This window comes from Nelumbo nucifera, chromosome 1 (assembly GCF_055504915.1).
Source record: "Nelumbo nucifera cultivar China Antique chromosome 1, China Antique-T2T, whole genome shotgun sequence".
Lineage (NCBI taxonomy): Eukaryota > Viridiplantae > Streptophyta > Magnoliopsida > Proteales > Nelumbonaceae > Nelumbo > Nelumbo nucifera.
In genome coordinates, this window is record NC_142649.1 from 127,398,932 (window position 1) to 127,471,020 (window position 72,089).

Genomic DNA, 72,089 nt, shown 5'->3' on the forward strand with positions numbered 1-72,089 from the left:
CTAGCCCATTCCCTAGTCAGGCGTGGACATGTTGTAAGTGCACGGGCTTGACCTCAGGCCCATAACACCAAATTCGATTGTTTTTTTGGGTCAAACTCGGAATTTGTCAAAAAAGCTTGACCTGATCTTGGCCTGGCCCGACTATTTTATATAATTATAAAATATGTAATATATATATATATATATTAATATATACATATTTTCATTTTTTTTCCTAAATAATCTTTCTAATTTCTAAACTCCCAAAACCCTAACCGAGCCTGACTTTCCCCTTTCCTCTTTGTTCATCATTTTCTAATTCTCAGTAGTCAACAACCATTGTTTTCTAGTTCTCATTCTCCCAAAACCCTAGCAACGGATCAACAGTCCAACATGTCTTCTTAAGCGTTTTCTTCTCTAGTGATCTCTAGCAAACGGACCAGCAGTTATCACTTCTCATTCTCAATTCCTTGTTCCCTCTCAATTGTTTTCTTCTCATTATCTTCTCCAGTGAACTCAAACTAACACCTCAATGTGTGACAATAAGCTTGACCAGGTACTCTTTCTCTCTTTATTCCAAGTCGGGCTTTGAGCTTTTTATGAGGGTCAGGCTCAGGCTTGGGCTTGAAGAAATTTCATTAATGAAGAGTGAAAGCGTGGCCTGAGCTCGGCCCATGAATAGGTCTACTAGATGCGTAAGCGAGCTGAGCCTATTCACAAGTGTGATGACATTGGTGCCCCATAATACATCCCAACTGTGTATTGAGAACATCTCCTAATGAAAAGTATGGAAGATGTTCCCAATGCACGTTGAGATGTGCATGTGGGGAGCCTCTAGGGTGTGCTCTATGAGGCACAAATGTGAACTCTTGGTCAGAAGGGGTGGAGCCAAGGGGGGACCCAGGGGATCCATGGCCTAGAAATCCCCACTTATATATTACTTTCTTCCATCTATATTTTCATCCTTCCCCCACTCCTCACCCCATTGGTTGGTCCCCCTAATGGCCCATCCAAATTATTCTTCCCACTCCCCAGAAAAAATCCAGCTAGGTTTTGCCCCCCTCATAAAAAATTCCTAGCTCCGCCCTTGTTTGCGAGATATTCTAGTTTGACTCACTAAATACTCAAATTTGGTTGGAAGTAGTGGAGTTTGAGTTGAGTTTAACTCGAGTTCATTTGGTAACATGGTTGTAAGGTTTTTCTTATTTTACATCAACAAAATAAAATTTACAAACTTCGAGTGCAGATGAAATAATCTACATCCTACTTTGGGGGTAATGACATTGAATGGCATGGACTTTCAAGTGTGACAACAAAGTACTTTGAACTTTCACAAATCATCACTCAAATCCAACATCGTTAATTAACATTACGGTGGGTGATAAAATTAGCTCAAGCTTAAACAACTTAATACTTGACTTGATTGCCCATTCACTATTTCAATAAGTGAGAGATAAAAATACAAAATTGTTGCCGAAAAACTTCAACCACCTAAACCATCATGACTTGGAGAAGTCCTAATAAGGTAACTTTTAAGTGGAGTAGTGAAGGATGTTGAATGGGGATGGAAACAAAATCGAGTTTTTCATGAGCTATTTGATCTCTGCTTGTGAAAAGCTCAATTTGGCTTGGTCTCAACCTCCTAATATATAGGCTTGTTTGTTAATTGAGTTGAGCTTGAGCCTAATAACACTTGACTCGTGAGTCCAATTAAGCTTTATACACACATACATACATACATATGTACATACACATATTATAATAATATTTTTATTTTTATATGTGTAATAATAAATATTATATATAATATTATTATTTTTTATATGTATAATTTTAATTTTTTATAGGAAGTTTGGTTCACATTCAAGCTTAAATCTCTAGCTTGAATTGAGCTTGAGCCTCATGGATTTTTCGCGAACTGAGCTCGAATAGCCAAAAGGCTCAATTCGACTCAAATCTACCCCAAGGTGATGAAAAGTATGTGTTATGACAGGAACAATAGGGGGACTAGGATATGGGTATGGATAGAGAGGCAGAGCAATTGAGCATGGTAAGAAGGTTGGGGATAATGATATTTTAAAGACCCAAAACGACTTGGAGGATGTTGTGGGAATTGTTAGTTAAGGCTGGAATTGAATCGAGCTCTAATTGAATAGTTTGGGATCGAATTTGATTCTAATCGAGTTTGAACCTTGGGGTAAGCTCAATTAGTATTCAAACTTGAGCTAGATCAATAAAAAGTTTGGCTCGAAAGCTTGCGAGCTTGACTCAATAAACACATACATACATAAATGCATACATATATATTATATAATATAAAAATATATTTTGTAATATATATTATAAATATATATATTTATATTTTATATAATATAAGAATTTCATATATATTTTATAGGGAAAATTTCTTAAACTACTTATAAAGTTTAAAAAATTGACTAACTATACCCCTACTGTTTTAGTATTGTCTTAAAGTATCCCTACTGTTTTTTACCATTATCTCACGACTATGGGAAGTCTCCACATTTGAATATGGCATTCTGAACGAATCTTCACCTTTTTTCTGGTGGAAATCTCTCCATCCTTACGCCAAAATTCTCTGACAACCTGCCAGAAACCATAGATTCAGGTTGTCGGACAAATGAAGTATTGGTTAAAGCCAATAAACAAACAAAACCAAAACCAAATGAGAATTCTTTTAAGAGGAACCAATCTATTAACTCCAAAAAATAAAACAAATCTAATAAACTCAAATCAAAACTCTACAATCACAAATAATTTCCGCCAGTTAAGTCATCAAGAAATCACAAGATCACCACCGAAAAAAATTCAAACTTTTGCCTTTCTTGTCGTAACCTTCACCTTGGATACCAATTGCCTTCCGCCTTTAGTAACCCAGCCGATATTTTCATGGTTTACATGCAAGCCAACGACCATTTCCCCTAGGCCAATGATGCAAGCCCTGGTTATGATGTTATGTTATAGATGCAGCGGCGATGTTAAGGGAGGAAAAACAGGGGAGCTAAGCTTAAGCTGAAGATAAAAGGAGAGAGAGAGAGAGAGGTTCGCTGCTAAGAGTTGTAGCGGCGATGGTAGAGGAGGAAAGAAGGTCTGTAGTGATGCTGTCTCTTCTTCCCTTCGAGATTCCCCAACAGAATTAAACACCTGTTTCGTCCTCTCCCCCTTCATCCTCTCGATTCCATTATTCTCTCCCCCTTCGTCTCTCTCTTTTAATTTCCCCTGTTTTGCCACCGTCGCTGCAACTTGCAGTGGCAGATTAAAACGCCTCACTTTCTTCCCCTCTCTGGTTCTCCCTTCCTCCCTCATTCCTACCTGTCCCTCATCAAACCGTGGCGGAGTATAGTGTTTACCGCAGGATAGTAGTCGAAACGCCAGAGAAGAGGGCAGTGATGCCATCTCTTTGAACAATTCTAATCCCAACAGAGATAGGCACTGCCAGACAGAAGTTGCAGCGGTTGTCGTATGTTTTCCATTCAACGCTTGTTGTGTTAAATAGAGGGTTAAAATAGTAATTTACTATATGACATCCTTTCTTAATGTAAGGGTAAAAGCAACTTTTTGTGTGTCAGGATTTGACAATGGTGATAATTGTTAGAAATAGTAGGGGTACGTAAGGGTATAGTTAGTCAATTTCCTAAACCTTAGGGATAGTTTAAGAAATTTATCTTATTTTATAATATATATTATAAAAATATCATATATAATATAATATAAATATATTTTTTTTTCGAGCTTTTGAGCTAAACTCAAGCTCATTGAGTATTTAATCAAATCCAGCTTCACCCACAAAATATAATTCAAGTCAAACTTGAGCTCAAACTCAAACCTAATAGTATTTAGTCAAACTGAGCCAAGGTTTTTAAAATCAGACCGGACAAAGAATTGTTTTGGGGATTGGTTCCCTGGTCGAACTGTCCAACGATCCAGTTCGAACAAACATCCCATTTTGATTTAAAAAATAAAAAATGACAAAAAACCATTGTCTAGGTTGACAGTTTGATAGTTCAACCACCCAGGTCAATGGGGTCATGACCAAATCAACGATTTTTAGCCAAAAAATGATTTTTGGGTGAAATAGTACTAGTTACCTCACTGATTCCTAGGTTTTCCAATCCAACTGTCCAATTCAATCCGGTTTTAAAAACCATAAATTGAGTTAAGACATGCCAAAGTTTGGCTTAACTCTATTGCACCTCTATTGTTATTGATAACCGAAGGAATGGGATGATAATGATTTATACTAAGGCTGCAACTTGGGCCAAGTTAGCTTGAACCCAACCCAAAAAAGTCGGGTTGGGTTGGAGCGGGTTGATGCTCGGGTTAGGGTTAGGGTTGAAATTTATGAACCCGACTTTACTTCGGGTTGGGTTAGGGTTGATCCCTTGGGCAACCCGACCCAACCCGAACTCGACTCTATAGTACACATCATATATAAATATATGTTATATATGATTATACAATGATTTGTTTAGATGCATGATAGTTGTATATCCACTACCACATATTATCATTTATTTCATTTAAGATAATCACTTCACTTAATCCTAATTGGAAATACTAAAACCTTGATAAAATATTTTATGTTTTCTGAATATGTTATTCTTTATCTCCTCTTTGTTGTTTGCCACCTATAGCTTGCTCCCTATAAAAGATTTATTATAAGTCATCATCATAAACTATAGTCTTTTCAAACACTTTGTACTTAAAGAACCATCAACAAACAAATACTAATAAAACATAGGATATATATATATAAGTTAAGATCTAAGATTAAGAACCCAACCAAACCTAAAGTTGGGTTGGATTAGGGTTGGGGAGGTTGGATTGGGTTAGGGCAAGGTTTAAAATTTCGATATGATACACCTTGTATCGGGTGCATCGTATCGTATCTTTGAAAAACCGTTACATGATACGCATGGAAATCGGACATCTCATCTTTTTTGCATTCAGATCAGGGGTGTATCGGTAGAATATTGACGAAAAAGATACGGCAAAAAACTGGAAAAAAGGGGGGAAAGCAAGCTTCTTTTCCCCTTAAATAAGCCTTCTTTCACCCCTAAATAACTCTAAAACTCCAAACCTCATTCCTAGAGTGCTATATTTGCAAGAAACAAGTGTGAAGCGTTAATTTTTGTAGATTTTTCAAAATTTGAAAAAATATGACAAAAATAGGTAAGTTTTTTTTTTCAATTTTTTATAATATCTTGTGATTTTTTTCCTTGAATGCTTAAATTTATGTTGATCTACATTTCTTACATTCAAAATCACAATTTTCTTTTGTATTATCAGAACATTTACGGAAATTTCATGAAGATATTTGGGGAAAATATAAATTAACAAAAAAATTTGAAATGTAATTTTTTCTTTGCCTATAAAGACTAAATATGTCTACGTTTTAGATCTATGGATTTATCTATCATATCCATAGAGCGATTGAAATTTCTTCTTTAATATTTTTTTCGATTTTTTATATTTTAGAATTAAAAAATAAATAATAATTAATTATAACTTATCATTTGGTCACAATAATTGAATATATTATAATTCCATGGATGATCTATCATATCCACAAACCAATTGAAATTTATTCTTTAATAATTAATTTTTTATTTTTATATTTTTAGAATTAAAAAATAAATAAATAAATAATTATATTTTATCATTTGATTACAATGATTAAATATATTGTAATTCTAAGGATGATCTATCATATCCACAAAGCAATGAAATTTCTTTTTTAATAACTATTTTTTGAATATATTGTATATTGTTTATTTATTTTTATAAGTTTTGGAAATAAATAATAAATATTAATTATTTAAGTAATAAATAATTATTAATTATATTTTCACTTGGAAATTGTGCCAATGCATGTGTAGGTGAGGTGGTGGCTAGGCTAGGGAAGTGGTCTCTTTGAAGGAAAAAGGAAGGCTGAGAGTAGAGAATCAACGAGGAGGCTAGGGTAAAGGGTGAGTGATGAGACGATTGAGCAGGGATATCAACAATAAGGGTAATTAATGATTGAATGAATGAATTTCATTATGAGAAGGATCTCTATTTATGGGGGAGATCTCGAGATCCTGAAAGGAAGGAGCTAAAGGTGTTTGTTTTATTTTAGGAAAGGGAATATTGGATTCGCTGTCAGTCGTTAAGGAGCATTGGTAGAGTTTCGCCACGTGTTCTTATGGGGATCTCTTCGAGGATTGACTTTCCTTTCACTCGAAGATCCTCATAACCCATATGTGCTACTACCTTTTGCGCCTCACTTAATCGATGTGGCGCTAGTGACGTTACTGCTTGGCAGACAACATCTTATTAAACTTATGTGGCCCTTTGTCACATTCGTCACTTTGAAATTACGTGTGCAACTAATATCTGAGCCTGGTTCTTAACAAATTGGGATCCCATATCTGAGGGTTGATCGCGGGGCCAAACGTGTAAAACCTCATTGCAAGTTCAACTCGAATATGTTTTCAGCTTGCACTAAGCGTAGGCTCATCCCAAGCGGGTGCTGAACCGTGGGTTCATCGCAGATCTGTATTGTACTATGAGTTCATTGTAGAGGAAAGATGAGTTGTAGGCTGATCGCAAGCGTCCATGTGGCATCAATTTAGTGTTTTCTATGCTTTAAGGGACTCAACGAGCACTATGTACCTATAGCATATTTTATGGTTGGATAGGAGTGTTGGGTTTTACCCATCCCATAAAACATTAAAACTTAAGAATTATAACTTATAAATTATAGTTAAGCATAGGGTTTTTAATGAAATTATAATTAACTATAATATATTTCTTCATAAAACCATTAAAATATATTAATTTAATGTATATACACCTCATTGAGGTCTTATATTTTTTGTTATTGATGTATATTTTATGATTTATTAAAGTATTTATAGTGTTTCCAAGTGTATCTAAGCGTATCCTATTTTTTCTCTAATATACATACAATATCCAAGACGTATCTAGGGTTTATTTGGTTCGAGAGAATAGAACCCTAGAATCGGAATCGGAATGGGTCATTCCATTTTCAGATGTTTGCTAGACAAGAATGGGAATGAGCAGGTGGAATGCCATATTCCCGCCCCCCTCCCCCGGAATGGGATTCACATTCCACAGTTGACAGACACTCAACGCTATTTACTGTCGCTTATGTCATTAATGCCATCCCCAAAAAAGTATCTAACTCAAAATATAGTTAAAAGAACATTTAATGTGCTTGCTCACCACCTAAACATGTAAATTGGGCCATGCTGCTCGCGGCCTGGCACGATCATGTGGGTCGTGCTGGGCCTGGGGTTTTAGGTCCATGGGCCAGCACGACACGACATGACCGAGTGGGCCATGCGCCTGTGGGCCAATACGGCCCAACTTGCAACCTGGTGCAGCCTGGCCCACGACATGGCTTGACACGTCCCATATATATTATTTATATATTATATAATAATATATTAATAAAATAAATATTTTTTTAATTTTATTATACTATTTTATTTAATTATGGTATATATAAGCAATTGTATACACAAAATTAAAAATTAAAGTTTTTTGTCAATTTTTTTAAATAATAGCTTTGGCTCGATGCACGGCCCGACTTGGCCCAAGGCTCGGCCCACGAGCCAGCCTAGCCCGCGGCATGGCACGGGCCTGGGCTGTGGGCCAGGCCGACCCCCAAAATTTTCACCAGAGAGGGTGGCACGGCCCGTGAGGTCTGCCGGCCAACACGATACAGCCTGCACTTTGCGTGGGCTGCCCACGGGCCGTGTCGTGGCTGCCATGCATGGGCCGCCCACGTGTCGTGCCGTGTCGGCCTCTTAATGACACGACCCGACACGACCCACTTTACACATCTATCACCACCTAATGTGTACACATTGTATTTGACACACAAACCGATTCCAACCTCTTAATGAACCAAACAACATTGATCGGAATCCGATTCCGATTCCAGTCTGAACCAAACAAGTAGAGGGAATAGACCATTCCAATGATTCCAAGGGATTCCGATTTCAATTCCAATCACAAACCAAACGAATCCTCAATACATTTCTTAAAATTACCTTTCCAATACACTTAACGTTTCTGATAATTTAAACCTTATGTTAACGTTAGAATTGTGATTTAAAACTTAGAATTAGACTAAGATTGGTTTTAACCCGGCCAAATTTATAGCCTTAATTTATACGAATAAACATGAGTAGGAGGTGGTGATTTTTGTTGTATAATTGGGTCGACATGAATTTTTTATGATGCGGAAAAGTTTAATAAAAACCTACCTCATTGATCAGGACTATGATGTGTCTTGCTGTTCTCACATCTTTACTTATATGACGGGATGTTACAGATGCGCAATGAATAATACACGGTGGTGGTGCTTTGTGAATAATTTAATGTGGGATAATATTTTGGCTAACAGATTCGGAGTGGTTGATGTAATAAGTTTTACCGGTATCATGTGTTTACGGCATCCTCATCGAACCTTTTTTGGGAGAAAATTGGGTCGAACTGATCATGGTCAGAACTGAACCAATCCGGTCAAGTTGCATCTCTTTGCGAAACAATCGAAACCATATAGGCCTCTTTGAGTCTTTGGCGTAACGCGTAAAACCCTCCTCTGGACGCTCTCTTTCTCAGCTAGGGTTTTTGCAGGGAAGCAAGCATGGCGCTGTCTCTCTTTCGTCGAACTCTGATCAGCAAACCATCCTTAACATCGATAGTCTCTCGTGCTTTCACCTCAGCATCTATCTCTGGTCCTCGCATTACTCTAATTCCTTCATCGCCTCTTCTTCGTCTCCGACCTCTCGTAGCCCTTACTGAGTTTTGTCGGTTCCCGTCGTCGGTCAGTTTGAGATGCTTCGCCACACGACAGTCTGCTTCGTCCTTGAACGACCCGAACCCCAACTGGTCGAATCGTCCACCGAAGGAGACGATACTGCTCGACGGCTGCGACTTCGAGCACTGGCTCGTTGTTATGGAGAAACCTGAAGGGGAGCCGACAAGAGACGAAATCATTGATAGTTACATCAAGACCCTAGCCATGGTGGTTGGAAGGTTGGTTTCTTCTATCATCCTTTTCTTTGCATTATCCAGTTTCAGCTGTTTCTGTTTTTGGCATAAAGGGGATTTTGTACTGAAACTACAGTTGAGCGCTTTCTTCCATGAAGAAATGAAGCCTTTCTTTGGGGGTTATGATTTCTTCTTTCATTCTTGTACTTTTTATTTCCGAAATGTACACTGTAGTAGCACTTGTTCAGCACTTATCTGGATTTATTTTGGTTGTTTGATGGGTTTAATTTGATTTTCCCTGACGGGTACTTTGAACTGATATTTAACTATGTTTTCTGAATATAACTTGTTTTTCTTTTCATTGATGGCTAATACGAACTCCTATGAAAATTAGCTTCATTCCTACTGTTGTTGGATTGCTAAATTTATTCCCCTTTCGAGTGTTCTGTCTGTTAATGTGGGGAATTTCCCATAACATGGAATAGTGCAACTGGATGCTACTGTGAATTCTCTGGCAGTCTGGCTATCTGATATTCCATAGAACAGTTTACGTTTTCAATATATTCAGAAATAGGGCATTTTGGTCTTATGATTTTTCAATATGTTACAATTCTGTTTGAGTCCATGCAAAGAGGGACTAATGTGCTGTAATTTTTCATAAGAGGAAAATTTACTAAAGAAGTGGGTTTGAAGGCAAAATTGCAAAAAAACTTCTTGTTTTTATGGAGTCTTGTACTGTTTACCTCAATGTATACTATAATCAACTTTTGTATGTATTTATGTTAGCAAATCTATCCTTATGTTCTCTTGTAATTCATGGTTTGCTGATTATTTACTTCTTTCCTTGTACTTGTAGTGAGGGGGAAGCAAGGATGAAAATTTACTCGGTGTCAACTAGACACTATTATGCATTTGGAGCCCTTGTTTCTGAGGAGCTCTCATACAAGATCAAGGGTATGTTCTTTCTTAACATTCTGTTAATGTTTCTTTTTATTTTCTGTTCAGATTTTAATATATTACTCAATATTTTCCTCTGAAACCTACGCAGAACTGCCAAGGGTTCGATGGGTTCTTCCAGATTCTTACTTGGATGTCAAAAATAAAGATTATGGAGGTAAGACACATGATACATGTTTCATCTTTCATGCTTAATTTTCTCTCCCCTTTGAGTTTTCAATTCTGAAGTATGTCAGGCACTACAAACTCATGTTCTTGAAAATGGGAAACAAGGTCTTCAACATATGCATTCTGTGAAGTCACACATATTTACACTCATATTTTATACATCAAAGAAACAATTCCCAAGTCTGCTGATCTCATGGCTTTCAATATTTACCTTTTCTGGTCACCCTGATAATTCACTTCTACCTATTATAAAATTGATGATGAAACTAATGGCATTCCAGCTTGTTTCCTGGCTGTTGGAATGTGTTTGGATGATGGAGTCATTCTTGAAATTTGCTGATTTTATTGTCTGCAAGCGACAATGATGCTAATGGCTAGAATTTGTTATTGAGATGCTTTTGATTATTCCTCATTCTGTGTCTTCTGTTTTATAATTTCAGGGGAACCTTTTATTAATGGGCAAGCTGTTCCATATGACCCTAAATACCATGAAGAATGGGTTAGGAACAATGCACGGGCAAATGAGAGATCAAGGCGCAATGACAGACCTCGTAACTTTGATCGGTCAAGGAACTTTGAGAGAAGACGGGAAAATATGCAAAACCGTGATTTTCAAGCAAGAGAAATGCCACCAATGCCTAACCGGGATCCTCAAAGCCCCATGCCTAATGTGGGAGGTATGCCACCAAACCAGAATTTCCAGAATCCCATGCCTAATATGGGAGGAATGCCACCAAACCAGAATTTCCAGAATCCCTTGCCTAATATGGGAGGGATGCCAACAAACCAAAATTTCCAGAATCCCATGCCTAATATGGGAGGGATGCCAAAAAACCAGAATTTCCAGAATCCCATGCCTAATATGGGAGGAATGCCACCACCTGTGCACAACAACAACATGCCAAATATGGGAGGCATGCCGCCTAATCGGGATGCTCAGAACCCCATGCCTAATATGGGAGGAATGCCACCCGTTCACAACAGCATGCCAAATATGGGGGGTATGCCCAATAATGCAGGATACTCAAACAACATGCCCAACATGGGAAACATGCCACCCAGAGACTTTCAGAACAGGGATGGACCTCACAGTGGAGGTATGCCCTACCAAAATAGGGAAATGCCAAGTGGTGCCATGCCAAATAGAGACTTTCAGAACAGTAATGCACCGAACAGGGACATGGGAGGCATGCCAGATGGGAATCCTTACCCCAGGTGAGGTGAGATTATGAGAGAGATGCCTGGTAGAGACTTTCCTCCACTGCCAAGCAGAGACTACCAGTAAAGGTGAAGTGTAGATAATGCGGATCGGGTCACAGAAGATCCAACTTGGGGAGTTAGATATTTGGTTTTGTGGAGTTTATGGGACCTAATTGAGTAATATTGTTATAGTTATCATTGCCTCGTGGATGGTAAAATCTGCTGTGTGCATGAATTGAATATTAGGATAAGTTTTTTTGATGACTGTAGATTTCTCAATGCTATTTAATATTAAATCTGGTCCGGATCTAATCTGGCCTCATCTTAGGGATTTGTTGCTCAATATTTCTGTGTTGATCTAGCTGTGGTTTTTATTGTTGATGAAGGTTTTTATTGTTGAAAAAATATTAAAATATTTTTTAATATTTCTTTATCTCAAATAAAAAACAATAAAATGGACTACCTGATTATAGCCTCAAATATACGGTGGGGCATAATTTCTTTCAATGTATACGCACAAATATTCTAATATTCTGAATTTAGAACCTTTATCAGAGTATTGTTTGCATTATAAAATACAGTATCTATCAGTGGGAACCAGTTTTTATGAAAATACAACAAAGAAAGCGAGTGCAGAACTTGCCCATGGTGATGACTCCAGATATGTTACAACTAACAAAGACACGATTCTACAAAACCCAATCAGAAGTAAACACATCGGTAGATAATCTGATGATACCGGTTTCTGGCATATGTTTATTTCTGATTGGATTTCTTAGCCCATTTGCACATCTTGTTTGAAGGAGATCCAGAGTGCATAAATATCAATTTCTTAGAGAGCTTCAATATAAAAAAATGCACAAGTTTTACTAGAACTTTAGACACAAACAAATACAAAGAAAAAACATACTATCCATATGAAATTGGGCCGTGCAAATGTATGAAATTCAGCACTTAAATCATGCTCATATAAAGGACCAATTACTTGTTTAAATGGATTCTGCAGGACTATCTGCTGTAGGAGTAACTGTTGTACTCCTAGATGCCTGGAAAATTTCATCAGATGTGCTTAAAGCGTATCTTGTGAGAGTATCTCTTATATCCTTCAGTGCGTGGAGGGCATCTCTCATGCTAATGCGCAACTGAGGTGAATCAATGGCGCAGCCTAACGCAATCTCCAAAATTGATTCCGAACATTCTTGTTAAACTTTGGGGCTTATGGGGCACCTTGCATAATGAAAGTTGTCCATTTGTAGTAGTAATTCAGGATCCAGAACTTCTTTAGTGTTGTCAGGGTAGACTGATTGCACCCATTTGGCTATACTTAACCCTTCCAGGAACATCTCATGGGTTGGGCTCTTTCCTGTGAAGAGTTCCAGCAATGACTCCGAAGCTGTAGACATCACCTCTGGTTGATGGTCTCCCAACTAGTCCATACTCTGCATTCAGGTCATGGGGTCAAGGAGGCCCCATAAAAGGCTAAAATAAAAATTAGAAATGCATATAAGAGAGAGAGAGAGAGAGAGAGAGAGAGAGAGAGGAACTTGCCTGGAGGTATATATCCTAAAGAGCCCTTGAGACCGTATGTGGCAGTAGTAGATTTTCCTTCATTTGCTTTCTCAAGCATCAATCTTTCTAGCCCAAAGTCCCCTACCTTAGCATTCATGCCATTTTCCAAGAGTACATTTCTTGGCTTTAGGTCGCAGTGCACCACTGGAGGCTGGCAGTCATGGTGCAAGTAGTCCATGGCACATGCAATATCAATGGCGACATTCAACCTCTCCATAACATTCAACCCTTCTCCACTTTCATGCCTTCTTCCATGAATCCAATCACCCAAGTTCCCATTCTCTATGTATTCATAAACCAGAGCCTGATTCAATGTTGTTGAAATCAACACTAGAGCAACAAGTGATCAGTTTAACAAGGTTCCTGTGTCTGGCGTTCTTCAAAACCTCGCACTCTGCATAAAAGCTCTTCAGTGCTCCATGAGTCCCATGGTCAATGACCTTAATTCCAACAACAATTCCTTGTTTGAGGATCCCTTTGTAGACGGACCCAAAGCTTCCACTTCCAATCAGATTTTCTGGATCAAAGTGCTCAGTTGCCACGCGCAACTCATCATAAGAAACCATTTGATGCTGTCCCTTAATCGGAATAACTTGCGACTCTGATGTTGATGCCTTGCTTCTTCTTCTTTTGTAGAAGAAAACTGAAAATAGTATGCCTAGTAAACAAAATGCAATTGAACCAGCAATGGGGATCATAATCTGAGCCACAGATGAACCTTTCCCATGATTTTGACCCTTTTTACATGCAGAAGGAAAACAAAGCTTTGGGTTGCCTTCAAGATGAACACTAGAGCGATTACTGAAGACCCCATCTGTGGGAACCTCTCCTTCATGGTCATTGTAAGAGAGATTCAAAAACTGAAGGACTTGTAATTGTTGAAGATCAGAGGGAATGAGACCAGAAAGTTGGTTGGATGAGAAGCCTAGAGTGTTTAGTCTCCGTATTTCTCTAAGAGTATTGGGAATATGACCCGAGAGAAAATTCCTGGATAGTAAAAGATTTTCTAAGCTCTTACAATTCCCTATAGAATCTGGTATGCTTCCTGACAGTTGGTTATCAGAGATATCAATTATGGCTAATTTTTCCAACAAGCCAACTTCTTGGGGAAGAGGTCCACTTAGAAAATTTTTGGATAAGTTGAGTAGAGAGTTCAAATTGGAGAGATTGAAAATTTCTTGGGGTATGCTATCATTTAGCCTGTTGTAGGCTAAATCCATTAAATTCAGGTTTTGATAGTCACCAAAAGAGGTTGGTATTCTTCCTACTAACTCATTTCCAAACAATTCAAGCTTATTTAATTTGCTTAGATTCCCTGGAGAATCTGGAATTTTGCCAGAGATCCTATTTCCAGCCAAACTTAGCACCAGTAGTTCCTTCATCTGGTCAATTTCTGTTGGAATTTCACCAGAGATAAAATTATGACTCAAATTTAGCAAATTCAAGTTTCTAAGAAAGAGGATTGACGAGGGCATGCTACCATAAATCCTGTTACCTCCAATGTATATTTTCGTGAGAGTATTTGATAGATTACCGATGGATTCTGGAATGATTCCCTATATGAGATTTTCTTCCAAAGAGAGGACTTGAAGATGAGAACAATTTGATAAAGAAGTAATGAAACTTAAGCCACCATCACCAGAACTTACAATACGGTTGAACCCCAAGTTATACATTTCAATGTGATGAAGCTTTTCTATTCCTTGTGGCAATGGTCCATGAAGAAAGTTGTGAGATATGCGAAGAGTTTCGATTTTGGTGAGATTATGTAATGATTTTGGAACTTGACCAGTGAATTTGTTGAGGCAAAAATTGAAGAATAGAAGATTTGGAAGCTTAATGTCAATATCACTTGGAATTTCACCCCACAAGTGGTTTGCAGCCAAAGCAAAATGATCAAGGGAAGAAAGATTGTATAGGGATGAGGGGACGGTGCCTGTGAGATTGTTGAGGCTGAGTTCGAACAATCTCAAGTGTCGAAGATTACCCAAGTTGATGGGTACCAATCCGGATAGAGAATTGGTGTCTAAGTTTAGAGTTGTAAGTGATGAAAGGTTTCCAATAGAGGGTGGAATTGAACCAGAAAGACTGTTATGACTCAAGTCCAGAATTTGAAGCTTTGAGAGGTGATAAAGTCCTGCTGGTATTTGACCCGATATCTTGTTATCCATCAAGCCAAGGACCCATAGCTTCGAGCACCTGTTTATGTTTGGTGGGATTGACCCTTCTATGAGGTTAGAGCTCATGTTTAGATATTGCAAGTGAGAAAGATCGTCAATTCGATCAGGAAGAGTTCCTGCAAGTTTGTTCTTCTGTAAATGAATGTAACTAAGAAAGGAGAGATTGACAAGGTACGGACTGATAATACCTGTTAAACCAAGGCCCCCAAGCTCAAGACCAATTACTCTTTTGGCTAGAGTTGTTGCAGATGACTCCAGTCCAATTGCAAGGAGAAGTATTCTGGTCCCATGACGATAGAGTGTTTGAAGGGTCTACTAGGAGGGACTTAAATGAGAACAATGCTTTTTTATCTGTAAAAATGCTTAAAGAGGTCACACTTGTAGTAGCAAGAGATGGAGTTTGGCTATTCAAAATAATAGCTAAGAAAACAGCTAAGGAAAATGTTAGAGAGAGATCCATGCCAAGATTCAGGGAGGGAGATAGAATTTTTTAGTGGTGAAGAGATTTTTATTGTATGAGAATGAGAATAAGCGGCCTTATATAGCTAGAGTATAGACAATATGGTGGGTGGTTACATGACAGAAGCACAAATTTATTGCTTTGAAGAGGAAACCTTGGAATTTGGAAATGGGTTATCTTCCAAACTTTCAGCAAGCTGGAGCCTAATCTTGACTTGGAACAAGTCTAGGCGTCCTCCATGGGCATGTTGTCATTTGTTTGGTTAAGGAAACAAAACGCACTAATAAGATTTTAGATATGCTGCGTGGATCAAGTTTAGAATTCAGATGGAGATTCTGCAAATTAGAAGAGGAGAAATAACAACAAAGAGACATGTCTTGTGCTTTTTTCGTTATTTAACACAACATATTAATAACTCTGGAAGGTAGGCAGTAATAGTGGGACTAGATTCTTCATATCGGTTGGGACTTGGGACTATCCAGCTAACGTATCAACTGAGCCACCACTCGATTGGTAGAAAGAGACGTGTTAAGGAGAAACCAATACACGACCTTTTCAGCATTTGCTTTGCTGAACCATTATATGCCCAAGGTTTTGGTCATCAAATACCAAGACCCACCCTTGGGTTTACTTCCCTTTTCCCTTCCTTTCCTCTCAAACCAAACACAAACACACTATTAACCCACTTACAAGTCACAAATTACTTCATCCATTGAAATAAATGTGAAATGCTTTATTACCAAAAAAAATTGTGGATTTACTTGTTGACTTATCCAATAATCAATATTTTTCTTTTTTCTTTTTTAACTTTTTTTATCTTCCTTATGCCTTATAGTTTGGGGTTAAGTTACTTATTCTATCCATCCAAAGCGCAATAGTTGCATATCTCACCTACAAGGCTACAACATATACAAGTACGAGACATGTTTGAGGGTAGCTGCAGTTAGCAGATCTCCTATTTAACACCTGAACTAATTCCTTGTTATATTGTTACATTAAATGTGTCTATTTAACAACTGAGTAGGTTTGTTATCCAATTACATACGAGAAATAGAACTATCAATTGTTTTTGGGGCATACCGGTCAGTGCAGTTTGTGGTATTCCAACTTTTATATGAGATAAAATATTGTCCCCTGGAGCGGAATGGAGTCTTTTAACATGCAAGTTGGATATAATCTAATTTTGGGCTGAACAAGTTTCATTGAAGTATGAAGAGTTCACTTTGGAAGCAATGGCTTACGTGCTGGGCTAAATTCTAGTCTGGCTTTGAGTTGTCAATCTGATGCCTTTTGCTCTGTTTGCATCACATATTAGTCTTTATTCTATGATAAAATAACTTTTTATAATTCTGGGGCTTGAGACTAGATTACTAGTCCCACGTTAAGCTCAATGCTATTCATTTGTAAACATCATGGTTTTAAAAAATGATCTGAAAATGGAACCGTTTTGGCCATTGGTTTTTGGGTTAATGGTTTGACCCTCTGGTTCAAACGGATAATCTGTTATGACAATAAAAATTAAAAATAAAATAAAAATAATTAAAAATAAAAACAGCAAAAAACTGTTGAACGGATTGACCACCCAAATCAATGGGTTGTTGATCGATTCAACGGTTTTTACTAGGGACTGGGTTTGGAGTAAAATAGAATCAGTTGTCTAAACGGTTCTCGGGCCAAATAGTTTGACCATCCGAGTCAATGACGGTTCGAAAACCATAATAAACATTGTTTATAGGCTTTATGGGTGACCCACCTCCCATTTCTCAAAGCCAAAAGCTTCAGTGTGAAACCCTCCTAAATGGGCACAAGAAGTCATATATTAAGGGTGCAACTTGGGTAAATCCAACTCGAGTTTCTTGGGCCTGATCAAAATTTGGGTTGGGCTTCAGTTGAGGTCTCGGGTAGTACAGGCCTGACTTTAAGGCCTTGTTCGCTTTTCGATAAGTTACTTACCCGAGTAAATGCAGTTACTTGGGTAAGTTTTTCCTGGGAAACACTTACCCGAGTAAGTGCATTTACCCATGTTCTTTTATTTCTCATGTAAATAAGGCAATAACCATTTTAGCCATAAAAATTCATTTTTAAAAGGGGTATTTTTGTCCCATTCAAGTGTTGACAACTTTCCCACCAGGTGGGAAAGTTATTTACCCACCTAGGAGATGGGTATCACTTATCCGGGTAAGTGGTACCCAGGAAAATGAACTTTTTCTAATCCCCATATAAATCTGAAAAAAGAACAAGAATGGAGATCAAAATCCCATTGACCAACTTTCTCCCCTCTCAAAATCCGAAAAAGGAACGCCCCTAAGAATTTATGCATATTTCCGGTCAATTCTACTTTTAAATTGGGTTATGAAGCTCAATAAAATGATTATATAGAATTATATATTCTTTTAAATCCGATCAACCTGATTAACCTGCCCTGTCTTGAGCCCAAATTGTATTAAGTTAAGCTCGAGTTGTGTTAAGTTAAGCTTGGTTGGGCCTCGATTGATAAATTCGAAATTAGCCTCAGGTTTGGAGCTTTTTGACTTTTTGTAATTTATGGCTACGAGGTTGCAACCCGGAGGTGGGTGACCAAAGGCAAAGCGAACATTTGGACCGGCCGAGTTCCCTCGCTCGCACGTCCATGTGACAGCCCGAACTGAACGCATAGTCGCCTATCTATAATGATTATTTAAATAACCTCAGTTTTATTATAGCAATTGAAGAAATTAAAAGACACAGTGAGTGAATTGGTGGAGTTGAGTGAATTGAAGACGAAGAAGCATAGCAAACAATGGCGGAAAAAGAAAACAGACGGGTTCTCCAGTTCGCACCTTTTCAAAGTTCCGTCGACGAGGGTTTCTGGCGGAGATTATCTTCTCTCAAGCTCGATACCTTAGGGATTGATCAGTCGCCTATTGCCATCACGGGCAAGTTTCTTTTTCTTTTTATTTCTTAACATATGTTAACTTTAATTCTCTTTTCTATGCTTTTCCTCTTCTTCTCATTTCTTTTTGATTCTTCAATTGGTGGGTTCTTGTAGATTTCCTTTCTAAGCTTTCTTGTAGATTTCCTTTCTTGTGCTTAATTATGTTCTTGTTTTTGTTATTATGGGTTCTCTTTGTAGTTTTTTTTTTTTTTGTCTTTTTAGTTTTATCAGAAACTTAAGTTTATCCATTAGTTTGGTGTTTGTTTCACAGTTCACTGACGGTATCCGGCAATTTTTGTATGCTGGAAGATGTGAAGTTGGATTTATACTGCATGATGCCCCATTAAATTAGGCAGAGATCCAAATTTCCCCCGCTAGCAAGTTCTTTTCACACTGTCCAGCTCAAATTTACATTCATGAATATGTATTTGCAGCAAAATTTCTGATTCTAAAGATGAAGAATTCTAGAAGAAAGTTGCTAGATAAACATTTTGGCAAATATGGAAGATTAGAAATGAAAAAATGCTTTGAAGATGTCACTGTAGCACTGAACCAATTGGTATCCACTATCATGGGGAAGGCGTTGGAGTCTGAACAATGTTCAAGTTTTTGGAACATTGAGAAACAAAATGAATATGATAATGCTAAAGAAGAGATATCCATTGGGTGGAATCGACTGCCTTATGGATGGGTCAAACTGAACACTGTTGGATCTGTTCTTGAGTCAACTAATATAGCAGGAGCAGGAGTATTCCACCTTAGGGATCATCGCTTGGTGCAATGGTGAACCGTGTTGACAAGTGTGAAAATGGATGTTCGAGTCTGATAGAGTCCACTTTGTGCCCCCCCCAAAAAAAAAAGAAGCAAAAGAAGGAAAAAAAACAGAACCAAAGGCTAAGTTTGTAGCCAGTCTACTCTTCCCAAGACCCCAAATAATCAGGACCATCATTGGATAATGGCCCTTAGGTGGAATATCTTGAGATCATGGAGGGAGGGTTATCAAAGCCTACCAAAGAAATGCTAGAAAAAAATCCAAGGTCAAAATAAAACTTTGTGCTGTCTTTGATTGTTTAAGATTGGCGATGGGCATTGAGAAAATCAGAACTTGATAGTGGAAGGTGATTGATCTACAACTATACTTTTTTGTTAACAGTTCTGGAACCCCCATGGTGTTCAGAATTTTAGGGGTGATTTTATATATTTAGATGGTAGAATTCCAAGTCTTTTGTATATATACATGCATATAGGAAAGCTACATGTTGACAGATGCTATAGCTAAAGAAGCAAGAAAAAGGTAGAGCAGGTAAAGTATGGATGGATAAAATTCCACGTAGTTTGTGATATTATGGAAAAAGCTTCCCGTGAAATGGTGGTTGTAATTTCTTGTGTATAATAACAATATTATCCCATTTTTTCTAACAAAAAAGGTCAATAACAGGTTTAACATTCATTCATTAAGATCATTAAAGATTCAAGTGGGCAGCTGGCATCTATGGAAATCAGGAGTTGATCACCTCTAGGAACTTATATGGATTGTTTATGAAGGAAAGTATACTGGGTATTTGAAAATAAGAGGTTCTGTGATGGGGTGACTTCTACTTGAGCTGATGTTAATAAACTAGATTGTCTATCATTCCTCTATGACTGGTCAATCTCAAACTATAATGTAAAGCCTGGAAATATATATGGTCTAATGATATTTTAAAGCAGTTTATTCTTCTGACCTCTTGAACATTTTTTCTTTGCTTGTTTTGCATTCTTGGATGATTTGCTGTCAGCTTTTCTAAGACATGAATCAACTGTGTCAACAGGTTTCTATGCTCCTTGCTCTCATGCCCAAGTTTCAAATCATTTAACGCTTCTTTCTGAATCTTTTCCCCATGAACCAAGTGAACAATCATCAGAATCAATAGTAACTCGTGGTAACAGGAACAGGTGTCCTATTCCAGGCATACTGTACAACATGAATACACTGGAGAGTTTCCGTGCCCTTGATAAACAGAGCTTGCTCAAGGCAGAAGCAAAGAAGGTATTCAGATTTTAATTTTCATTTGTCACTTCAGTTTTTTCTTTCTTTTGTTCTTTCTTTCTTCATTATTTTTATGTTTCCACATGGGAGATGAGTTGGATTGCTCTCATGTAGTTATTAGCGGCTCTATGCTAGTCTAGCACTAAAACATCAGTTGTGAATGTAGATGAATAAAAACACTAATTGACCAGAATATAGTTCTTAATCTCACGTCCAATGTTAACACTTTATTTACCATTAGATTTGGGACGATATTTGCTCTGGAAAAGCTCAGGAAGATGCTGCCTTGCTTTCCAGATTCCTTCTCATCTCGTTTGCTGACTTGAAAAAGTGGAGTTTTCATTACTGGTTTGCATTTCCTGCTCTTGTGCTTGATCCTCCAGCAACATTGATTGATTTGCAGCCGGCTTCACAGTATTTCTGCTTAGAAGAGGTGCACAAGAGGATTCCTTTAGCCTATTAGTTTCTTCTGTTTCCTTTACTGATGTCACTAATATTGTTACAACCTGTAGGCAGAATCCCTGTCGGCAGCTTGTAATGGATGGCGTGCCTCAAGTCTAACTGCAGGTTGGACTGTTGGTTGTGTCATGTCAATCTGATTTCTTATATATAATGTTCAGCTCTGCTATTTCTTTCTTAGAGGCTAACTCACTCAATCCACTGCAGATATACCATTCTTTCTAGTTACTATTGCTTCAAATTCCCATGCCACTATTAGGCCTTTACGAGACTGGGATGCTTGCCAGGGTGATGGTGAAAAGGTTTGTTCATGAAACTGTCAGCATTTTCTGAAAATTGTATGTCATCTATCACTAATGTTGAGCAATATTGAGATTCCCTCTTGTGGAAGTTACAGACTTGTCTCTATAAAGCATATGTAAGATAAATTGTTAAAAGTAAAGTTTGATCTGTCTCTTCCATAACATTACACCCTTGGTGCTTGCAGATTCTTTTTGGTTTCTACGATCCATGTCATCTCCCAAATAATCCCGGTTGGCCTCTACGTAACTTTCTTGCACTCATTTATTCAAGATGGAATCTAGAGAGGGTTCGTTTTCTATGCTACCGAGAACAACGAGGCTTTGCAGATATGGGATTGTCCCTTGTTGGTGAAGTCTTGCTTTCAGTTCCACAAGGTAGAGAAGAAGAAAATGGGTAATGGCTCACTTCTAATTGATTTTCTCTTTTTGCATATTTTGAATTTGCTTCCCTCACTCTAAATCTTTTAATTTATGGATTATTTGTTTAGGCTGGAGAGATTGTCAATCTGTACCCAATGCTGTGGGATGGGAGCTAAACAGAAACAAGAAAGTTCCCAGGTGTATAAGGCTTGCTGAATCTATGGATCCAATGAGGTACATACTAGATGGTCATATGTTCACTTAATAAAAGCTTTGTAATTCTTATTACCCTTTTTAAGCATATACAGAAAGTTTTCACAGGTTGGCCATATCTGCAGCAGATTTGAATTTGAAACTCATGAGATGGCGTGCTTTGCCATCTTTAAATCTAAATATCTTGTCAACTACCAGATGCCTTCTCTTAGGAGCAGGGACACTTGGGTGCCAGGTTGCTCGTATGCTTATGGTGAGTATCTAAAGATTAGTGGAAAAACAGTTCTCACTTTCTAATCGTTACCTGATGCTAAATTATATCCACCTGCAGGCTTGGGGTGTCCGGAAAATTACACTACTTGACAGTGGTCGGGTGGCTATGTCTAATCCATTAAGACAGTCTTTGTATACCTTTGATGATTGCCTCAATGGTGGTTATTTAAAAGCCATGGCAGCAGCTAGCAGTCTCAAGAAAATATTTCCAGCTGTGGTGATTCTCTACTAGTCTACCCATCCCCCTCCCCCCCCCCCCCCCAAAAAAAAAAAAAAAGAAAAAATAAATAAATAAAAAAGAAGAAAGAAAAACGAAAAACTTTCACTTGTATGTTCTTATTGTCTAGCTCAACATTTCTTATTAGTTATTAAATGATTTGTAAGAATGTGGTGACTTTCTCTAAAGCTCGTAATATTCACAACTCTTTTGTTTATGTAATCATTTCTTTTTTTTTTTTTTCATTTTTATGCATTTTCTACCTAAAGTATACATCTCATGAATGTTCCTATACTTGATGCATACTAGTTTTATGTTTTCTTTTAATATTGGTCAATAATGAAGCTTAAGCTTCATACCTCAAGGCTTATGCCTCATGCTTCTAAAGGTCCTCATGCCTTGCCTGCTCCTCTATATTTTTAAACATTGTTTCTCAATCCATGCAACTATGCTATATCTTGCAGGAAGCTGAGGGAATTGTAATGGCAATACCAATGCCTGGGCACCCAGTGGCAGCCCAAGAAGAAAATAATGTGATGGAAGACTGCAAATGTCTTCAAGATTTGATTGCTTCTCATGATGCAGTATTCTTGTTGACTGATACAAGGGAAAGTCGATGGCTTCCAACACTTTTTTGTTCTAATGCCAACAAGGTTTATCTTATTGGTTTCTTACTTTCTTTTTGGTGGTCTTTTATTTGTTTCTTGGGGAGTGAGCTTTGTATTGTCATGGTTATTAGCATTTACAACAAGGAATCTGGCTAATGATCCACATGGATCAGAATGACAGTTCAGACTTCAGATGCAACACACTTGTTATCTTAAACTGTTTTTGATGGCATATTCATTTATTTCATTTGCAGATAACTATAACTGCAGCTTTAGGGTTTGACAGCTTTGTAGTTATGCGCCATGGAGCTGGTCCTTTCAGTTTTAGTGGTGACAACAAAGGTGAAGATGAAGATGCTTTGGCCACTTCAATAGCCAACTTATCCCCATCAGGAGGAGATGGAGGCCAACGGTTAGGCTGTTACTTCTGCAATGATGTGGTTGCTCCTATTGATGTAATTTTCTTAAAGCCTAATATATTTTCCCCATGGCATCCAGTAAATATGTTAATCATCGGAGTAATTTCTGTTTTCTTTGTGCAGTCAACTGCCAACCGCACATTGGACCAACAATGCACTGTTACACGACCAGGACTTGCTCCCATTGCCTCTGCCCTTGCCATTGAGCTGTTAGTGGGAATTTTGCATCACCCAGATGGGTAAGTCCTTGAGAATACAAAGGCCAATTGGATGTCTCGGCGTCTTTCTGATGGCATGAATACTCACATGTGATTAGTGTTAGATTTTAGTCACTTCCACATTTTGATTTACATTGTGGTATTGGATTGGGTTTCTACAGGATACTTGCCCCAGGTGAGATTGCCAGCTCCAGTGGTGAGGAGAGCAATGAGCAACCACTTGGTATTCTTCCTCATCAGATCCGGGGTTCCCTTTCTCAATTCTCTCAAATGACACTTGTTGGTCATTCCTCTAATAGTTGTACAGCCTGTTGCAGCACTGTAAGTGTCTCAGCTGATATCATAGCCATCTAAACCAAGGCAGGCTTGAACCAAAGATTAGGATCTGGCATGTAAATGGGGTATTAGATATTCAAGATTTTGGGGAGAAAAGTGAGGAAAGGTTTTATAGAATCGGTACTATATAAAAAGTGTAAAGAATTAATACATGCAATAATGGGCATTTTATTTAATTGAACAAACGGATATATTGTACATATTACAAATTTGCAGTAGGTAGGAAAGGTTCTGTGGAACCCATGCTATATAAGCAATGAAATCAATTAAGAAGTGTCAAGAATTAATACATGCAATAATGGGCATTTTATTCGATTGAACAAAGGGATATCTTATATTTGCACATATTACAATAGGCAGGAAAGGGTCTGTGGAATCCATGCTACATAAGAATTGAAATCAACTAAGTCATGCATGTGTGTTCTAATTCTTTCTACACTTGTTATATAATGCTTGAGAGAAAAAGGGGACAGGGAGGGAGCAAGGGAGAATAAGGAAAGTTCAAACCAAGTGAAAGGGGGGCAATTCCTTCTCTTAGGCATATAATTTTAAATTTTAAATCTGCACCCCTTAATTCGGTTTCATATCAGTGGCCACAACTGTTGGATAATAAGGAAAGTCCAAAACCAAGTAAAATTGGGAAGTTTCTTCTCTGGGGTATTTGAATTTGCACTCTTCTTTGATTCTGTTTCATATCAGTGGTCACTACTGTTTTGGGTAATTTAGGAGACAGCAATACTTTCTTAAATTGTTCTGTTGGTTTTGGCCTCTCAAATCTTAAACTGAATCCAGAAGGTCTAGTTCCTTGGCTAAGTGACCTGATCATCAAGGTCGATCCTGGTTTTAAAATGTTGTCCATGCAAGAGTACAACCATTGGTAGATAATGTTATCATCTTCAGTCTAGGCATCTTCACACTGCAAGGAAGATTGGTTGTTTCATGAGTTTGATCAATTGGTTTGAAGCTTTCCCACCTAGAACCCTTTCTGACATTTTTTGTACCCATGAGGCAGACACTTTGCGCACATACCTATAAGTACATGCAGGTTTAATGGCATAAATTTGTTTCTTCACGTATATTGATTTTGTTCCATAAATTCTCATGCATTGCCTTGTTTCAGGTGATATCTGAGTACAGGAAAAGGGGGATGGACTTTATTCTCCAAGCTATTAACCACCCTACGTATTTAGAGGATCTCACAGGACTAACAGAGTTGATGAAGTCTGCAAGCTCTTTTAAACTGGATTGGGATAACGATGCTGACAGTGATGATGATACTGCTGAGATCTAATAGGTTCTTTACACATTATTCTTTGTACTAAAAGTACATGTCAATTGTGCAAAATCTAGTGGAAAGTAGTTTGCTGATTATTTTTTTTAATCTACATTAACTATTGAAAATTGTCTCTTGTAATCACTCGTGTACATCTGATCATTATATTAAGAAAATTTGCCCTTTTGGTCTCTGCTTGATCAAATAAAATGAAGGGAAAGTAATAGTTTCCCAAAAGGTATTCATGAGTGTTTGGTGAAAAGCATTTATTTCAAGTATGGATATTATAAATATTTTTAAAATAATGTGGTGGGTCAAGAGGGGTCAGAAAGGAAATAAACACTTTTTTTTTTGCTATTTTAAAACCAAAATAAGCACTTTATTTTTTTAATCTACATTAACTATTGAAAATTGTTTCTTCAGTAAGTGCATATTTTCAGAAATATTATTTGGACTTATTTCCCAAATGCAAATAAATGAGTATTGGTGTGGTCCAGCCCCAAAACAAGTTTCTGATTGATTAAGCACTACAAATGAAGTAAAGATAAGACCTGAAATAGTATAAAACAAAACCCAAAACAAAATTAAACCAAAATTTAGTAATTTACATTCATTTCATTTGCAGTCCCATGCATTTGTACCAGGGCAAATAAAATTGTACTGCAATCAAACACAGCAAAGCACCACAAAATGCACCCTGATTGGTTGTGGTTGGAGTTCTTGGGGTGGACGTCAGGATACAACCGCTATTGATCTCAAAAGAAGACGATTGCATAAGCCAATCTCGTGTGAAAAACACCGTTACCCAGTTTGGGGCATTAAGAAACGTGACACACAGGTGTTCCATCGAAGGCAAAGCTTACCAACTAGAGCGAATAGGCACTTCTAGTGGAGCAGATTAAGAAGTAATCACTTTCACTTCCACTTCAGTGATTGAAAAACCTCCTACCTAGATTTCCAACTATCGTATGATGCATACAGCATACCCCCACAAGTTGTATGAACTATGAAGTTTAGTTTAAAACTTAAGCAGCATCATTTTCTCACGATTCGAAGAAATAGCCAGATTTCATCAGCATTCTCAACACCTATCTAGCTTATGCATTCAGTCATCTTCAGCCACGCTTTTCGTTCGAAGAAGATCCAAGGAAATTTCCAACTTTTCGAACGTTATGAGAAAAACCATCTTCAAATGTTTCCCACCATCTTACAATTACATCCGTGCGGTTCTCCCTCCTATGTTACATTTCTCTGTCTCTATGACCACGCAGCCTTTACCTGACCCATCAAGTGTTACCAACCTGCTCGATGAATTCACGAAGTTCTGCTATCAGAGAGACCTTCGAAGGGCCATAAGCGCCATGAATTTGATGCAGAAGCACGGAATTTGGGCCGACTCCATTACATATTCTGAACTCATCAAGTGTTGCATAGCGCATGGTGACGTTGAACAAGGCAAGCTCGTTCACAAGCATGTTTTTTCAAATGGGTACGAGCCCCAAACGTTCTTAACTAACGTTTTGATCAATATGTATGTTAAATTCAATCTCTTGGACCAGGCACGGGAGTTATTCGATAAAATGCCCGAAAAGAACGTTGTTTCATGGTCGACCATGATTTCGGCTTATTCTAATAATAATATCAAAGAAGAAGCCTTGAATTTCTTGATCCTAATGCTAAGAGACGGCGTGAGACCAAATATGTTCACTTTATCTTCTGTTCTCAGAGCTTGTGATGGGTTGCCGACCCTTCAACAGCTCCACTGTAGTATAATTAAGGTTGGTTTAGATTCTGATGTCTTTGTTCGTAGTGCCTTGATTGACATTTACTCTAAATGGGGCGAAGAGTATAGTGGACTTCGTGTCTTCAATGAGATGGTTACTGGGGACTTGGTTGTTTGGAACTCGATTATTGGTGGCTTTGCTCAGAATGGAAATGGAGATGAAGCTATGAATCTCTTCAGGAGCATGAAGAGGGCTGGTTTTCCATCAAATCAGGCTACACTAACTAGTGTTTTGAGGGCCTGTACAGGTCTGGTACTGTTAGAATTGGGAAGGCAAGTTCACGCCCATGTACTAAAGTTCAAGAGAGATCTGATCCTGAATAATGCACTCCTCGATATGTATTGCAAGTGTGGGAGCTTAGAGGATGCAAGGTCCTATTTTGATGGCATGTCAGAGAGAGATGTGATCTCGTGGAGCACAATGATTGCAGGTTTGGCCCAGAACGGCCACAGCCGAGAAGCACTTGATTTATTTGAGTTGATGAAGGCTTCTGGAGAAAAGCCTAACTATATTACAATTTTAGGTGTTCTTTTTGCCTGTAGCCATGCTGGGTTGGTCGAAGATGGGTGGTACTACTTTCAGTCAATGAACAGGATTTATGGGATTGAACCCGGAAGAGAGCACTATGGTTGTATTGTTGATCTTCTTGGCAGGGCAGGGAAGCTTGATGAAGCTGTTAAGTTCATCCACAAAATGGAATGTGAACCGGATGTGATAGTCTGGAGGACTCTACTTAGTGCATGCAGAGCCAACCGAAATGTAGATCTGGCAATCTATGCAGCAAAGCAAATTCTGAAATTGGAACCCCAAGATGAAGGAACTTATATACTCTTATCTAATATCTATGCTAATTCACAGAGATGGGAAGATGTTGCAGATGTAAGGAAAATAATGAGAAACAGAGGAGTGAGGAAAAATCCAGGGTGTAGCTGGATTGAAGTTGATAAGCAGGTTCACACCTTTGTTTTGGGGGATAAATCACACCCACAAATAGATAAGATTGTTGCAGAGATAAACAGGTTGATACAAAGAATAATGGAGGTGGGTTACATCCCAGACACTAATTTTGTAATGCAGGATCTTGAGGGAGAACAGAAGGAAGACTCCCTCCGTTACCATAGTGAGAAATTGGCTATTGCGTTTGGTCTGATGAGGGTAGCAAGTGAAAAACCTGTTAGGATCATGAAGAACCTCAGAATCTGTGGTGATTGCCATGCCTTTGCAAAACTTGTCAGCAAGGTTTCACAACGGCATATTGTTATTAGGGATCCCATCCGGTATCACCATTTTAAAGATGGGCATTGCTCTTGTGGGGATTATTGGTAGGGAAGATGCAGAAGTGCATGATATCTCTTGATAATTCAGTTGGACAAGTATACGAGTATGGGTGCCCAACCACAGAAGCAAAGGATGGGTCATGGTAGCTGCAGAATTGGATGCTGGTCTGAGCTTTATTTGATCCTCCAGTCTGTAAATTATTTGGGGAAGAACTTCTGAGCAAGCATAAAAAGTAAAAGTCTCAATAGGTAGCAAGCATAGAATAATTGACAGAGAAGTTCACCAGTTTGTCATCACTTAATGTCATTAAGAGAGATTCAATTTAATTTCATGGCCATGATGTGTGATGGGTTCAATTCATAGTTAGATAATTGCTACCTGAAGATGCAGGATGGTGATTGGGTGACCAACATCAAGGAGATTAACTAACAACTGAATTGGACATGTCAAGAGATGGATATCCTATTTTGCCTTACTGATTTTTGTCTAATAAACTAGACCTGAAGGCAATTTGACCTGAAATCAAATATAAGCTTTTATGAGATGATTTGAACAGAAAACTAAGTTCACTGACCACTCTGAGGTATAAGAGACTTTGACCTTTTCTATCGCTTCTGACATAAATTATCAAGTTGTGTATGCCTCACCAACCATTCTACACGAGAAGTTTATTCTGCCATAGAAAATGTTTACTTACGAATAATATAGATTTTGCTTGTATCAGACAAAAGTTACAACTTATACTGTTTGGATCAATTCTTTCTCATTTCAATTTCTTATTCATTCTTTTAGTAGCATTATATCTCTTATCTCTTCTACATTCTCATCCCATCGTTTCCTGTGTTGTATAATGTGAGTTCTTTGCTAGTTGTATAATCTGAAGGAACGAGAATAGCTTGAGCTTTTTTGCACGTTTTCTGGACCAATTTTTTGAGAAAGGATTAGCTGAACGCGGCTGTGGAACCAATGATGAAGCTCCACGCCAGTAATAAAATACATGGGGTCCACAACCACTCAACCTCTCACTGTGGGCCCCATGGATTTTATCACTGGTGTGGGTGGGGCATTGTCATTGGAATTCATCTAATCTGAATACCAATTTTTTTCCCATGAGTCTACAATGAAGAGAGGAATTTGGAGATTCCATTTGAGCCACACTAACTTGTTACTTGGAAGTTTCATGGGTTGTTTGGATTTTGACTCTGGCAAATCCAAGATATACAGTCAGCCTCCGATAAGGGCATAAACACAGATCGATGGAAGATGATGAAGAATGTGTAATCATTGAGAAATATTGTTGTTATTGCCTTGTTTCAGCACATTCAAAAGGGGACAAAAGGGGAGAGTGAGAGAGAGAGAGAGAGAGAGAGAACAGCTAGAATAAGTTTTTGTGTGCTTCAAACTTAAACAGACAGAATCAGTTGCCTTGGTTGAACTTGACAGTGTAATAAAATTGGCACTTGTATGAATTCTACTACGGCTCTGTTTTGTTGCATGTAAATGGTTATGAGAAAACGAACAAATTGCAAAAAGTAAGAAAAATAATACTCCTTCAAATCGTCCAGAAATCATTTTTGTATAAAGGTTGATGTTCTCTTTTTATTTCCTGCAACCATGGTTCAAAGTTTAAAAGAAGTTGGTCTTCTCCATTTACTAAGGCTGTTTTTTGTTGCGATGCAATTTTATTGCATTAATATAAATGTATGGGAGTGCAAATAAAAGAATGCAAATTCTGGTTTAATTTCGTTTTGGATTTTGCTTTATTCAATTTTCAGTGTTTTCAACCTGTTGTTGACCCTCCTGGTCGAACTGTTTGAACCGTCACCCAGCCAAGATTCTGGGTCCGGTTCAGTCAAGATGATTCAGTCATTTCAACCGTTGACCCGGTCACCGGATTGTGGGTTGCACACTCAATGTATGCAAACTTTTGGATGCCATAACTTTGCACTACGATGTCCAATTGGGGTATTTTTTATTTTGAGTAACTTTTCGAGATCTATGCGTTCCCCTGCTATTTTTGCAAAAAAACCCTTTTTTGGTCTTAAAGTACAATTTTTAATAAATAAAAAATTACAAACTGAGTTAAAAAATATAAATTAAATATAAAAATACATATAACATATATATATATATATATATATAACCGCTTGACCCGGCCAATCAAACAGGTGACCCACGACCCAGAGGCAAAAACTGTTTGGCCTCTGAATTAATTTTTAAAACATTGCTTATTTTACTTTTGTATTACAATAAAAAAATAAGGTAAATTTTAAAACAAAAAAATTATTCAAAATTTGCACCCAAATTATTTGCACTATCATAGATTTGCATCAGTGCTATTTATGAAAAAAAACAGAGCAATATGCTTAAGTCTCATAGAACTTGTTTCCAAGCCATTTTATACATGATATGCAATATGAAAGGCATATTTAACTAATTTTATTAATCATAAATGATTTTTAATTTAATTTATTTGTAGTATTCAAAGCAGATCTAAGATCTAAAGATGATCCATATTCAATCTGAATTGGGAATCCAAATATTAACAAATCAAATTTGGATCTGAGCGTAAGTGCAACAATTTTATGTATTTGAATTATAGATTATTACTTTATACTTTATGTAGTGGGAATTACCCATGAACTTTTATTTGCAATAAAGGCCGCCTGAATTTTCAGATTATGACAAAGACCTTTAGTATTCCGCCAGTTAACTTTGAAAAAGATTCTCACGTGATTGTTTAAAATTTTCTAAATCCTCAATTACTCTTTGATGGGCCGTACCCTGACCTAGTCTGATCGCCACATAGACATTGACGTGGCTGAAGAGTCGGCCATGACCTCGGCTGAGTTGACAATGCAGAGCACCATCACACGTCGGAATCAACCGTTGCAACACACAGCAGAAACCTTGGATCAAGAGAGGATACGAGACAGACGACAAGCTATGTATGGGAACTGCTCCTCACAAATAGGCGCCTCGCAGGCACATCCACCATGCATTGAGAACATCTCCCGTGAATAATAATCAATAAATACAGTAGATGTTCCCAATGCATGATAGGATATGCGTGTGTGGCGTCAGGTGTGAGGAGCAGATCCGGTCTCCTATCTATGGCCTCCCACAGTGGGGAGTGCAAAGCCGCCCTGAAGACCTCGGTTAAAGGCATCTTGGCACATGCCACGTGTCTTGAAAAGTGAGGAGCACAGCAATAACCCCATCGAGTATTTAAGGGCACAACCATGAGGTAAATCTCTCTCTTCGATTTACATAGCTCTCTTGCTTTCTGCTTTCTTGCTCTTCAGCATTGTTCGGCTATGACCATCTCATCCGCAACCACTTGTCCTAGCCGGCTTCCTCTATGCTCTGTTGACTTGAGTGTTGGAGTGTTATTCCCTTTGTAAGTACCTCGATACATCCAACTCGACTCATACAATTCAGTAGGACCTTTATTCGCTACTTGTCGACCTCGATTTAACATTTTTTTATTTCCATTTGTTACTAGTTTAGTTGATATTAATTGCATGTTGTGTTTGTTATAATTTTAGGTTTTTATAGAAGCATCTTAGTTTTTCTATTGCAATTCTCATTTTATAGAAGTTTCTTGGATGAGTATTTTGGTAAATTAACTTCTTTTGCCACTGGGGTCTTTGTTGGAGTCTAAAAGTTCAAGGGATCTTTTTGGCGAATGAAAATGCTGGGTTGATTGCCACCACCCCTAAAGTATAGGTAGTAATCTGTAATTTACCCAAAAATAAATACAGGTAGAGTGGTATAGGGATTAGGATTGGGGAAGATCTCTAATGGGCTTTAATTGAGTATCCTATTGAACACATTACACCTAAACTTAACCCTACCATAGGGTTGATCATTTTTGTCCATCTCATCCCATCCTGGCTTGGGTAGAGTTTTTCCTCTAAGCCCAAGATTGGGCCAAGAAAATCCTAAACCTAAGGCTGAGTTTGGAAAGAGTACAAATGTAAATATGTAGACTGTAAAACCTTATATTTTGTATTATTTTGTATGAATTTATGATGCACATATTTGCATTTATACTCTTTCCAGATTAAGCCTAAATGGTTCAACCTATTATGGAAGTTAAGATTATGTTTGGATAATTTTTTTTATTGTTTTTCATAGCATAAAAGTATGAAGTACTTTTGTGATTCATGCTTTTGTAGTTTGGTAATTATTGTTGTCAAAACATGTTTTAAAGATTAAAACAATAAATAAGTATTGGCTTATGCCATGTTGCATTACCACATGTGTCATGATAAATTCCATGTGCCAACTTGTTTGTTTGTTGACACATGATCCATGCCATGTGGCATATATTTTGCCACATATGTGGACATCAAACGTGGCATGCATTTTTCCATGTTTCAACACATGGTACATATTTACAAATTTTCCATGACAATTATCATATATTATGCCACGTATTATATAGTTATGGGCATCATGGCATATATCTTGTCATATGTTATTAATTTTTCCATATGGCATATATTTTGCTACATTACAGGTTTGCCACTTAGTATATATTTTGCCATGTGTTACATATTTATTGGCATCATGGCATATACCTTACCATATGTCAAAAATAAATTTCACATGGCATATATTTTGCCATATTCAAAAATTTTCCATGTGGCATATATTTATAGAAATCATGATCCATAGTTGTGTCATGTGTTACAAAATTTGTCATTTGCACTTTAAGCTCATTGGAAGGAGTACAAATACAAATATGTAGAGTACAAAACCTTATATTTTGCATTATTTTGTATTTATTTGCATTGTATACATTATTTTGTATTTGTACGCTCAATTTGAAAAGAGTACAAATGCAAATATGTACACTGAAATGCATATAAAATAATACAAATTTGTATTTGTACTCTTTCCAAACTGAGCCTTATGCATTCTTTCTGGAAAGCACATTTTATTTCTTGCTTTCAAAGTATAAAGTAAAAAGGATGACTTTGTTGTCAACAGGGTTGCTCATAGTTCGGTTAAGTGAACAGTGGGCTATTCTTTGAAACCAAACCGGTGCCACTGGTTTTTAAAAAATGTGAACCAAAACCAATCAGTTAACTAATAACCAATTGATCAGTTTGATTTTTGATCGGTTTGGTTCTTTAGTTTCTTGGCTTTTTATATTTACTATATATATTATAAATAATATAATATAAGTACTATAAATATAATATAAAATATATTTATAAATATGTATATTATATTACAAATATTATAAATATATATGGAATATATAATTTCTTATAAATATAACATATATCTATATTTATTTATAAAATGCATATAAATTTGTATATAGATAATATCATGGTTTTAAAAAATGTTTTGAAAATGAAACTGTTATGGCCACTGGTTTCTGGGTCAATGGTTCGACCGTCCAGTTCAAACGGATGGCTTGTTCTGACAACAAAAATTAAAAAAATAAAAATAATTAAAAATAAAAAACGGCAAAAACCGTTGAACGGGTCAACTGCACGGGTCAACAAGTCATTGACCGATTCAACGGTTTTTGGCCAAGAACCAGGGTTGGGGTAAAATGGAATTGTTTGCCTGGACGGTTCCTGGGCCGAACAGTCCGATTGTCCAGGTCAACGATGGTTCGAAAACCATGGATAATATAGTGTATATATATTGATCAATTCGATTGATTGTTGAATTTTATTTTAGGTTAACCAAAATTGAACTGATATCATTGATTTTTGAAAAATATCAAACCAAAAATAGATTTTCCTGTTCATTTTGTTTTTTTAATTTTTTTTTGTTGAACAACCCTTATTGTCCATGCACACAAATATACTAGGAAAAAAGCTTATTCAAACATAACCTAAATTTTGATTAATTTAGTGCCTGAATCTAGTCCAAATGGACCAAGTTAGGTCAATGATAGATCAAGATAGAAGGTGTTGGAAGTTGGAAACTAAGCCTTTTGAGGAATCACTTCACTGAAGAAGTTATCAATCAAACTTTCAAGATCAACCTAGCTAATGGAAACTGGGAAACATGCTTGTTTGGACTGAGTCCTCAAGTAGGAGGTTCAATGTTAAATCAACTTACTTTTTAGCAAAAAAAAAAAAAAAGAAAATCTAGTCACCAAGACTCCATAAAATTCCAATCAAGTAACAATCATCAAAACAAAAAATGAAAGTCCATATGGAGTCTAAAGTTTTACCCAAAGGTGAAACACTTGTTGTGGAGATGTGTTTGGAATGCTCAAGCTATAAAAGGAAATCTGTTCAAAAAAGGTTTAACAGAAGTAGCAAGCTGTCAATTGGGTAGCAACAAGGAAGAATCAGTTTTTTTGTAAAAATAATAAAGAAGGTAGAATGGAACTTATCGGTAATCGCTTTCCAAATCGAACTTGCAGTGCTGTGATGTTGTTGTAGAAACTCGGAATTGGGAATTACAGGAAGAAGGAGGGCTGAGTCGTGCCACTTGGTCACTCTTCTTAAAACCGCATTTGCCCCATATGGTGCAGCCGGGTGATCGCAAATCGGTTGCCAAGATAAAATAGCCCACAGGCTATTGGTAGGCGTACACTCGCTTAACAAACCTTCGCGAACCATAGAAGACTGATGCTCAGATATGCAAAGAAGACAGAGAGTCGAAAAATGTGATTGATGAAAATTGGGTTGTCCAACACTCCTTTTATAGAGTGTTCTCAGATTTGAATGGACACAAAGGTGTCCTTTCAAGCATGAGCATCTTTAGAACAGTGCACCTGTTCGAAGAGGCAGAGAGAGGAAGAGACACAAACAAGGAAAGAGAAAATGTTTTAAAACATTAAGTTTGAAATTTGAATAAACACTTGTTCGAATGGACACAAAACCGTTTAATTCGAAAATCAAATCCAGTTAAATGCAAAAAGCGATTTGGTGTAACGCGCATGCGTACATGAACCCGCACCCGTACCCGCGCCCTCACCCACTCCCCGACCCGACCCGACCCTTCCCAGCCCGGTGCGCGCGTGTGAAAAGCACCCCTAACCCTCCTTACATGCATGGAATACCTATAGTGCTCTCCTCCTATGGGTTCCCTACCCATAGAGAGAGCAAAACTACAAATATACTCTACTTCCATTCCTTTCCCAAGCAGTGTGGGACAAGGAGTCTTCCCATGCACTCAAGAGTGGGAAGAGGGAAAGTCAAACACAAGAGAGGGAGGAGAGAGATTCTTGAAAATTTGAATCTCTCTCCAATAATCCCCCATAAGATTCAAAATTACAAGAATATCGAACAATTTGAGCATCGCAGTGAAAAAAGTATTCATGGTGATGTCTTTTGGACTTCAATCAACACTTAGGTATGATAGGCTATGTTACAGAGTACAGGTGGAGTTAGACTCTTTCAACCTTTCCTCTTTGTTGTAACTTGCTAATTGACCAACCAACTCAACTCACTAGTTCTTTAGTGGTTCTTTTGTTTTGGAACATTTCAAACTTGTTCCCCTCTTGGAATCATGAGTGTTTTAGAGAGTCAGCTCTAGATCTCTCTTAGAAGTAGCCACACTTTACACTCACTTAGGTCAGTTATTAATGTGCATTGCATACACCATTCTTAACTGATTAAGAGCCTTATACTCAATCTCCTCAAACTGCAGTGAGCACTATCTTACCTCGGCATTTGAAATGGGACACAAATTGGTAGTTCTTTCCCAAGTCATCTAGCGATTCGTTTTTACCCATTCAACCTAATTCCAGAAATCTCCTTTCACATAGGTCGGGTGTCCATCACTAATGACTTTGTAATGGGTTTCACCTCCATTCCTACTGATGCCTCATAAACCACCTTAGAAGTCTATGGTTTGGTTAACGAATCTGCAAAGTTCTTTTCAGACCTTACAAAATCCAGAGCAATTGTACCTTTGCTAAGGTATTGTCTTACCAAGTTATGCCTTAAGCGGATGTGCCTTCTTTCACCGTTGTACGTCTGGTTCTTGGCTCTGGCTATTGCTGCTTGGCTATCACAATGGAGAGATATGGATGGAACCAGTCGTGGCCAGAGTGGTATATCTACCAATAAGTTTCTTAGCCACTCTACCTCGGACTCCGCCAATTCTAGTGCAATAAACTTGGCCTCCATTGTTGAGCTTTTGTTGCATAACTGCTTTACCGATTTCTATGATACTACTCATTCACCTAGAGTAAACACATATCCACTGGTGGAAGTACTATCATTTGAATCTAAAATCCAATTCGCACCAATAATGCCCTCTAAAACAGGAGGAAAACCTGAGTAGTGTAAACCAAAATTTATGATTCCTTTTAAATATTTTAATAATCTTAATAGAGCTTCCCGATATTCATTTCCGGGATTATGAGTGTGCTGACTTAACTTTCCCATAGCTATAGCTATGTCCGGTCTTGTACAGTTCATTAAGTAAGATACAGATTCAATTATACTTGCATACTCCTTTTGTGAAACAGGTTCTCCTACATGTTTCCTTAAGTGAATACTACAGTTAAGAGGTATTTTAATTAGTTTACAGTCATAGTGTCCAAATTTTCTAAGAATGCTTTCTACATAGTGTGATTGGGAGAGAATAAAGTTTCCTTATTGTTTATGGATTTTAATCCCCAAGATTACATTAGCCTCACCCAAGTCCTTAGTATCAAATTTGGACATTATAAATTGTTTTGTTCCTTTTACTACCTCTAGACTATTTCCCATTATTAACATATCATCAACATATAGACAAATCATGACTCTTTTATTATTATCAAATTTGTCTAGACACATCTATCAGAATCATTTCTGCTATGTCCATTAGTTTCTAACACATTATCAAATTTTTCTTACCATTGTTTGGGAGTTTGTTTTAAGCCATATAGAGACTTAACTAATTTACATACTTTATTTTCTTGTCTTAGCATTATAAAGCCTTTATGTTGTTTAATATATATTTTTTCATCTAATTCCCCATTCAAGAAAGCTATTTTCACATCAATTTGATGAACTACCAGTTTGTAAATGGATGCTATAGCAAACAAAACTTAATTGTTGTTAACCTTGCAACTGGGGAGTAGGTGTCAAAGAAGTCTATATCTCTCTTTTGTTTGAACCCTTTAACAACTAATCTAGCATTGAAGTTATCTATTGTACCATTTGGTTTTAGTTTTTCTTAAAAATCCACTTACAATCTAGTGCCTTAGTTCTAGGTGGGAGGTTTACAAGTTCCCAAGTGTGATTAGTGACTAAAGAGTCTTTCACTTTTTATGGCTTCTTTCCAAAATACTATATCAGGTGAAGTTACGGCTTCCTGATAGGTTACTGGATCATTGTCTACCAGAAATGTGAACATTCCATCACCCAAATTTGTTTTTCTTCTTTGTCTTTTACTTCTCCTTAAGTCTGATTTTGCCTAAGTGAAGTATTGATTCCTTGAGGACTCACTTGTTCTTGGTTTCTAATTTGGTTTTGGGAAGGTTCCATATTTATTGTTTCTTTTCTCTAAGGGAAGATGTGCTCAAAGAACTCTACATCTCAGGACTCTCTATTATTGTGTTGTTTTTGACAACATTTTCAATTGTTTTAATTACAAGGAACTGATACGCCGCACTATTTTGTGCATATCCTATGAATACAATCACATGTTTTCCGTCATAATTTCTTTCTTTTAGGTTCAGGTATTCCAACGTTTGTTAAGAAGCCCCAAATTTTTAGGTAGTTCAAACTAGGTTTTATGTTATGCCAAAGTTCAAAAGGTATTTGCCATTTCTTCTTAGGTGGTATTCTATTATATAGGTGATAAACCGTTAGGATTGCTTCCCCCCACAAATTCAGAGGTGCACCTGAATTAGTCAGCATTGCATTCATCATTTCTTTTAGTGTTCTATTAAGTCTTTTTACAACTCCATTAGATTCAGGTTGATAAGGGTTGTGATTTTATGTATGATTCCATTTTCTTCAAAGAATTTTCTAATGGTTTATCCATCATATTCAATCCCTTTATCTGTTCTAAGTCTTTTAATTTTCTTTCCTAATTGATTTTCTACTTTAGTTTTGTAATTTATAAAAGCTTGATCGGCCTCATCTTTTGTTCTAAATAGAACTACTTTTGCATATTTAGAGAAGTCATCTGTAAATGTTATATAGTATCTTTTTCCTCCTCTAGTTTCATGACATTTAAGGTCTCATAGATTATTGTGTATAAGTTGTAGCAATTCAGTTTCTCTTTGTACATTTTTATGAGATTTCTTAGTGAATTTTGCTTTTACACATACTTGGCATTTTTCATTTGTAAAATTAATAGGAACATTCAAAATTCTTAATTTACATAATCGTTTTAAATAAAGAGCACTACGATGTCCTAGTCTAGCATGCCAAATATCAAAGGATTCAACAATATAAGCAGAAGAAGAAGAAGAAAAAGAAGAAGAAGAAGAAGAAGAAGCATTTTTTTCATAACAATATAAGAAATGTTCAATACAAACAATCCACCAGCATTGTATCATTTTCCAATAAAAACATTATTTTTAGTCAACACGGCCTTGTCTGCTTCAAATGTGAGTTTCAATCCTACTTTGTTGAGGAGTGCTCTCGATACCAAGTTCCGTCGGATCTCTGGCACATGCAACACATCATTCATCATTAGGATTTTTCTTAAAGTCAGTTTCAGAAGCACTTTTCCTTTGCCGATGACCTTCGAAGTTTGTGAGTTTCCCATAAAGATTTGCTCTCATTCAAACTGAGTTGTATACTCATAGAAGGAATTGCGGTCCCCACATATGTGCTTGGTAGCACTAGTGTCCAGTACCTACTCATTTAACTTATCAACTAATTTTATCTCAGTTACCACAGCTGCGATAACATCCTTAGTCAAATTGACTTTGGGTTTCCCAGAGCTTTTTTTTTCGATACTGGCAGTCATTCTTGTAATGTCCGAGTTTGCAACATACATAGCAATTTCCTTTCTTTCGGTGCTTTTTGAATTTCATATCATTTTTCACATTCAAGTTCTTTTTGAATTTTATAGTCTTTTCCTCCACCAGATTGGTTTTGGAAAACTGGTCATCATCTTTCTTTATGTTCTTTTCTTCAGTCTTAACTCGGACCACTACTTGGTCCAAAGTAGTGTCCTTCTTCTTTCATACTGGTCTTAAAATCATTCCATGTATATGGCAGTTTCTCTATGAGAGAACCGACAATGAATTCATCTAACAGTACCATGCCTTCTTTTGCTAGTTCCCCCAGTAGAACATGGAATTCATCTATTTGGGCAGGCACGTCCATGTCTTCTTTCATGGTGAAGTGCAGGAAGTTGGCAATTGCATATTTCTTATTTTTGGCATTTTTCAGAGCATACTTATTGTCCAATGAATTTCATATTTTATAGGCATAATTGTAGGAAGAATAAACATTATAAAGTTCATTGGACAAGTAGTTTAGGATATGGTTGGTGTAGAGGTGGTCGGTTGTAGTCTAGTGTTCTGCAACAACAGAATGGGCTGGTTCCTCCATGTTTGATGGGTTTGGTTCAGTCAAAGAAAAGGCTACCCCTAATTGTTCTAAGGCAAAAAGCAAGCATTGTCTCCAATGCTTGTAGTTGGTTCCATTGAAGGGTTCAATCTTAGAGAAGTCGGGAATTGTTGACAGTATCTGGTTCCATAAATGTGGTTTTAAGATTGTTGTAAAAATAATAAAGAAGGCAGAATAGAACTTTATCGGTAATCGCTTTCCAAACTGAACTTGCAGTGCTGTGATGTTGTTGTAGAAACTCAAAACTGGGAATTGCAAGGAGAAGGAGGACTGAGTCATGCCACTTGGTCACTCTCCTTAAAATCGCATTTTCCCCCAACGGTGCAACTGGGTGATCGCAAATCAGTCGCCAAGATAAAACAGGCTACAAGCTACTGGTAGGCGTGCACTCGCTTACTAGACCTCTGCGAATCACAGAAGACTAATGCTCAGATATGTAGAGAAGACAAAGAGTCAAAAAATGTGATTGATGAAAACTGGGTCAGCCAACACTCCTTTTATAGAGTGCTCTTAGATTCGAATGGACACAAATGTGTCATTTCAAACAGGAACCTCTTCAGAACAGTGCACCTGTTCGAAGAGGCATAGAAAGGAAGAGACACAAACAATGAAAGAGAAAACGTTTTAAAACATTAAGTTTGAAATTTGAATAGACACCTGTTCAAATGTACACAAAACCATTGAATTTGAAAATCAAATCCGGTTAAATGCAAAAAGCGATTCGGTGTAACGTGTGTGCGTACATGCCGGCCTGACTCAGCTCGGCTCGGCGTGCATGTGTGGAAATGCATACTAATCGTAGCCTATTACGACTTACGAAGGATTTGAATTCTCATTCGAACATGTTAAAAGGACTGTCAATATATATTTTAGTCCACAACTTAGCCCATAAAGGGATTTCATAATATGGACTTTATACAGAAACCATGCCACTTCGGATCTATTTGACCACAATACATCGTTGGTCACGCTCATCCAGTCGCATGCTGAGTATATTGGTGATCATAACACAATCGATGTTCCAAATGTGTAGAGTGGTCAATTGGCCCCTCGCTAGCAATATGTTGTGGCCAGCAAATCCGAATTCCTTTGGTTGGCAAAGTGGATCCATGAGATCCCTCAAAGTTTAGGTTGCGTTTGAAAATGTTGCAAATGGAGTGTAAATCCTAGTTCTGGGTAAATTTAGTTCACTTTTGCCTGTGTTTGTCAATATTGCATTTATGCATTGATAAATGACAAAAGACACATTTTCCATTGCATATTTACATAGATAATGAGATGTAAAAGTACATCAATAAAAAAGAAGTAAATTTGCATCCAAGTGGGCTTTTGATAAAAAAAGGCATATGCTTTATTGGAATTCGTGTTTGCGGCTATTTTAGATAAAAGTCTATTTGGTAAGAAGGTAAATTTGTCGATGCAAAACTAACCCAATTTTGCAATTTATATGGACCATTTTACACTTTACATATTTGCATTCACACTTATTTGCTTCGTTTCTAAGCACAACCTTAATCTTTTTCATATTTCATCATTTTCAAGTCAATATTTTGTTTCAAATTAATCTATTATTTTTATCGGCCAAACGCATGATCATTCCGACCTTACCCCCCAAAAACGTTCCACACAATGGAAGTCAGCCATGTGTCCTCCCATACGCATTTTCCATTGGTGCATGTAGAGCTTCACCCTAAACATAAATATTTTCCCATTCCTGCTCATGCTCTCCAGTCTCTCGACCTGCCCCATGTGGAGCGGCAATTGATGTAGAGCTTCACCTTGTCGGATGAGATCCAGCGCCGATGACCGTTCCATTAGATACAGGGGGTACTTGCCGTCCCTTTTAGGGTTTGTTGACGACTATTCCGGTAGACACATAGGAGAAATCTGGCACGGACGACTGCTCGTACTCTATCTTGATGTTGTCTTATTTTGAGGGATGTTGCTCTTTGACACGTGGGATTGAAATTCGAGGCATAAATATTGGGTTTCTTTCACCGCCCAAGCACTGATCATCAAAACCTCTCAAACAATTCGAAAAAAAAAAATCCAAATTGATGATTCAGGCTGCATTCTTGTGGGTGATTCACATTTTTATTTTTCATATAATTATTTGGACATAAAGAGGAGAAAACGTTTTTTGTGTGGTACTTCCAGTGTGTCTATCAGACATGAGATGAGAGAGACCGGAGTACCTTCGATATCGTTAGTGCCGATGGAACTTGGAAGAGGAGGTGCAGGGGTTAGGGTTACATAGAGGTCGAGAGACTGAGAGCATGAGCGGGAATGGAGAAACTTTTTCGTTTTGGGTGAATCCACACGCGCTGAGTGGGGAATACGTGTGGAAGGCACGCAACGGGCTTTCATTGTGTGGGACGTTGTTGGGGCACCAAGGTTGTGGGGCGTAGATTCAAACTCTACTGCCCTATGCCTACCTAGAGGTGTAAAATGGGTAGTGCTGGGTTGGTATGACACGGCCCGCGGGCCGTCTTGGGCTGTGCCTCCTTCCCTTGGGATACTTTTGGGGGTCGGCCTGGCCCAACCCATGGCCCAAGCCCGCATAGGCCCATGCTAGGTCGGGTTGGGCTAGTCCGTGGGCCGAGCCATGGCCAAGCCGGGCCGTGGATCGGGCCAAAGTTATTTATTTAAAAAAATGAAAAAAAATTAAAATTTTAATTTTATATGAATTTTGATGTGTACAATTGCGTATATATACAATAGTTAAATAAAATAGTATACTAAAATTGATTTATTTTATTTTATTAGTATATTATATACTATATATTATTATATAATTATAATTTATATAATATATTATATATATAAATATATATAAAATATATATGGTTCGTGCTGGGCCGCGGGCCACAGGCATCATGACACGACCCATCGGCCCATACAAATTGTGTTGGGCTGCGGCATAGCCCATGGACCATCAGGCCAGGCGGCTCAAAATTGTGTCGGCCGCAGGCGATACAACCCAATTTACAGCTCTAGGCCTCACTGTATATGTTCACATCAGCTCTATATCAGAAGTCCGGATCTGCTGACCACAAAACACTCACTGTGAATCTTTTAATGACCTATTCATGGACCAGGTAACTCGACGACCCAACCCAACCCTAAATTGGGCTTGGTCATAATTTTAGGCCTGTGGGCTTGAGCTTGAGCCTAAAGCATCGGGCCTGATTTTTTTTGGGCTGGGCTCAGGCTTTCTCAAAAAAGTCTGACTCGGGCCTGAGCTCGACATGATACTATATATTAAATAATAAAAAAAATATATTATATAATATTTTTTTCTTTTGCCCTTCTTTTTTTTTCAAATAATAGTGAGATGTTTATTGTTTTTGAGTTTTAAATGTTTTTAATATAAATAAAACACTTTTTATTGAATAAAAAAAGAAAAACTTCTATTTTCGAATTTTTAACGGATTCGGGATTGAGCCTGAATGTATTCTATTATTCATAAATAGATAAAACCCGACCCGGCTAATGAACAAGTATCACTCTCTCTGTATCCTGTATACAGCGATTTACCACTAGATGATGATTAGACATCCACGTGGCCAATTGTAATGGGCAGCTAAAGATTCGCTTGCAGGACGAGGCGATAACTGATAAGGACTGGCCTGTATTTCCTTCCGTTCACCGCCTAAACCTCACACTCAACTTCTGTTCCTCTGTGTGTGTGTGTGGAAACAATGGCGCTCTACGCACCTGCGATTGCGAACCAATCGAAGCTCTGTAACGGCTCTCGCGTCTTCCCCACCGAAACCATAATCGATGGGAGAAGAAGCAGAAGAAGAGGCAGTTCTTTTGTACAGATGGCGTCTCCACAAGTATCGACCAGCTTCGGTGGAAACATGGCTGCGTTCGAGGAAGGAAAGCTGGAGCGTCCCAGGTGGGTCGGAGAAACTCCTCTCTCCCGTCTTGTGGGGGCTCTCATCTCCTTCAGGCCTCTATTTTCAATCATGAAGCTCGGTGCCAGACAAGTTCTGATAAGGCAGGCTACTCTTCTCATCCTTTGTTATTCTCATGAATTTTAGATCACATAATTAGGATTTTACAATTTGGCATTTCTCACCAAAAATTAATAGGAAATTTTGAATCTCTGTGGGAGGAGCAGTACTGCTGAGAAGACGAACATTCCATGGCGGAAAATGACGGAAGAGATTCTGGATTCGGAGGTTTATAAGGAGTTGGATAGCATCCAAGACTCCTCTGTCGTATATCCCGACTGTAAATATTTTTCCCATGCCTTTTTTTGAACTATTAAGTTGGCACGTGATTTGCATGTAGGAATTTTTTATGATGATAATGATGGTAAATAATATGTTTCCAAAATTTTGTATAACTTTTTTTTTTATGTTTATCTATCTATAAAATTCATTCTTATTTGTCACATTTATTTTTGTTTAATGATGAATATATGTGCCCAAATGTTTCTACAAAATTGTTTGCATTTTTTATAATTTTGTGTGTTTTCATTTTTCAATTATTATTATTATTATTATTATTATTATTATTATTATTTAAGTATAACATCAAGGGTTAACACATTTTGTCTTAAAAGGTTGAATTGTTGACTTGCTACATAACACAATTCCATTTTAAATTTGTATTTTATTTCTATCATCAATAAAAGCAATCATCACACTTATTTTTTTAATATGGTTCATTAATATAGGATTCAATGAAAAAAATGAGAATTAATACATTAAATATAAGGCTTAATTAGAGGGAATTGAATGAGAAGAAATGTACTAGTTCAAATTATATTTTGTGCCCTCACAATTAAAGAGGGTCCAAATTCTAAGATAGGGGTATTCTAGTCAAAATTAGGATTCAATAAATGTTAATAGGAGTTAATATCTTAAACATAAGATTTAATAAGTGGGATTTGAATGAGGAGAAATGTGGTTTTTCAGTTTACATTTTTGTATTACAATTAAAGAATGACCAAAGTCAAACTTTGGGGTATTTTAGTCAAACAAAAGTTCCATACTCTCATTCACACTTTTAATAGTGGTATAGATTTCTGATTTTTATAAATTTTCCGCAAATTCTAGGAATGTGGTATCCCCTGATAGAGCTGTTTAACTTCTTGTAACGGGATGTGATACCCGAAAAACTTATAACCAATCAACTGGCATCAATCAGGTGCAAGGGGATTCCTTTCAAACAAAAACCCTGCACTGTGGGAATAACCGCATAGTGGGTTCCGCATGGGGTTTTGTTAAAATGCACGGTGGATTTTGATTAAGCCTTTCTGGCATTGTCCCTTTATGGTTTGACATATTAACTTGATTCTACCCTCACCAATCACTCCTAACACAAATTATACCTTGGTCTAAAAGAAGGCAGGGAGTGCACATGGCCATGCAGAGATCGGATCAGTGCTCACAAGGCTGTTCTCACACCGTTCTCATAGCTTTTTACATCTGTGCATTAGGAATATCTTCGTACTTGTATGCTTTTTTCATGGGGAGACATTTCCAATGCAAAGCTGCAAGGGACTGTGCGATCGATGTGAGGACCAAATCCGATTTCGTGCACATGATACGAGAAGAGTATTTTTGGAATAAAAAATACCGGATTCGTGTCCTTTCAGATTTTCTAGTCGTTTTTACAGATGGAAACACAAACCGTACAAAGGTTGATAAGGAAAGAAGTTGCAAACTAGGGGGGGAGGTGCTTAGTAAAACACAAACTAAAGTATTGGTTTTAGTAAATACATGAAATTTAGGTGTGTAAACAAATGAGGTATGTATTTGTCAATGTTTTTCCAGTTGAGGGGTGCACTTAAGGAATGCATAGTGACCATTGTTGTGCCTTGAATTGTTGCGGCATGCTCCATGATCCGAACCTGAATACATGGAGAAAAGCCTAAAGGGGAAATTTTGGGGTTGTTTGGTAATGTGGCTCAATAAAGTGTTGGAGAGTTTCAATTCATTGGACCCCACTGTGGAGTGGTTGAAACCACATCACATTCTGAGAAGACATTCTACACCCTTGTGTGGATGCTTTAGATGTTTTTGTCAAATAAAATTTTCTATAAAGTATCTTGGAAATTTATTGCACGACTTTACTTAAATAATTGTATGTATATTAGCATGGATTATGGATTGGAACATGAGATTTAATTGTGAATGATAAATTGCGAGATGACTCAATTCAATTCATACTATAATGTGGACCTAATTGATCTACGTCTCAAATGAATGCTTTTTTTCACCATGGTGTGGATCGGAATGAATTGAACCACAATTTTTTCCAATGAACCACGCTACCAAATAACCCCTTCATTAAGGTTTATCATGGATGTGGAGGGCTTGGGCCTAGCCCACTACTGACCTCAGGAATGCAGGGACAGTAAAGGGTGTTAAGAGTGTATAGGGTGCCAGGGTTTGTGAGGTGCTAAACAGCTATTATACTCCATTGTTTTGCTGTCATAATGGATTTATGCTCCTCTTGTAGATGTAGGCTCAAGGCAAATCACATTAAATCTTTGTGTGCTCTTGAGTTGCTCTGTTTTCTGTTTAGTTTTTTCCTTGTTTTATCTATTGCCAATTGTTTCAGACCTTGGGTTAGTCATATGAGGTAGTTTTGGTTTGTTTCGTTTTTTTTTTTCTTTTTTTTTATACATATCAAATTATCAATGGATTTGGAATCTGTGCTCTTTGAACAGATTATTTGAACCCATTCCATGCATATGATGAGGGAAACCTTTCCTGGTTGGTAAGCACTCAAACTAGTCTGTTGGCTTATTACTCGTTTGATTCTTTCTGCTTCTGATATCTGAAGATGCATCATGCATCTTTCTGAAACAAAAATGACTTAGGCATACCTAGGTACTTCTGAAACGTGAAGTAACATATCTGATAGAAAGAAAGTGGCAATATTTATAGACAAATGTGTTCCATTGACAGGCTGCAGCAGAAGCAGAAGCTGCAACTATGTCAATTGCGAAACGAGCAGTACCTCATACTTCTTCAGTGGATGAAGCATATGAAATAGTAAGAGGAAATTGGCTTCAAGCAATTGAACAATATTATCTGCAACACTCAAGCAATCCAATGATGAAGGATATCTTAGATGTTGGGTGCTCAGTTGGTGTAAGCACAAGATTTCTTGCTGACAAGTTTCCTCGGGCCAAAGTAACTGTAAGTCTGAATCTTCTTCTATATGAAGTTTTCTAGGAGAAATAAAACCCTTTTCTATGGTGTATTGGCGTGTAATGCAACAATGATATTTATGATTGAAGAAATTTCTTAATTAAGGATATTTCTTGTTCATGTTTTACTGACATTTAGGATATTTCTAGTCATTCATTAGACTGGAGAACTCTTCATTTTCAATTCAATTTAGGAGATAAAATATGTTTATATATGAAAGAGCAGTTTTACCCACATGTCTGATGAGTCACACACTCGAGTGTCCCATGCTCAGAAACTTGCTTTGAAGCTATTAAAATTTCCTAATTAGAATCATTTGTGTGAATACATTTCTTGTAAGGAGAAAGTTGTCCTGGTACTTAAAACAAGATGGATTGAATCCTGTACTTATCCAAGTGCTTTTCAATCCAAAGCTGCAGCTGCTACAGTGTTTCATCGTCATGACGTCATTGATAAACTTTTATCTATTATCTAATATTTACTTTGTACAGTAGATGCTGGCATCTTCAATGAGCTTCTTAGATTCTTCTTTTTTTTTTCCCAAATGAAAGTTGGATCTATTTATTCTTGGATATGACTTCTGTCATTTGACTCAGTAGTAAATTCCAAAATGCTTTTATTCCAGTGAACTCCATTCTTGTTAAAAAATGCAATAGCATGAAGTAGTAGCTAGGGAAATTTCAGGTTATACCCTATAGAAGCTCAATTGGTTGAAAACTTGGTCCTCAACCCTGAGGTTTCAGGTCAACTTCCAGATTATACACAAAAATAAATAAAAAGGTACTGGCACTAGCAACTGAATGACTAGGAGATCTATTTTTCTCAATTATCCATGACTCGAGGAAATACAGTTTCAGACTGAGTTGATCACAAAAAGTTAAAATCTAGTACTACTTACTGATCACAGCCTTACTTTTCATATACCATCTCTTAAACTTGTTGATGCTATTGTTATAATTCAGGTCTGCCTTAGAGTTCGGCCTGATTGAGTTCAGTTATGTAGAAGAAGAAAAAGTGATAAAGAAAGAGAGAAAGAGAGAAGAGAGAATTCTGGTTCGAACTGAAAGAGTCAACTTGATTTCTCCTAGTCGGCCAGTAAGTATTTATATTATTATTAAAACATAACTGAAAAGACCTATGTGCCCTTACTTAAGTTAAGAGCACATGTTTCAACACAACATTACAGATCAGCAACATCAATCCAGGTATAAAGATAGAAATACCCCTACGCTAACACTCCCCCTCAAGCCTTTTGTAGTATATGATACCCCTACGCTAACATCAATCCAGGAGTATATGATATATACTCACCAGCTTGTTACATATGTAGTCCACTCTTCCCCGACTCAAGCCTTTTGTAAATAGGTCAGCCCACTGATTTCCTGTATTAACATGTGTAGTGTCTAGTTCTCCATTCAGCACCTTCTCCCTCACAAAGTGACAGTCAACCTCAATGTGCTTGGTTATTTCATTAAACACTGGATTAGAGGAGATATGAACTGCAGCCTGATTATCACAATAGAGCTTCATTAGAGTGTTAATGTTGTACCCTACTTCCTGTAGAAGGTTCCTTAGCCACACTAATTCACAAGCGGTATGCGCCATAGCCCTATATTCTGCTTCTGCACTGCTTCTTGCCACAACCGTCTGCTTCTTACTTTTCCATGTCACCAGGTTACTTCCCAGAAACGTGCAATAGCCTGTAGTAGACCGCCTATCAGACATAGAACCGGCCCAATCAGCATCAGAATACCCTTCTATTTCAAGTTTTCCCCCACTCTTGTATATCAAACCGCGATCCGGGGCCCCTTTTAGATACTTCACAATTCTCAGAACTGCATTCCAATGAGGAATCAGAGGTTTTTGCATGAACTGGCTTACCACACTAACTGCAAATGAGATGTTTGGTCTGGTAATGGTTAGGTAGTTCAGTTTGCCCACAAGTCGTCGGTATCTGACAGGGTCTTCAAACACTTCACCCATATTACTGCTTAGCTTGGTATTTGTGTCCATGGGTGTTTCAGCTGGTTTGGCACCCAACAAGCCTGTTTCTTCCAGCAAATCAAGCACATACTTCCTCTGGCACAGGTTAATCCCATACTTGGATCTTGCTACCTCTATCCCCAAGAAGTATTTCAGTTTACCCAGATCCTTTGTCTGAAAGTGATCCTGCAGATAAGTCTTCAGCCTGTCAATACCAATGTTATCATTCCCAGTAATAACAATATCATCTACATACACCACCAACAGTATTTTTCCTCCCGGAGAGTCATGACTAAATACAGAATGGTCAACTTTGCACTGTTTCATGCCAAACTTCTTTACCACCTCACTGAACCTACCAAACCATGCTCGAGGAGACTGTTTAAGCCCATATATAGCCTTCCTTAGTCTGCACACCTTACCATCCTCCCCCTGAGCAACAAACCCTGGAGGTTGCTCCATGTAGACCTCCTCGAGTAAGTCACCATGCAAAAAGGCATTCTTGATATCAAGCTGATATAGTGGCCACTCATACATGGCTGCAAGAGAGATCACAACACGAACTGACCCTATCTTAGCAACCGGTGAGAAGGTCTCTGTGTAGTCAATGCCATAGGTTTGGGAGTACCCTTTTGCAACTAATCATGCTTTCAGACGTTCAACACTACCATCAGGCAGATACTTAATCGTATAAATCCACTTACAACCAACAGCTTGCTTCCCAGGAGGAAGAGCAGTGAGGTCCCAAGTATGATTATGATGAAGGGCTGAGAGTTCTTCTTCCATGGCACGGCACCACCCTGGAGAGGCAAGGGCTTCCTGGACATCTTTAGGAACAATAACTGATGATAACAAGGTAACAAACTGGCGATGGGAAGCAGAAAGGTGAGTAAGAGAAACATAATTAGAAATGGGATGAAGGGTGCAAGTACGTTTACCTTTCCACAAAGCAATGGGTAGATCAATCTCAGATGCTAAGTGGGGGTCTGGTGCCAGATCCGTCGACGGAGATGTAGCCGGAGGAGTAGTAGCTGGTGCACGTGGGTGATGTGTATACACATGACGAATAGGTGGGCGTTCAACAGGTGGTGGCACCAGAGGCAAGGATTTGGTCACGACTGGAACAAAGGGAGGAGGATCGACAACGGGAAGTGAAAGAGGAGGAGGTGATGAGGAGGAAGAAGCATCACCAAACCCCAAAAAGAACGGAGTAGACTCAAAGAAACTGACATCAGCACACACAAAGGACCGTCGAGAACCAGGATGGTAACACCTATACCCTTTCTGGGTCCGAGAATAGCCAAGGAAGATGCACTTGAGAGAACGGGCATCAAACTTGTCGTTCCCAGGACCCAGATTATGGACAAAACAGACACACCCAAAAACTCTCGGCGTAAGAGGAAACGAGACAAAGTGGGAAACAAGACCTGAAACGGAGACTGACCATCAAGGATGAACGTGGGCATCCGATTAATCAGAAAGCAAGAGGTAAGCACTGCATCACTCCAAAAAGGTTTGGGAACATGCATGTGATGCATTAGGGATCTTGCTGTTTCAAGGAGATGGCGATTCTTTCTCTCAGCCACCCCGTTTTGTTGTGGGGTGTAGGTACACGAGGTCTGATGTATAATGCCGTGTTGGTCCAGGTATTCCTGAAATGATGAGGATAAATATTCGCGGCCATTATCAGAACGAAAAACTTTGATGTGGGTACCAAATTGGTTACGAATTTCAGCATAAAATTTTTGAAAAATGGTAAACAATTCACTTCTTTCTTTCATTAAATAGAGCCACGTCATCCTTGAAAAATCATCCACAAAAATGACAAAATATCTATATCCATTATATGACATTACTTTATAAGGACCCCAAACATCTGAATGAACTAAAGAAAAAGGACTCGACACACGATTATCAACCCTAGAACTAAAGGGAACACGATGGTGTTTCCCAAACTGACACGACTCACAATCCAAAACAGAAAGCTGACTCAATGACGGAACTAAGGACTTCAAGACTTTGAGCGACAGATGACCAAATCGGCAGTGCCACTGGAGAGGAGAAAGAGATGACTGGAGAGCTGTTGAAGTTCTACCACCACCACCGTCAAGATAATACAGTCCACCTGCTTCATGCCCCTCCACCAATCTTCATCCTCGTCTTGAGATCCTGAAAGACACACATAGAAGGATAAAAGGTAATGGAGCAGTTAAGTGATTTGGTCAGCTTACTAACAGACATAAGGTTAAAAGGCAATTTAGGAACATACAGAACTGATGAGAGGGATACAGGATCTAGGTCAACATTACCAACACCACAAATTGAGGATGTGGAACCATTAGCAAGGGTAACAGATTGTGATGTTGAGCAATGAGATAAGGAGGAAAACACACCTGGAGTTCCAGTCATGTGATCGGAGGCTCCAGAGTCAATGATCCAGGGATTGGGTGTAGATGCCAGACAAGCCATACCTGAGTGAGCAAAAGTCGCCGTGTTTTGCTGTGATTGGATAAACCTCTCATATTCATCACGGGGAACACTCACCATCTCCTTCATGGGACCATCTGTGGATGTAGGAGGCAACTGGTCAGATGAATGATTCTCCTGTCTAAAGCTGGAACTTGAGTCACCGGTTGCGGCATGATTGGCCCAGGTTGAGGGAGGACCATGTAAATCATAACAATAGTTGATGGTATGTCCATCCATACCACAATGAGTGCACTTCCTCGGGCCTGAGCTACGCCCTCTACCACGGGCTCCCCCTGAATCTCTGCTTCCAGTACGACCACCACCACGATTATAAGTAGACCCACCATTGCCACTTCGGCCATATGCAGAACCACTACCAACACCACGGCCAGACTGAGCTCCCCGAGCTCCACCTCTACCACCACGGCCTCTCGATGTAGCAAAGGCAGATCTATCTGAGATATTAGAGTTCTCAGTAGATCCGATAGAAATCCTCCGAAGTCGAGCAAATACCTCTTCTAGGGACGGAAGAGCTGATCCCCCTAATATCTGAGCCCGTACTGGTTCATATTCAGACTTTAGTCCCACCAAAAATCTAGTCACATCAAGCTGCTCTCTCTGTTGTTGCTGAATCTTGACATCAGAAGTGAGAGGATGATAGACATTCAACTCATTACGTATGTTCCTCATGTTGGCATAGTACTACTCAAGACTTTGATTGCCCTGTTGCAGATTAAAGTACTCTCTTGATAAAGCTGATAAACTTTGGTTGTATTGTCCTGCCCCGAATACAATTTCTTCGCATGGTCCCACACATCTTTGGCAGTATCAAGGAACATGAAGTTCACACTAATCCTGGGTTCCATACTGTTCCACAACCATGTGATGATCTAAGCATCCTCTTGCTCCCAGTCTTCATACTCGTGAGAGTCAGAGGAGGGTTTTTCCTCTCTGATGTGTTTTACCTTCTTCTTTGCCTTCAGAAAGACTTCAACGGATTTAGCCCAAGGCACATAATTCTCCCCATTTAACTTAATGGAGGTCATCTAAACATTCAGGTAGTCTGTAGGCACCATCACACTAGGTTTATAATCCTTATTGTCTCCCATTATGTTATCACCAATTCTGCACACTTGCTGAATTCTATTATCACTGAGATATGCACACTACACACCACTAGGTCACACCTGTCACACTGATTGCAGCACCAATTGTTGCTGGAATGTGTGCTCTTTACACCACAAACCCTACTCCTACAACTACCTGAAATCTCACCACTATATGATCATATCTCTTCCTTCAAAATGCACAAAGAAACCAGCATAAACCCTAGCTCTTACTGGTCGAAACCCTAGCAAATGGTCTGAAACACACCTCCTATTTAATCCATAACAGATATCATGCACTGAAATCCCTTACCTTATCGCTGAAGTAACACCCATGCGAGCAGGAGAGCAATCCACACACAACAGCCACACACAGTTCGGCCCTCGATTCTTCCTCTACTAGGAGAGGGCGATCTCAGAAATCATAGCAACCGACCACATACGACCTGACTGGAGGCATAGAGACCCCCAAGGGAAGAGGGCGATCACTCCTTTTCATCCCTTTCCCTTATCTCCAATCGAACACAGAAAAAAAAGAAGAAAACCCTAGATAGGGTGCGCAGAGAATGAACTCTAGGCAAGCAGAAATCTAGGCAGATTTAACCTAGCTCTAATACCATGTTATAATTCAGGTCTGCCTTAGAGTTCGGCCTGACTGAGTTCGGTTATGTAGAAGAAGAAAAAGTGATAAAGAAAGAGAGAAAGAGAGAAAGAGAGAAGAGAGAATTCGGGTTCGAACTGAAAGAGTCAACTTGACTTCTCCCAGTCGGCCAGTAAGTATTTATATTATTATTAAAACATAACTGAAAAGACCTATGTGCCCTTACTTAAGTTAAGAGCACATGTTTCAACACAACATTACAGATCAGCAACATCAATCCAGGTATAAAGACAGAAATACCCCTACGCTAACAGTTATAACTACAGGAGTGCAAAGTTTGCCACCATAATATAGCAATATTCGAACATTATCACAAAAAGGTCATCTCAATTAATGGCATTTTCCTAATTCCTTGTTATTCTTTTCTTTTTTTCTTTAATGCATGTATTACAGGGACTAGATCTTTCACCTTACTTTCTTGCGGTAGCTCAATTCAAAGAAAAGGAAAGAGCCCCAAGAAAGAACCCAATCAGATGGGTCCATGCCAATGGTGAAGCCACAGGCTTGCCTTCAGAATCATTCGACCTTGTTTCGCTTGCTTATGTGGTAAGTCATTGATGAAAAGCTCGAAGTTGTACGAAGAAGATTAAAATGAAAATTTTCTATTTTACTATGTTATTGTTGACTTATTTTGTGTTGTTTTGAGAAGATTGTATGTGAAGACATCTGCATTGGAGATGAACCAAAATGAGTGTATATTCATGACTTGCCTTGTCTATAAGAGTTTCTATCTTTATATTAAAGATATTAGGATACTTGAGGAATTTTTTATGTTAAGATTGGCAGAGGTGTAACTTTCATTGTAAGAAAATCTTATGAAAGAGATTTTAATGGTCTATACTATTATCCTCTTTCCAGTGTTAAAGTTAAGACATCTTATTCACTATGGCCATGTTTGGGAGTGCTTATGTTAAAAATAAGTGCTTATTCAAATAAGCACTTATTTGCATTTGGCACCCAGCTTTTTCAAGTTCTTATTTTTTAAAATAAGCACTTAAATAAGCATTTGTGACTATTTTGTCCTTCATTTTCTTTCAAATTCTCAAAACATACCCTTTGAAAGCACTTTTGAAGAAAGTACTTTTATGGAAGCACTTTTACGAAAGCATTTTTATGAAAGTACTTTTATGAAAGTACTTTTACGAAAGCACTTTCTTCCAATCCTAACTTTAAGTTAGCATAATTTTTGGTTTTACTTCAGTTTCTTTTATGACTCCTACATCACTCTAATCACTATGCTAAGTGCTAACATTATCCTTCCATATACATATTAAAATTGGTTGTTGGATTGGTTAAAATGTCAGTGGCCATATATCATTCTTGGAAGATATGGGTAATATGTAGCTATTATTTGCTTGCATTCATTAATATTCATGCCAGAAGAAATGAACTAAGCCCTACTAAAAGAGTTTCAGAATGAAGGCTGAATCATGACATTCTGCATTCCATATTTGAATTCCATTTTGATTGGTGAGGCAAACCGAATATAATAACCTGGTTTTGTTGCACTCATATTTCCTCCTTTTCTTCAAACAAAGCATGTTGTAATCCTTTTTCAGAAATCTTTGAATTATTTCATTTTCCTCAAATGCCATTACTAGTTCTGCACATAATTTTGGCTGAGCTCCATCTAGTTAAACCTATTTAATTGTTTGTTTGGTATATTTTTTATTTGTTTTGTCCATTGACTTCGAGTTTTTTTTTCAAACCCCAAACCATGTTTTCAGAGACAATTTCCAGGAGCAGTATTTGTGTTTGTTGAAGTTTTGGTTATCTTTTTTCTTTTCATATTTTTGAAAATAATTCATCAACAAAAATGCCATAGACATCTTGCTTCTCTCTTTTCAAAACTCTAAACTTCTTTTTCTTTCTTTTTATTATTTATTTATTTATTTTTTTTTGGGGGGGGACCTATGACCTGCTATTTTACAAAAAATTGTTCTCAGTCAACAACTCTTCAACATTCAACCCAGATGGCTGAACTGTTGACCAGTTTGACTGTTCAGCGGGTTATCAGGTTCTTGTATTATTTTATTTTTTGATGTTAATGACATTAGGGATTGATCCATTGTCTCATATGGTTGAACCACTGATCCATTGATGCAGAGAATAGCAATTCAAGCTACCGGTTGGATTTTAAAAGACTGGTTCTGTTAGGCTTGTCTATTATAGCTTGATGAGTTTGTAATTTGGATCTTTGTTTTGTTATTTCATGGTATCATATGGTTTTCCAATTTCCAAATAGTTCAACTACTATTGTTCTAAATCTCTACAAAAATATTCATTGCAGCTCCATGAATGTCCGAGGAGAGCAATAATAGGCTTAGTCAAGGAAGCATTCAGGCTTCTTCGGCCTGGAGGCATGATTGCTTTGACAGATAACTCAGTATGTTGCTGGTCTCTACATATATTTCAAGTTATATTTCATTTTATACAATATTTACTCCAAATTTAATAATTTCCTTTGCTTAATTTTGCAGCCAAAATCAAAGATCATTCAGGTATAGTCATGTTTTTCTTAAGTTGGTTTTAGTTACTTATTGTAATAATCTGAGATAAAATATGCTATGCTGTTGAAATGGCCTCGATTCTCAAGAATTTTATAAGGAACTAGAAACTCAAAATAAACCAGTCAAGAATAAACAACTGGACAGGTAATATCAAATAATCTTTACATTGAAGAGGGAAATGGCTTGCTAAGAAATTTGGTGCTTCTATTGTGCTCTTCTTGACTGAATTTGCTAGTCAAATTCCTGCCATAACTTCATCGTATAAATTGTTCGATTCTTAGGTTTAATTTATCTTATCCAGGTTTTCATAGATAACTTCCTTTTATACTTCCAAGTTTAGTTAAGAAATGATAACATGCCTATTGGTATAAACCATTGCTACCAATCTCAATGATTTAGCCCTGTGGTTTCTCGAATAATCAAGAATAAACATGCTGCATACTTACTATTGAAAATCACTTCTGTAAGATTAAAATATTGCAATTGCAGTTAGTGGAAACTGTGGCCTTTTAAATTGTCCCTCAACTTGTCAATTCAAAAGTTCAATTACTGGTTAGAGTTTATACCAATTTGATTATTTTAGTCCACTGATATCCATGTAATTTTTGTTCTTTTTTTCTCCTGTCCTTTATTTCATTTGGCTAATCTGAGGTAGCATTATTCACCAAAAAAAAATCTAGGATATCAGTTTAATGAAGGAAAAGAAAAAGTCAAAATTTCCAGGTCAGTAAAGTTTTTAAATTGTTGAGGCAGAGGACAAAAGATTCAATTATAGGGGGATTTATCCATTTATAAGCTTCCTTTGATCTTTATTTATATTGTGATGGAAAACAAATCTATTTTCCTATTTAATGGAGAAATAAAGTAGACATTCTAATGGTGGTTCCAGTGTCAGTATTATCTAGAAAGTTCGATCTTTTATGTCCAGGCTGCATTTTTGGATTATTAATTAGTTTGATCATGTCACTTGATCATTATAATACTATTCAACTGATAGTCTTGTGTTTTTGCTTGCTCTTATTGTAGGAATTGTCTCCAGTATTATTTACATTAATGAAGAGCACTGAACCATTTCTAGATGAGTACTACCTCACTGATCTGGAAGAGACAATGAGAGAAGTTGGCTTTGTGAATGTGCATACAATTCTTACAGACCCAAGACATAGAACAGTTATGGGGATGGTGCCTTAATAATCATCATCTACTCCCACAGAAAATCCATCAGTTGCATGGGTAACAACTGCATCAATGATTGAGCTTTTGTTCTTTAACATGTTACGTTTGTGTAAGAAATTAGCTTGTAAGATATGCCTTAACCTAATAAAACAGTTAAGGCTTGAGGAATTTCCATGCCCTTAGCTACGCAAATTTTGTTTCTTTTTTTTTTTCAATTTTCATTTGTTTGATTCGTTCCTCATTTTGGGAGAAACTAAATTGATTTCTACTACTACTACTACTGTATTTTTTTTGTAGACAAAAAACCGTAACAGAATCTTTATTTCTATTGGAGTAATTCTGGGGCTGATAGCTTTCTGAAAACTATTCATAACTACTATAAAACTCTCAAGATTTTCACCAAGAAAAATTAAGTATGATAACTTCACATGTGGTCTTCACTTGCATAATTTAATTGTGGCTTCTTGGATCTTGGTTTCACTTTATAATTTCAGTTCAATAGAATATCATGTCTGCCCACTGCCCAGTAACCCCAGTTTGGAAATTTCAGGCGCAACAAAGTAAGCACATTAAATGAGCACTTGATAAATATTTTGACAACTGTCAAAAGTGGGTATTAATCTTTTTTAAGGATAGGCCAGGGTATTTTATGGGACAGGTGTCAACAAAATTTTCTAAGTGCATTATTTGGCAAAGGAGCTTTTTTGGGCTAGTTGCGATAAATACAAGACTAACCACAATCGTTGGACCAACATGAGCCTGGAGAATCCATTAGGCGTTAACCTTTGGACGTCACTAAAAGGCTTAAGTATCAAAGATATATAATTTATTAATCTATATTTTGTTTTGGTTCTTTTTGCAGAACAATGAGGTTGGGTCAGTCTCACTGCAGAAGCCAACCATTAAACATTTCCACCTGCATCAACCGAAATGCATTCATCTAAAAGGAATTCAGCTATCTGTCTGACAAATTCCCAGTCACCGAAATAAATGAAAAGTATTTCGATGCTTAGGTGCTTCTCCAAACAAAATTTCCCAAAGCAAGTAATTTCAAAGTGCAAAGAGCATGTCCCAGTTATGATTTAGCAGAGGCCATTGCTCGGTGCAATGACAGATGCCACTTCGGGACAAAACCAGTCCACCCTTCCCAGAACACCCTGTATGGTTGGGGACCAATATTGTGTAATGGGGGGTAATGGCTATGGCCCTTCTTATGTTCAATTTAAGTCTGAAAATAAATTAGAAGGTTATAAATAGAACAAAAAGATAAGAACACACAAGATATATGTGATTTGGTTACATCCAGATAGGGGGTGAGAGATCAATCCACCATCAGAAAACTGAAAAAAATACATACATGTCTATGAACTTGCGTTCATGGTAGAGTGAGAGAGCAATCCACTATATATGAGAAAACTTAAAAATACATGTCTATGAATTTAGCCAACATATCAAAACGTCTGGGTCGTCTCTCCTCAGACGCCTTGCACTGCATCTGGTTATAACATTAGACGGAAGTCACAGAACCCTCTTTAATTTCTTCCTCTAGAGGGTAGCCATGATTATGATTATGATAACAAACAGGACCCCAGAACCCACTTTCCTTTCCTTATGGAAGTAACAGACATTGCTCAAAGACTGGCCCTCTCCTTCTCAAACGTCTCGATGCACTGACTTATGGTTGTGACAATAGACAGAATTCCAGTCCCTGAAGCGCTCGTCCCCATCAAATCTGCCAAAAACGCCAACCCACCAATAAACATGCCTCCAGTGGCTGCAACGATGGGTATGTAGCCATTCAATTCCTTGTGTAAAAGCATCTTTTCACGTCTACTTATCATCGTATGTCGATCCTTGATGAGCTTCTTCGCAACATCTTTAGCAGATGATCCAGAGACTTCAATCCAAGTTTGGGAAAACACTGCACAGAAGGATAGCATAAACCCAATATAGAGCAGAGCACGAAGAGGATTTTCCGCCATATCCGCCAAACTAGTTGGTGCAGTGAAATAGTGAGCAAACCCACCAACAGCAACCAATTCACCATCCGACTCCTCCCATGTACCGAGCATATCAACAATCAAATTTCCATTGCACCACCTCTGTATCTTCTGAAATATAAAGTAAACAGTGGACACGAATGCAGATTGCAGAACAACTGGCATGCTGGAGGCATAGAATAGCTTTACTCGATACAACTCTCCTTCTTGTCCGTAGGCACACTTCTTTGACTTCAAGGGGAAAGCAACATAGAACTCTTGGAGGTAGACAACAATAGCGAAAATGAAGAGCGTAGCCAGCAAGTCCGACAGATGGAATGAAGCAACAATAGTACCTTCGACCGGGGAACTGAATATTTCGCAGATGATCTCCTCGCATTTACTGGTCGCAGAGAAAAGAGAAGTAGCAGACCCCAGGCCATAACCTTTCTGAAGAAATTCGTCCAACAGCAACATAATAACAGTGGCGAGACAGAGTTGACAGACGACGAGAACGGTGTTGAGGACTCCAAGTTGGGCAGGACTGCCATAGGCTCCAGATTGAACGTGCGCAACCGCTAGTCCGACGCCGAACAAGAAACCCAGCAACTTCTTGGCATTATAGAGGAGGATCTGCTCCTCATGCACACGGCTGTCGATCTTGATGATGTTTGCACAGAGAAAGAACTGCATGGCAAGTCTAGATGATGCGATGGGGGCGACGCCGAGTTCCATGACGGTCCCACGAGTCGAAGCGAGAATAGCACGTAACCAGTATAATGGGTCAGCGGCCATTACGGACTGGATGCCGTAGAGAGGAAGCCGGCTGCAAAGAAGATAGATCAGAACCGCCATGGCCGTGTTGATGAGCTTCTCTCTTAAAGGAACTCTCATCTCTGGCTCTTGAACTTCTGGAATGAAGGGAAGAAATGGGGTGACAAGCCGCTGCAGAACCCTGAACGATACTCTTCGTCTTCCTCCCATTTTAACGTGTTATCCAGACTCCAAAGCTTCAAACTGATGAAGTGTGATGAGAAAAACAGACTCTACAAACGGATCGAAGAGATTATTGAAGAGTGAAGAGTGATATAACCGACTTATAAGGACCCGTGCGGTGCACGGGATTTATTAAGTGAGTGAATAACCAAAACTCATAATTAAGGAAAGAATATAATGTTGTTTAAAATAATTAAATCTTTATTTTAATAATTTTTTATAAAAATTATTTATTAATTTAGCAATTTGGATTAATTATATTAACATTTTTAATAAAAATAATTAATTATTAATTAATTACTTAATAAAATAATTATTTTTCTCATATTTTCTAGTAGTGTTCTATTTCATTTATTTTACTTTATTAATGATTAAATGTTACAATTTTTTTTTTGTAAATATCACTTAAATATTAGTAAATATATAAAATTAGACTATATACATAATTAAAATAATCTATAGTTAACTTTTTTAGTCATAGTTAAATTAATCTAAGCCTGAATTCAAGTTTTAAGACATTGGATTAGGCTTGGGTTGATCCTCATCTTGATCCAATCCACCCAAGTTGCACCCCTAAAAGCATCGTGACATTCTCGATTGGACTTAACCAAACCGAGTGCAATTCATGCATGCATTACTTTTTAGGTTTTTTTAACTATTTTTAGATAATATTGAATCTGAATGAGCTATATATGGGGGAGGACTACTCCCATTGTGTAGATCAATGAATCATATACCTACTTCTTGGGCCGAACCTCAACTTTTGGATTGAGATTAGGGGTTTCTTAGCTTGGCCTTATCCGCTAGGGCTATCATTGAACTCCAAAAGTCTAATACCTAATTAGATTTTAAATTTGGTTATCCCAGATTTGGATGTTAGAACTTGCATTTGATTAATAATTGGATTGGATGCAGATTTTAACTCCTTTTGGTGTAATTAAAATCTGTCTAATAAAAATTATTATTTCATATATATATATAGTATAATTATGTGTACAAATAGATATTATGTGTAATTATATAAAGTTTATAATTAATAAATTTAATATTTTATTATTTATATACATTTATTATATATTTAAAAGTAATTAGCTTTTTTAATTTTTTAATTTTTGGGTCATTTTAAACACAATAAGATTATTGTGTATTAAATTCGAAATCCAACGTAATAATCGGATCTGAATGTGGATGTAGAAATTTCATAATCAAATGTTCATGCAAATGTAGTTGGATCTGATCTAAATCAAATCCATTTATAGCCCTACTACCCATATTATCTATGGTCTTGGTGTAGATCCAAGCTAGACCTAGATAGAAGAAAGTAGTTGCCTGCACCTAGAAATTTATAGGTCTAGCCGGGTTGTGCTATCTATTAATGTCTTAATTTTTAAAAGTTGCTAGATAAAAACTTGCTAAATTTGAATAATTTTTATTAACTTTAGTAATTTTATTTATTAAGCTCAAAATTATAATTTTCTAACAATTAATCAATTAAATGAAATTTGAATATGAAATAAACATTTGAATGAGAGTAAAATTTGAATCCGGATCTACTCCTCATAGAGCATTCCTTACACCAATCTCTCTTTTTTTGGAATACAATAGACTAATAATAAAATGCACCTATAGAAATATGCTAAAATAAGCTGATGATGGAAAACTGTGGCAACTATGTCTTAGAATTCTCTCTCTCATTATTTTTAGGTGATTTAACTATTTATGATATTTTAATTAAATAATTGTTAGACTATTATTTGTTTACGATTTGGTTGGGCCTACAACCATCTTGAAGTATTAGGCCCAACTTGGCTCTAAAATTTATGGGCTTGATCGGACCAAGGCCTAGGCCAGACTAAAATGATCACCCCCAAGCAAATTGCTTTTGGTTTATTAGATTAATTAAGATAATCAAAGGAGTTAATGGTGGGTTAATAATGAGAGATGAAAGTCTTAAAGACTTAAATTTAATTAGCTAGTTGAGTTATTTTATTCAAAAAAACCACAAAATAGATAAATGGTAATGAGAAAGGAGATCCATGCTACATGACATGGATCAGTGAATATCTGAATCTGATCAAACTGCTCTGGTAACACATGTTTGTTCCGATCCGATCTGAAGATTTGATTAGATCTCACAAATGGTGATTCAAATTTAAATCCATTAAGGAAGTTGAATATTCAAATTTCATTCAATCTAAAATAGATTGAGGTTAAACAATAAAAAATAAAACAACAAAATAAAAATATCAAATCATAATATTATTAAAACATTTTTAATTAATGTTTTAAGGAAACCAAATTTCTTAATTTTTATTAACTATTATAAGATAAATCTATTTTAATTTTTACTAAGTTTTATTAATAGTTATTATTTTTAAGTGAAAGTTTATTAGATTTTAAATTAAGCTCAACCTATTTATATTATTTGATTTATTAATATTTTAGGTCCTTTTGGTTCACGAACATGATCAAAATTGGAATCAAAACCAAAATACCTATACCTAATACCGATTTGGTTTAATTGGAAATCAGAATCGAATTTGGATTGCTATTATTTGGTTTATTTGGAGTTGGAATCGGAATCAATTTTATATTAGTCTATTTATTATTTTATTAATATTATATTTTCTTGTATTTTATTAATATATTATTATTTTATTATTATTTAATTATTATTATTACTTTAATATTATATGAATATTTTATTTATACATGTATCTTTGCTTGTTATTTTTAATTTATTAATATTTTATTATAGTACTATTATTTTATTACCATTTTAGTAATATTTTGTTCATATATAGTTTATTAATATTTTATTAATATTATATTAAGCTTTGGGAGATTTTTGTGTCATGAGTTCTTTAGTCCTCAACAGACTCGGAATGGCAATTCCATTCTTGTGAAATAAACAAAACAGTTGACAATTCTAACCCAGATTCTAAGCATTATTCTAGGGAACTAAATAGACCCTTATTGTATTATGTTTTTTTTTTTATATACTTATTGTATTATGTTATATTAGTATTCCCTTCCCCTCTCTCTCTCTTAATAATAAAATAATTCTCTCTCATTAGCACATTACAACATGCATTAGATGAGAAGCTTCAGAAAACTCTAACGTCTCTCTGTCTCTATCACATTCCTTTTTACTCTCTCTTAATTGTCTCTATTTAACAAATATAATTTCTCCCCCTCTCACATTCTCTTACTCTCTCTTAATTGTCTCTATTTAATAAATATAATTTCTCTCTCTCTCTCTCTAATAATATAATGTTTTGATAATAGTGTACACAATTTTATTGATGACATAACAATGATTATGTTTTTATATTTTCAAAACAAAAGAAAATAGAAAAATGGAGAAAATAGATAAATAGCTTCTCTCAGAGATATACATGTTGGCATGGGCCATCCTACTTTATTTTATATATATAGTGTGGATGCAGAGTGGGAGTTTTTTTACTAAAATTACCCTTTATTTCTTTGCTTGAGAAAAGGTATAATATTATAGTTTTGATGGCTACTAAAATGCCCACATTTGTCTATTTATTCCAACTCTAATTATAAGGGTTGAAAGTGTAACTTTAATTATTACTTTCCACCTCATTTAATCCCCTCTCATTAAGTCTTATATTTAAATTTATTAACTCCAATTTTCTCTTATTAAATCCTATATTTAAGTTGTTTTTACTAATAAATATTACTAATTAGATCTATGCCAATATTTTTAACAATATAAAACCATATATTTTAAAATTGACTAAAAAAATAAAGAATTCATTATTTGAGTGATGGCCAAGCAATTCAACCATCCAAACCAAATTGATTAACCTATCAAGTCATAGTTAGGTAATAAAATTTTTAAAATAGAAATAAATATATAAAATTACAAAAATGTAGAAAAGATTAGACACATTTATGAGATTTTTATTAATCAAATAAAAAAATAAGCTTAATAAACAAGAATTATTTTTATTGATAATGAAAATGAAATACATAATTTAGAACTGATAAAAAATGAATTTATTTTACTGTTTGGCAAAGATCAATAGTTCAACTTCTAGGTCAAATGTGTTAGCATTTAATGTTATAAATAAATAATAAAAAATAATAAAATAAAAAATACATAAATTATCATATCAAACAAATAAGATGTGTGGCATATTAGATTTATTTTTACACAAAAATACAAAAATAATTAAAAAAATTAAACACATCTATAATTCTATATTTATACTACTATTAAAAATATGAATAAGATTGTGCAATTTCCTTTTGTCTAAAATATTCATCTTTGAATTTAGTCCCTATTTTAATTGTGGGGTTTAAATTATAAATCGAACTACTACTTTTTACCTCATTTAATTCTCTCTATTTAAATCTTACATTTCTTTGATAAATGAATAAAAAAAGATACACCAAAAGGATAAAACACTACAAAAACAAAGATCTAGATTCTAGCCAAGCACATAGTTCTCTAAATGATACTTGAAACTTCACAACTTGATATGATTATCACATATTTAGATGTAATTAGATTTGGACTTTGCAATCTGCATCTGATTAATAATAAAAAGCAAAAACAGTAAAAACAAAAAAAAAAGTAAAAGTTACATATTTATAGAAAAATTTATAGATACATTATTACTATCATTATTATCATCTAGAATTGTAATGTGCAATTTGTTTGAGAAAGGGTATAAAAGTTATTTTATTACAAATTTAATGCCAACTTTAATGGCTACTAAAATGCCCATATTTGTGTATTTAATCCATCTCTAATTGTAAGTTTTGAAAATGTAACTTCAATTATTACTTTTTACCTCATTTAAACCCCTCTTATTAACTCTTACATTTAAGGTATTAACTCTCATTTTCTCTTCCTATATTTAAATTATTTACTACTAATAAATGCTACTAATTAGATTTATGCCAATATTTTTAATAATATAAACTCATATATTTTAACATGACTAAAAAATAAAACCATTATTTATCCAAGTAGTGGCTAAAAAATTCAACCATCTGAATCAAATTGATAAACCTATGGAGTCTCAGTTAGATAATATAAATTTTAAAATGGAAATAAATATAGAAAATTAGTAGCATTTATTTTTTTTTTCAATTCTGGATGGCCATAACGTATCCAAAGTTTTCAATGGTGTATCCGATTTAATTACTATCATAATTCAATTATTTTTAAATTTGATTAATAAAAATATCATAAATATGTCTAATTTAATTATTAGAAACGAAAGATTTTGATATAAAAATAAAAATAAAAATATTTTTTAAACAAAAAATTAAAATATCTTTAAATAAAAAATTAAAATATTTTTTAAATAAAAATAAAAATAAAAATATTTATTTTTAATAAAAATTTTTATAATATAAATAAACATAGAAAATTAGTAGCATTTTCTTACAAAATTTTCAATTATGTATCCAATTTAATTACTATCATAATTTACTTATTTTTTATTTTATTAATAAAAATATCACAAATGTGTCGAATTTATTTATTACTATTATTATCGTCATGTAGAATTTCCATGTGCAAAATGCATCCAAAATTTGCTTAAACTACCCTTACTATTTAGCTAATTGACTAACTCTAACCTTACTATTTAACTATTGTCATAGAGTACCTCTAAGATTTTTGACAATTTACTAACTCTACCCTTGCCATTAGCATTCGTTAATATTTCGTTAAAATCCGTAACGTATAATTTTTTAAATCCAATATTATGCTCTGTCCCTTTTTTGTAAACCAAGTAAGAATCACCGCCCTTGAGTTTTCTGCATTCCTCTTAGAACCCAGAGTTTTTGTTTTCTAGTAAACTAGCGGGAACCTGTGCGATGCACGGGAAAATCTAAAAGATTTAATAATTTCATTTACTACTAATTAATATTAAATTAATAATCAAAATTTGTTGTTAATTAACTAAAAGTATTCAAACTTATTGTAAATATCTAAAATTTTAATAATTGTATTTTCATTTAGTGTTGATTTATAGAAAATAGTTACTGTTAATTTAATATGAACAAATATTTTTTAATAAATTTAGTTTTATTAATAATTTATAGTAATTTTAATAATTTTTAATATTTTTAATGAAAATTTTATTAACTTTAAATAGATAAAAATAATTACAAAAGCTAACATTTTTATTAATTTCACTGATAATTAAAAATTATATAGGAATGACAACGGGGTGGGTTCAGGGTGGGGTACCCCATCCCTGTCCCTTCCCCATGTTCAAGTGGGTTCAAGGCAAGGCAACCACTCCTCAATGTCAGGCAAGTTTAGGGGCAAGGCACCCCACTCCTCATCAGGGATGGGGAATCCTTGATTTTCCCCACCCATTCCTAGTATTGGGTGGGTTCAAGTAGAGGTATAAATCAAGTTGTACTAGGCTGAGCCTTAGGCTAGGCCAGGCCGCGGACGGGGCCAAGCTATGAGATGTTCATTTAAAAAAAAATGAAAAAGGTGTTTAATTTTTTATTTCATATGATTTTTGATGTATATAATTGTTTATATATACAATTAGACCTATTCATGGCCCAACTCGGCTTGACCCATTATTTTTCAGGCTTGGACAAAATTTTAGGCTCATGGGGTCGAGCTTGGGCTTTCTCAAATAAGCACGGCCCGGTACTATTACATATATAAAAAAGTACTTATGTAAGGGTTGGGCTCAGGCTCAAGAGCCCAACCCTTACAGATCAAGAAATATAAATTAATTAATTTATTAAATTATTACTAAATTAATATAATATTAGTTTATAAAAGTATACTAAAAATAAGACATTTTGTGTACAGATCAGGCTTCGGGCTTAGGCTCGAACTTCAGGCTTTATATAAGGGTTGGGCTCAGGCTCAAGATCTAGGTCCAATGGTTGGGTCGGGCTCGGGCTCGGGCTTGGGCTTGCACATTTTCTATTGATAAAGAGGCCCATGTTAATTATAAAACTATGATTTTTTACAAATTAAAATTTTTATTTAATTGTTGCCTAGTATAATGAGCTTGAGCTCATTAGGGGTTGTTTAGCTTGGTCCCTTAAAGCCATCATTGGACTCCAAAAATTTGATATCCAATTAGACTTTGAATCTGATTATCCCTCATAATGTGTGAGCATGGTGTATATTTCAGCCAGACCTAACTCAAAAGAAAATAGTTGCTTGCGCCTATAAATTTATAGATCTAATCAAGTTAGGTTAAGTTGCAAACGATTTGTTACTTTTTATTATTAATTATTACAATATTGTTAGATATTAAAATATTGTAATTACTAAATTACTGTATTTATTTAAAATATAGTAATCTTTGGAAATTATCATATTTTCAAAAATATTTCTAATTTATTGGTTAAAACTAATTAAATGTAATTTTCTAGTAATTAAATATATATTTTTGGTAATTAAATGTAATTTTCTACTATTTATAGTTTAAATTATAACTACTATTAATTATAGTTTAAAAATAATTATTTTTAATTATATTACTATTAATAATTAAAATACATTATTTTTATTTTTTGCAATAAAATAGGATTAATTTAAAATTTCTTAATTACTTTTAGTATTTTAATTAAGCTTTAGGTTTTTCAAAATTTTTACAATATTGTTAGCTATTAATTATGTCTAAATTTTTATTTCATATAATTTTTGATGTATACAATTGTTTATATATAACATTAGATCTATTCATGGGCTAGGTAGCCCGATGGCTCGACTCGGCTTGACCCATTATTTTTTAGGCTTGGACAAAATTTTAGGCTCGTGGGCTCGAGCTCGGGCTTTCTCAAATAAGCACGGCCCGATACTAATACATATATAAAAAAGTACTCATGTTATATTTATATATATATATATATATATTAATGCTTCTTAAAGTATTAATAAATATCAATTTACTATTAGGAAATATAAATTAGTTTATTAATTTATTAAATTATTACTAAATTAATATAATATTAGTTTATAAAAGTATACTAAAAATAAGACATTTTGTGTACAGATTAGGCTTCGGGCTTAGGCTCGAGCTTTAGACTTTATATAAGGGTTGGGCTTGGGTTCAAGATCTAGGCTCGATGGTTTGATCGGGCTCGGATTCGGGCTTGCACATTTTCTATTGATAAAGAGGCCCATGTTAATTATAAAACTATGATTATTTACAAACTAAAATTTTTATTTAATTATAGTATAGTATAAAAAATATATAACATTTCTATATATATTATTATAAAATTTGTTATTTAAATATTATATAATAATATTTACCATATATGTATATAACTTCCAAGTTGAGCTCATTAGGGGTTGTTTAGCTTGGGCCCTATCTGTTAAAGCCATCATTGGACTCCAAAAGTTTGATACCCAATTAAACTTTGAATTTGATTATCCCTTATAATGTGTGAACATGGTGCATATCTCAGTTAGACCTAATTCAAAAGAAAATAGTTGGTTGAGCATACAAATTTATAGATCTAATCGAGTTAGGTTAAGTTGCAAATGATTTGTTACTTTTTATTATTAATTATTACAATATTGTTAGCTAATTTTTTGGTAATTAAATATAATTTTCTACTATTTATAGTTTAAATTATAATTACTGCTAATTACAGTTTAAAAATAATTATTTTTAATTATATTACTATTAATAATTAAAAACAACATTTTTTCATTATTATTCAGTATTATTTTGCTATAAATTACAATTAACTTAATTTTTTAATTATTTTTAGTATTTTAATTAAGCTTTAGGTTTTCAGAATTTTAGATTTTTAATTAATTTTTGGTGTTTTTTCATTATTATTCAGTAATTTTTGCATATGAGTATTTTTCAATAATTTTCAGTATTTTCATCATTTATTTTAGCATATTAGTCATTACAAAATTAATTTGCATTTGCTTTTAGTAAAATTAAATTAAATAACTAAATAAATACCATAGTTAATAATAATACAGCTAATTTTCAATATTTTTCAATAGTTTTTAGCTTGGGTATTTTTTAATAATAAAATACTATTAATTGTACTTTTTTAATTATTTTCAGTAAATACCCTTATTGATATAAAATATTTTTTATTTTTCAATATTCTTTAATTATTTTTAGTATTTTAATTATGTTTAGGTTTTTCAGAATTTTTTGGATTTTTAATTAATTGTTGGTATTTTAAAACTATCAATTAATAATTTTTATTAGTGTTTATTAAGGTCTCAACTCATAAGTTATCTAATAATATTATTAAAACTATCAATTAATATTTTGTATTTAAATTTCTTATTTTTATTAGCATTTATTAAGTTGCATTTTTAAGTGGAATTGAAACACATTTTTAGTATTTACTAAGTTTTGTTAATATTTATTTTTTTGTGAAAGTTTAGTAGATTTTTATTTATATTATTTGATTTATATCATGGTTTTCAAAACCAAACTTGACTGGAAAAACTAAGAAATGGTCAGGTGACCAGTTCCGTTTTACCCCTGAACCGTTATTTCGCTAAAAACTGTTGATTTGGTCAGCAAACTGCTGACCTGGGTGGTCAAACAATTTGAACCATCCAATGGTTTTTGCCGTTTTTTATTTTATTTTTATTTTTTTTGTTAGAACAGGCCATCCATTCGGTTCGAGTTATTTTTAATTTTTTATGTATTGTTTGTCAGAACAGATTCGTTGTCCGATTCGGTTTTAAAAACCTTGATTTACATTATTACTATTCTCTCTCTCTCTCTCTTTTAAATGTAATAATAACATGCATTAAATTAAGAGGCGTTGGAAAACCCAAAGGTCTCTCTCTTAAGTATCTTTTTTAAATGTAATAATAAAATGCATTAAAATAGGAGGCTTTGTAAAACCCAAATGTATATATCTAATAGTGTATAATTTTATTAATCTAATCAAGATAAATAATAATTACTGTTTTATATTTTTAAAACAAAAAAAATACAAAAAATAAAAAAAATACAAAAAAAAAAACTTCTCTAAAAAAAAGCATGCTGATATGAACAGACAAATTATATATATATATATATATATACAGGTAGATAGATAGATAAATGAAGGGAAACAGTGTAGTGGCAGAAACAGTGTTCGGCGGTCGGCGCGCAATGCTCTCTTATTTTCACACTCGGTGCCGAGTCCGAGAATGAAAGGTTCGCACATCTATTTATTACCATTGATCGTTACGTAGTAGGACAGTGGGTTGATACCTGTAGCTGTAGGACAGCTTGGCTCTACTAATGACTTCATCACTTCTACAACCATCCTCTCTCCAATCATGATTTCAATTTGAGTGGGTCCATGGACAAGATGCACTATTTTTTTTTTCTTTTTAGTAAATTTAATTTATTTATTGAAATTTGGGGGCATTGCACCTCAACGGATGTAACACTTTGGTCAATGTTGGAAAACCCATTTGTATAGATAGGATAGGAGTTTTTGAGTGTAGTCAAGGAGATGGATGATCATGATAGGCTTTGTTGATTGAATATAAACCGTCGGATTTTCATGTTGTCGCTTCCTGGCAACCTGACTTGGAGGATCATCATACTCCAACATGCTTCCAAATTGTCAGGGAAATGATAATCATAATCAGCAACAATACCATCACCACTAACAGCACAACAGTATAACGTAGAGCCAGAAGTTGGAAAACTGTCGCTGTTGAAGTTGCACTGGCGATGGCAAGTAGAGATGATAAAGGGGAGGGAGAAAGAGATTGGTGGCCGAGAGAGGGTGATAGAGAGATAAATAGAGTGAGAGAATGAAAAAGAATCAAAGAGGAGGGACTATAGAGTTCATCTGCGGCAGCGAAGAGACCAAGCTTGGACTGGATTATTCCCCAAGTTCGTATCTCTCAGTTTTTCTCTTAAGGTTGGGTTTGTTTGGAATGCAAACGTAAATATCTACACTATATATTTACCCATTTTTCGGTTTATGAATGTAAATATGATTCACATTTTAAATCGTTTTTGCATTCATCCTGTTTGTTTAAAATCAGTGCAAAGATGTGGGCCCATCATTAAATGCTCCAACTGTCTTATGCTCCAATGCCTCGACTTTGGTCAAAAAGTTAATTATCAAATGAACACAAAATTGTATCCAAAAAATAGGTACAACAACGCTCTCTTTTTAGTGTATAAAAGTGTCCGAAAATGCATTTTTGTTTTGATAATCATTACTTTTTTACGTTTCAAACAAACGCTCGCAAACGCGAACCAGGGTGCATAAATACCCCGGTTCGGCATTTGTATTGCAAACAAACGGAGCCTAAGGCTTAGTTTGGAAGGAGTACAAATGCAAATTTGTAGAGTGTAAAACCTTGTATTTTGTATTATTTTGATTGTATTTGCACTCTACAAATTTGCATTTGTACTCCTTCCAAACTGAGCCTAAGGCTGTGTTTGGAAATGATGCAAATGGAGTGTAAATCCTGGTTCAGGGTAAATTTACGCTCTAGTTCACTTTTGCTTGTGTTTGACAACATTACATTTTTGCATTGACAAATGATAGACCAATGCATATTTACATTGATAATAAGATGTAAAAGTACATCAATAAAGAAGAAGTAAATTTGCATTCAAGTGGGCTTTCGATAAAAAAAATAAAGCATATGCTTTATTAGAATTCGTTTTTGCATCCATTACAACTAAAAATCTGTTTGGTAAGAAGATAAAATTTTCAATGCAAAACTAACCCAACTTTGCAATTTATATGGGCTTTCGATAAAAAAAATAAAGCATATGCTTTATTAGAATTCGTTTTTGCATCCATTACAACTAAAAATCTGTTTGGTAAGAAGATAAATTTTTCAATGCAAAACTAACCCAACTTTGCAATTTATATGAACCATTTTACACTCTACATATTTACATTCACACATATTTGCATCTTTTCCAAATGAAGCCTAAAAGGGCAAAAAGACATTTTATCCTTTCCATTATGATTTAACGATGAGGATAATTGTTAGAAATAGTAGGGTGGTTTAAGGCAATAGTTAAATAGTAAGAGTTGAATCAGTTAATTAGCTAAACAATAAGGATAGTTTAAGAAATTTGCCCCCAAATTTTTAAATGGTGTGTCCAATTTAATTACTATCATAATTTGATTATTTTTTAATTTAATTAATAAAAATATCATAAATGTGTCTAACTTAATTATTAGAAAGAAAAGTTTTTTAAATAGAAATAAAAATTTTTTAAACAAAAAATTTAATATATATTTTTAAATTAAAAAATAAAATAAAAAATTTGAAATTTTATAATAGAAATAAATATAGAAAATTAGT

General features: G+C 35.9%; 4 protein-coding genes and 1 pseudogene across 6 annotated transcripts; 4 read left to right on the forward strand and 1 right to left on the reverse strand.

The window, feature by feature from the left end:
- The first annotated feature begins 8,461 nt into the window (after nucleotides 1–8,461).
- On the forward strand, nucleotides 8,462–11,674 carry LOC104613103 (uncharacterized). The gene is made up of 4 exons (XM_010280799.3): nucleotides 8,462–9,051; nucleotides 9,863–9,960; nucleotides 10,055–10,120; nucleotides 10,572–11,674. Exons 1-4 carry the CDS (start codon nucleotides 8,660–8,662, stop codon nucleotides 11,348–11,350), a joined length of 1,335 nt encoding a protein of 444 aa, XP_010279101.1. The 5' UTR covers nucleotides 8,462–8,659; the 3' UTR covers nucleotides 11,351–11,674.
- A 6,558-nt stretch (nucleotides 11,675–18,232) lies between these two features.
- LOC104613102 (ubiquitin-like modifier-activating enzyme atg7) lies at nucleotides 18,233–25,354 on the forward strand. The gene is made up of 14 exons (XM_010280798.3): nucleotides 18,233–18,455; nucleotides 20,266–20,483; nucleotides 20,725–20,916; nucleotides 20,996–21,050; nucleotides 21,150–21,244; nucleotides 21,430–21,619; nucleotides 21,733–21,838; nucleotides 21,926–22,070; nucleotides 22,149–22,307; nucleotides 22,772–22,960; nucleotides 23,170–23,370; nucleotides 23,458–23,573; nucleotides 23,714–23,873; nucleotides 25,009–25,354. The coding sequence occupies exons 1-14, from the start codon at nucleotides 18,320–18,322 to the stop codon at nucleotides 25,177–25,179; spliced, it is 2,133 nt and encodes a 710-aa protein (XP_010279100.1). The 5' UTR covers nucleotides 18,233–18,319; the 3' UTR covers nucleotides 25,180–25,354.
- A 390-nt stretch (nucleotides 25,355–25,744) lies between these two features.
- Nucleotides 25,745–29,021, forward strand: REME1 (Pentatricopeptide repeat (PPR) superfamily protein). Its single transcript, XM_010280796.3, has one exon. It carries the CDS (start codon nucleotides 26,334–26,336, stop codon nucleotides 28,269–28,271), a length of 1,938 nt encoding a protein of 645 aa, XP_010279098.1. The 5' UTR covers nucleotides 25,745–26,333; the 3' UTR covers nucleotides 28,272–29,021.
- Nucleotides 29,022–43,377: 14,356 nt separating this feature from the next.
- Nucleotides 43,378–57,153, forward strand: LOC104613100 (uncharacterized). 3 transcript variants are annotated; one of them, XM_088894187.1, is made up of 8 exons: nucleotides 43,380–43,739; nucleotides 43,834–43,975; nucleotides 46,425–46,474; nucleotides 46,666–46,899; nucleotides 53,524–53,676; nucleotides 55,421–55,516; nucleotides 55,611–55,631; nucleotides 56,667–57,153. In XM_088894187.1, the coding sequence occupies exons 2-8, from the start codon at nucleotides 43,897–43,899 to the stop codon at nucleotides 56,829–56,831; spliced, it is 798 nt and encodes a 265-aa protein (XP_088750313.1). In that variant the 5' UTR covers nucleotides 43,380–43,739; nucleotides 43,834–43,896; the 3' UTR covers nucleotides 56,832–57,153. The 3 variants fall into 3 exon arrangements, with proteins under 3 accessions (XP_019055974.1, XP_088750313.1, XP_010279097.1); XM_010280795.3 differs by having other exon boundaries at nucleotides 43,382–43,739; nucleotides 43,863–43,975; XM_019200429.2 differs by lacking the exon at nucleotides 53,524–53,676 and having other exon boundaries at nucleotides 43,378–43,739; nucleotides 43,863–43,975.
- Nucleotides 57,154–58,315: 1,162 nt separating this feature from the next.
- On the reverse strand, nucleotides 58,316–59,896 carry LOC104613143 (uncharacterized; annotated as a pseudogene).
- Nucleotides 59,897–72,089: the final 12,193 nt, after the last annotated feature.

What these genes read in the sequence shown, in the direction of transcription:
- LOC104613103 (XM_010280799.3), top strand. Translation starts at nt 8,660, where the DNA reads ATGGCGCTGTCTCTCTTTCGTCGAACTCTGATCAGCAAACCATCCTTA. An exon ending in CTAGCCATGGTGGTTGGAAG is followed by an intron (nt 9,052 to 9,862) that starts GTTGGTTTCTTC and finishes TTGTACTTGTAG; the next exon opens with TGAGGGGGAAGCAAGGATGA. An exon ending in CAAAAATAAAGATTATGGAG is followed by an intron (nt 10,121 to 10,571) that starts GTAAGACACATG and finishes TTATAATTTCAG; the next exon opens with GGGAACCTTTTATTAATGGG.
- LOC104613102 (XM_010280798.3), top strand. Translation starts at nt 18,320, where the DNA reads ATGGCGGAAAAAGAAAACAGACGGGTTCTCCAGTTCGCACCTTTTCAA. An exon ending in AGTATTTCTGCTTAGAAGAG is followed by an intron (nt 20,917 to 20,995) that starts GTGCACAAGAGG and finishes TACAACCTGTAG; the next exon opens with GCAGAATCCCTGTCGGCAGC. An exon ending in GCCAGGGTGATGGTGAAAAG is followed by an intron (nt 21,245 to 21,429) that starts GTTTGTTCATGA and finishes TGGTGCTTGCAG; the next exon opens with ATTCTTTTTGGTTTCTACGA.
- REME1 (XM_010280796.3), top strand. Translation starts at nt 26,334, where the DNA reads ATGAGAAAAACCATCTTCAAATGTTTCCCACCATCTTACAATTACATC.
- LOC104613100 (XM_010280795.3), top strand. Translation starts at nt 43,438, where the DNA reads ATGGCGCTCTACGCACCTGCGATTGCGAACCAATCGAAGCTCTGTAAC. An exon ending in CTCTGTCGTATATCCCGACT is followed by an intron (nt 43,976 to 46,424) that starts GTAAATATTTTT and finishes CTCTTTGAACAG; the next exon opens with ATTATTTGAACCCATTCCAT. An exon ending in TTGCTTTGACAGATAACTCA is followed by an intron (nt 55,517 to 55,610) that starts GTATGTTGCTGG and finishes TTAATTTTGCAG; the next exon opens with CCAAAATCAAAGATCATTCA.